The 72,089-nt window shown below is 45.4% G+C and overlaps 1 protein-coding gene and 2 long non-coding RNA genes across 3 annotated transcripts; all 3 read left to right on the forward strand.

Annotated features, from left to right (window-relative positions):
* Window positions 1-29,860: 29,860 nt before the first annotated feature.
* Window positions 29,861-33,101, forward strand: LOC144130383 (uncharacterized). Its single transcript, XR_013314085.1, has 3 exons — window positions 29,861-30,001; window positions 30,878-30,927; window positions 33,084-33,101. It is a non-coding gene; the product is annotated as an uncharacterized LOC144130383 (long non-coding RNA).
* A 1,125-nt stretch (window positions 33,102-34,226) lies between these two features.
* LOC144129858 (uncharacterized) lies at window positions 34,227-42,103 on the forward strand (the record flags this gene model as incomplete). The annotated part of the gene is made up of 2 exons (XM_077663921.1): window positions 34,227-34,408; window positions 41,857-42,103. Coding segments are annotated over exons 1-2 (429 nt in total), but the record flags the coding sequence as incomplete, so codon positions are not given.
* A 12-nt stretch (window positions 42,104-42,115) lies between these two features.
* LOC144130384 (uncharacterized) lies at window positions 42,116-44,425 on the forward strand. Its single transcript, XR_013314086.1, has 2 exons — window positions 42,116-42,148; window positions 44,175-44,425. It is a non-coding gene; the product is annotated as an uncharacterized LOC144130384 (long non-coding RNA).
* Window positions 44,426-72,089: the final 27,664 nt, after the last annotated feature.

Here is a 72,089-nt window from a genome sequence, read left to right on the forward strand (position 1 = left end):
AGTAAATACTTTGTAGGCAACGGATAGTAAGCTGATGGGCCTGTAATTTTTCAAGTCCTTGGCGTCTCCCTTCTTATGAATTAAGATAATGTTTGCATTCTTCCAAGCTTCTGGTACAGTCGAGGTCATAAGGCATTGCGTATACAGGGTGGTTAGTTTTTCTAGCACGATGTCCCCTCCATCCTTCAACAGATCGGCTGTTACCTGATCCTCCACAGCTGCTTTTCCCCTTTTCATTGCTTCTAAGGCTTCCTTTACTTCATCTTTCGTTACTGGCGGGATGACGCATTGCTGTGCACTGCGGTCTTTCTCATTAGCGTTCTGATTACATTGGCTACTGTACAGGTCTGTGTAGAACTCTTCGGCTACGTTAACTATATTATCCATATTGCTAATGACATTGCCCTGCTTGTCTCTTAATGCACACATCTGGTTTTTACCTATGCCTAGTTTCCTCTTCACTGTTTTTAGGCTACCTCCGTTCTTTATAGCATGCTCGGTTCTCTCCATATTAAACTTCCTTATGTCGGCTACCTTGCGCTTATTTATTAACTTTGATAGCTCCGTTAGTTCTATTCTATCGGTAGTGTTAGATGCCTTCATGTTTTGGCGCTTCTTAATCAGATCTTTCGTCACCTGAGATAGCTTCCCGGTATCTTTTCGAACTGTCCTACCGCCTACTTCTACTGCGCACTCCGTAATTATTGATGTCAGGTTATCGTGCATTGAATGAACATCAAGATCATCTTCCTCAGTTAAAGCCGAGTATCTGTTTTGCAGCGCTATCCTAAACTCCTGTGCTTTCCCTCTTACGGCTAACTCGTTAATGGTCTTCTTCTTTGCTAGCTTCTTCCGTTCCCTCTTCAAGTCTAAGCTAATTCTAGACCTTACCATTCTATGGTCGCTGTAACGCACCCTTCCGAGGACGGCCACATCCTGAATGATGCCAGGTTTAGCGCATAGTATGAAGTCGATTTCATTTTTAATACGTATGCTCTTATTGCGAGTCAAAATCCACGGCGCACATTCGTAGTACGTGCGCCTGGCCTTGCCCTCTGGCGGTGTCTCCTGTGTCACCAACTTGCCCAACTTTCTGCATAAAATGAGCTCCCACATGCCGCAAAGTGAAATAGAGTCACCGATGCTCTTTGCGCTGGAACGTAATGATCGCGTCGTTCAGAGGGAAGAAGTGCTGTGAAACATGCAAATGAAGGACTGCAGCAAAAAAGTTTAGTAGGTAATGGCTCCAGATAAAGTGCTAAGGCTCGGAAGGCGGAGGGCTGAATGTCATGATGACGCTAATTCCTTTCGCGTGGAATTGTGAAAGAACTCAAAACCAAAGGTGAATGAATCTCACTCTCGCATGTTGTTTAGTAAATATCATTTCGTGCCCATGTATTCTGTATTAACATATAAAAATAAGAACACTGCAATAAAGGATTCTAGAAGTGCTTCTGTGATATGAACTGATGACGTCAAGAAAACAGTCTATATGTGGCTTTTTTCTTGCAAGAAATGGCACAAAGGGCCTCGCTAAGAGATAAACATCAATTAGTTCACATTTTAGTTTTAAAAGAAAATGATATAACAGCGATAATGATACAATTTGGAATGAAGACCTATATTTATGCAAAATGCCCAAATAGAAAAAAAATTATGGCATTGAAAAGGCTTTTTGGCCTACTTTATCTAACCAGAAGCTAGTATAATCCATTAAAAATTTTTACACTTCAAAGGAAAACCTAGGGCTCTGGAAACGACCTAATAATGACTATGGTTTAAATTTTGGGCCACTTGGTGATCAGTACCATCTGTCAAAGTTATAGTGTAGCGATACTTTGCATTTTCCCTTCATATAATCTGATTTTGCCTTCTGGTGTGGGATGCAAACATGCACTTAATATCCTAACGGCGTAGCATGAGGCTATTTAATGCTTTAAATTTACATGCGAAAAACGTAATATTCGTCTTGAACTCACTTAGGCTTAACTTTCACTGTCGCAGTGGACGGAAACTAGGAGCCTAGGGGGATAGGAGGCAGTTCGCTGCACTCATGTCGTTTGGGCCGGCTCCAAAGGCAGACGCAAAATCTGCGGCTAATTGGGAGTCGATACATAAAATGCTGTATATCCCGATCAAATCCTGGGAAAATATGTCGCGCTTCTCGTCGGGAGACGAAGAGCAAAAATACAGTCGCATGTTTTATTCTGAAAGCGGTCCGAAATACAGAATTGATGCTTTGCCTTTTTCGCAGGAGCCCAATTTAAGCGGAAGTGAAATATCTAACGTGTTCACAGAAAGTCCGCAAAGAGCTCAAAAACCTCCGTTTGAATGACTGCAAGGACGTATTCACGTGGTACGTCGAACGCGGTTTGCAGTGTCCTTTCCAGCTTTCGGTAGAGGTTAACCTCCCTATGATAAAAAGAAATGGGAGAAAACGCACACAAACCATAACATTGGACCTAAACAATGCAACAACAATAACTAGAACCTCTGGAACAAAAAAAGGAGAGAGAAACCAAGTCACAAGGGTGAGTGTAAAACATCATTCCATGAAATTTCCTTATATTAATTACTTTTCAATGTTTCTTTTGATTGTCGCATAAAATGTCACAACCGGATGGAGAATCATATTGTCACGAAGTCTCCACTCCACTGTACTTCACACCAAAGGTCCCCTGCACTCACACAACTTCATGATGCCCCGACTGCTGAGCTCCTCGGTGTGTCACGCGGCTACGATATGTCGTGCGAAGGCAGTTTTTCTGGCTTGGACTTTACCGCTCTGTCCGCGGCCACGTTGCTGCTTGCGAGAAATGTCGGTGCCGAAATGTGGCCAGCCTTTCACTTTGTCATTTCTATTGTACTGTCCTCTCAAGCCCATCACCAATTCCTGCGTCTCTTCGCCGGTGTCTTCTATTCACGATCGGGATGATTGTTCGGTGGCCCTGGGCATAGTGTCATAAAGATGTCGAAGCTGGCAGTGGCGCGAGACGGAGCTCTTGCGCTGTGCCGACGGCTGTTAAAATCGTCTCATTGCCATCAATCAATAACCACATCATCATCATCATCATCATCATCATCATCATCATCATCATCATCATCATCATCATCATCATCATCATCATCAGCCTTACTACACCCACTGCAGGGCAAAGGCCTCTCCCATGTCTCTCCAATTAACCCTATCCTTTGCCAGCTGCATCCACCCTTTGCCTGCAAACTTTTTAATCTCATCCGCCCACCTAACCTTCTGCCGCCCCCTGCTACGCTTACTTTCTCTTGGAATCCACTCCGTTACCCTTAAGGACCAGCGGTTATCTTGCCTTCGCATTACATGCCCTGCCCAAGCCCATTTCTTTCTCTTGATTTCGACTAGGATGTCATTAACCCGTGTTTGTTCCCTCATCCACTCTGCCCGCTTCCGATCTCTTAACGTTACACCTATCATTTTTCTTTCCATGGCTCGCTGCGTTGTCCTTAACTTAAGCTGAACTCTTTTCGTTAGCCTCCACGTTTCCGCCCCGTAGGTGAGTACCGGTAAGATAATGCTGTTGTAGACTTTCCTCTTGAGAGAAATTGGTAAACTGCCACTCATGATCTGCGAGAATTTGCCATATGCGCTCCACCCCATTCTTATCCTTCTAGTTAACTCCCTCTCATGATCCGGATCAGCTGTCACTACCTGCCCTAAGTAGACGTATTCCGTCACAATTTCTAGGCTCTCGCTGCCAATTGTGAACTGTTGTTCCCTTGCTAGGCTGCTGGACATTACCTTGGTTTTCTGCATGTTAATTTTTAGAGCAATCGATCTGCTCTGCCTGTCTAACTCATTGATCATGATTTGCAGTTCACCTCCTGAGTGAGTCAGCAAGGCAATGTCATCAGCAAATCGCAGATTATTTAGTTGTTCTCCATTTATTCTTATTCCCAACTGTTCCCAATTCAGGCCTCGAAATACCTCCTGTAACCATGCGGTGAACAGCATTGGCGAGATCGTGTCTCCTTGCCTGACGCCCTTCCTTATTGGAATTTTATTGCTGACTTTATGGAGGACTATAGTAGCTGTGCAGTTGCTATATATATCTTCCAGTATTTTGACATAAGGCTCTTCTACCCCCTGATTACGCAATGCCTGTATGACTGCTGAGGTTTCCACTTAGTCGAATGTTTTCTCGTAATCAATGAAAGCTATATATAGAGGTTGGTTATATTCTGCGCATTTCTTTATCACCTGATTGATAGTGTGAATGTGATCTATTGTGGAATATCCTTTACGAAAGCCTGCCTGATCGTTTTGTTGATTAAAGTCTAACGTTGCCCTGACTCTATTAGCGATTACCTTAGTAAATACTTTGTAGGCAACGGATAGTAAGCTGATTGGCCTGTAATTTTTGAAGTCCTTGGCGTCTTCCTTCTTATGAATTAAGATAATGTTTGCATTCTTCCAAGCTTCTGGTACAGTCGAGGTCATAAGGCATGCGTATACAGGGTGGCTAGTTTTTCTAGCACGATGTCCCCTCCATCCTTCAACAGATCTGCTGTTACCTGATCCTCCCCAGCTGCTTTTCCCCTTTTCATTGCTTCTAAGGCTTTCTTTACTTCACCTTTCGTTACTGTCGGGATGACGCATTGCTGTGCACTGCTGTCTTTCTCATTAAAGCTCTGATTACATTGTCTACTGTACAGGTCTGTGTAGAACTCTTCGGCTACGTTAACTATCTTATCCATATTGCCAATGACATTTCCCTGCTTGTCTCTTAATGCATACATCTGGTTTTTACCTATGCCTAGTTTCCTCTTCACTGTTTTTAGGCTACCTCCGTTCTTTATAGCATGCTCGATTCTCTCCATATTAAAATTCCTTATGTCGGCTACCTTGCGCTTATTTATTAACTTTGATAGCTCCGTTAGTTCTATTCTATCGGTAGGGTTAGATGCCCTCATGTTTTGGCGCTTCTTAATCAGATCTTTCGTCACCTGAGATAGCTTCCCGGTATCTTTTCGAACTGTCCTACCGCCTACTTCTACTGCGCACTCCGTAATTATCGATGTCAGATTATCGTGCATTGAAAGAACATCAAGATCATCTTCCTTAGTTAAAGACGAATATCTGTTTTGCAGCGCTATCCTAAACTCCTGTGCTTTCCCTCTTACGGCTAACTCGTTAATGGTCTTCTTCTTCACTAGCTTCTTCCGTTCCCTCTTCAAGTCTAAGCTAATTCTAGACCTTACCATTCTGTGGTCGCTGCAACGCACCTTTCCGAGGACGGCCACATCCTGAATGATGTCAGGTTTAGCGCATGGTATGAAGTCGATTTCATTTTTAATCTCACCATTGGGGCTCTTCCAGGTCCATTTCCTGTTTTCTCGTTTGCGGAAGAAGGTATTCATGATCCGTAAATTATTTCTATCCGCGAATTCGACTAATAACTCTCCCCTGCTATTTCTAGAGCCTATCCCATAGTTACCTACCGCGTGGTCGTCAGCCTGCTTCTTGCCCACCTTCGCATTGAAGTCGCCCATCAGTACAGTGTACTGCGATTTTACTTTATTCATTGCCGATTCTACGTCCTCATAGAAACTTTCAACGGTCTGGTCATCATGGCTGGATGTGGGTGCGTGGGCTTGCACCACTTTCAGCTTGTCCCTCCTATTCAGCCTAATTACTATAGCTGCTACCCTCTCGTTAATACTGTACAGCTCCTCTACGTTGCCAGCTATATCCTTATTAATGAGGAATCCCACACCTAGTTCTCGTCTATCCTCTAACACGCGATAGCACAGTATGTGTCCGTCCTTTAGTACTGTATACGCCTCACCTGTCCTCCTAACTTCGCTAAGCCCTATCACATCCCATTTAATTCCCGCTATTTCCTCAAACAGCACTGCTAGGCTGGCCTCACTAGCTAAAGTTCTAGCGTTAAACGTTGCCAGGTTCAGATTCCAATGGCGGCCTGTCCGGAGCCAGAGATTCTTAGCACCCTCCGCTGCGTCACAGGTCTGACCACCGCCGTGGTCAGTTGCTCTGCAGCCGCTGGGGAATGAGGGCCGAGGGTTAATTGGTTTGATCATAGAAGGTTGTGGCCAAGTACTACACCAGGGTGGCCAAATCCTGCTCTGGTGGGAGAGTGCGTTGTCGGTTCTGGTCACCGAGATCAGGCCGCACTCCAGGCCTGGTTATGCAATTCCATCGGCACGCGGATTTTTTTTTAAAACCCGGTGGAGAATTGCGCGGCACCAGGATTTGAGCCCCGGTCCTCTTGCTCGCGAGGCGGATGTTCTACCTCTACGCCATCGCTGCTCTATTGTTGCCATCAATCATCACGTCTCATTCTTCGACCGGCCGCCACGTTACGATATCCTCGAATGGTAGCACCAGCTGTCTTCAGCCAAGGTGATTTATTAGGCACTGCTCCACCTTTTGAGGGCGTCATGCTTGCCCAGCAGGTTTGAACATTAACACACCCTGCTCATGTTTTGAGCAGGCAAGTGAGAGGGAATGAGGGGCTCGTTATGACACACATACGAAGAAAGCCAACAGTCACCGAAACTGAGGAGTACGAGGAAATGTTTGTCATTTTTTATATTTGTGTTATTAATCAATGAAAAATTAACGGTGTAACTTTATTATCGCTCAAAGATATTTGATCGCAAAGCAGGAGTAAAAACATCGACACGCCGCTAGAGGGATCCCAGCCCACGAACTCCGATTTCCCCGTCCGGTGCTCTATCAACTGAGCTACGGCGACTGCCAAATTTTCTGCTTTCAGGGGTATGTTGCGAGTGTTCACCAGCGCCACCCTCGTCTGTGCGAGAACCCTCTGGCATTTATTTATATCATTCTACTCTTACTTCTTCCCATTTTCATCCTCCTTTCGTTTCCTTACAGCAGTACAGGGCAGCCAACCACAACTTTTTTTTTTTGGCTACCATCTCCGCGTTTTCTTTCCTTTCCCGTATATCATGGCGATGATGGTGATGATTTATTAAACGTGGCTGCGGCGCATTTCGCGCAGCTGGCGATGGGTTCTTGATGAAAATATCTGAAAATTTTGTTAATTGCAAGCCAAACTAAGTAATTTGTATAGTTGTGTCACCATTTAGAAGTGCTGTTCAAAAACCTAGTCCTTGTCTCCGATGAGGAAAATAGCCAGGGGTAGTGTTTTTAGCTCCATAGAGAAAATGAAAAGCGTAGCATTGCCTTCGCTGTAATTCATCATAGTTACGGAATAGTTTAATTGTTTTGCTATTAGTCTTCACTCTGACCTACAGTTAAAGGCACAGTTCTAGCGAAATTATTTTGCTAATTCTCTATGTGCAACCTCAACATCAAGGCCAGTACCAAAAAATAAATATTTACTGACAGCTGTGTGTCCGTGAATTATTACAATGGCACTGCACAACACCCCGAAGGTCAGAGCGCAGAAACGTTGAGGGAGCTTTTGTGACTAATATAACCTGAAAAAAAAAAACTTGAGGGGACACTTAAGGTCCGCCTTAAGGCTATCCAGAACAGCAGCTTGGGCTTGTTGGTTTTTCTTCCTGATGTTAACAGCGCAGGACGTAGACGACACGCGATAAGCACACACAAAGAGCGCTGATTTTCAAAACTTTCTTAACATGAGCCTTACGGCTATGATATAAGGCGTGATAGCTTTAATGGGTTAATGCCCACATATGCGCAATTCGTCATTCTCTACTTTGCATTCATATATCGATGGGAGCTATCATACCACTCCTAGCGCAGTGGTGCAGCGGTTAAGCAATGCGCCGCTGCCTTGCTTTGGCAGGTCCTGTCACCAGTGAGACTTTTGAGGCCAGGTTGGCAGACTCTCCTGCGTGTGAGATCTGTGGGTGCGACGAGACAACAGAACACCTTCTTCGTAACTGCCCTCGGTTTCAGCGTGAGCGTGCGCTCCTGGCTGCAGCACTCCACCGTTTAGATCCTCGGCCCCTTACTGAAATCAAGATTCTGGGTCCTTGGAGTAAGCCTTCACCGCAGAGGACAGCTTTGAAGGCTGTCTTGAAGTTCTTGAAGGACTCAGGACTGAGTGCGAGATTGTGAACTATCAGTGTGTGCCCTGTGTACCCATCAAGTAACGGCCAACGGACATGTGGAAAAGTGGTCATCTCCATTTGTTCTCTCCCCTTTCTATCTCTCCCTCCGTTCCCTTCCCACGTGTAGGGTAGCATACCGGGCGCTGCCTAGTTAACCTCCCTGCCTTTGCGTTCGTCTTTCTCTCTCTCTCTTTCTTGAGGCCAGATTGCTCTTCTGAGATACCTCTCGAAACCAATGATTAGTTTAACTGCCACCTGCCCGGTGAGCAGTTCGCTCACAATCCGGCGGGAACGTTGTGATGACGCCGCAAGGTCACGTGACCTGTGTGGCCCACCTAGGTTGCCAGAGTTGCCTGTTTGTCCCGGCTGCTGCTTCGGCTGCGAGGCTTCGAACTGTCGCCGACGCCGACGTCGGGTAATTTTTTGTCCGACATGGGGATACTAACGCTCTCGCTTTAAAAAGAAATAAGTATTCTACTGCCAACTTTTAGATTATAAAACTTTTCACGTTGCCGATAATGGGTGGAAATTGCATCTAAACATTTAAAACATCTGGATTTGGAACGTATGGCTTTAGACACTGCGGCGCATTGAAAGGGAAACAAAACAAAAGAAAAAAAACAAACGTACTCTATTAGAGTGCAAATATAGCAATATTCAAAAAGTGGAAGACTTTTGACAGGGGTACAAAAAGAGGAAATTTGTTGCAACATGAGCCTTACGAAATCTTGTAAAGCCGCGGGGAAATGGGCAAAAGTTAGGTACTTCATACCGCGTAGCACAGATATTGCGTGATTACGACACAAAAATTAAGTTTTGGACTGTTGAGCCTCGCTAGTTCTTCAGTGAAGCAGGGGCTGCAAAATATTACTCACGAGTAGTGGAGATCGTTCTTGCAAATGCTTTCACATGGTTCCTTGTCGCTACAATGGAGGCACCGTTGCGCTCACGTTTTTCGTCAGTTTATTTGCCTCGGAACAATGCTTGCGGCTCATAAGCGAAGCTCGCTGCCTTAGATACGAGACAAATAAAAAAGGGGTCTTTTGAAATAGGATCGTGTCATTTCAGGGCTGTGTACCATATCAGAAATGTCCTTCGATTACAAAAAGCATTCGTGTATTTGGGATATTGCTACTGTTTTTGTCGAACGCGATGTGTTCGAAAAGTGAATTTTACTGTGCTCTACAACTAATGCTGCACTGGTGAATTATGCAGTTTGCTAACAGGAGTCGTCAGTTTTGTAATCCACGGTTGACATTACGTATGAAGTCAGAAATATGGGCGAACGCGAAGGGATGGGGACTACGTCTCTTTTTTGTAGCGAAAGCTACACTGGGCTACCAGTCGAGCATTTCGCGGTGGCCAGAAGAGGCCAGTTGTGTGCATGCGCCGTTACCATGGCAACCGGAGAGGAGCAGCAGTTGCGGCGTGCGCTTCGCCAGCGCGCCCGCTCTATCGTCGGAGCCGCACCTGACGTCACGGGGATGTGCAGCTGTGCGCATGCGCCGGTACCATGGTAACCAGAGAGACCTCACAGGTGCGCCACGCGCTTCGTCGCCGCAAGCCGCTCTATCAGCCGAACCGCGCGTCGCATGCGCAGCATTGTGTATAAAAGGCGAAGATATAATGAGCGACTGTATCACAACATTTGACATGGATGGAGAGAAGGAGAGTCCAGCCGCTTATAAACGGCGGTATAGACAAGAGAAGATTAACTCGTCCGATTCTGAGGTTGTCGCCTGGAACTTGGCTACTCAATAAAGAGAGAATGAGCGTAAGAAGGCGAAGAGAGCAGCGGAGACTGCCGAACGGAGAGAGGAACGGCTTGCCAAACGGACATGCCAGACTGCCGAGTGTAGTAGACGGCGCATAGCCGCCGAGATGGAGCCTAATGTCTCCCATTGCTAAACATACAATGACCACAACAAGCTCAGCCAGGGAAACGTATCTTTCGCTTCGTATATCCTGGCATACCTGAGCTAAGACACTGCGAAGTTTTTTTGTTAAGTGCTTGTGATCTTAGGATTGGTGCAGCCAAACGTTTCCTAGGTGGTGAGTTCTAATCACCTAATATGCACAATTTTTCGCTCCAAAGATTTTCAAGCAGCACGTTTTTCTTCTTTTCTAGTCATGCCAGTTCTACGCTGAAGTTAATTTCACCGGGTACTTTGCGTATTACATCAGATATCCAAGAGGAGATAACCCGAATTATTATGCTGTCGATGTCACGAGCCTCGAAAACCGTGAGAAGGGGCTGCTGAAAGCTGGGAACAGCTTGATGTACAACATAACAGGACTTTACAATGAAACGTTATGTCGTCGTGTTGAGCGGAGGAGCAATAAAATGTTGGGAAAGGAGCAATAAAATACGAATGGCTCTACGTAAAGCTGAAAATGTCGCCGTTTCCTTGATTTTTGAAACGTTTTCCACCATTTTCCATTCTGCACACTGGGCGGCGGCGTGCCCTTGCGTTGACAATTCGTACGAATGTGGATGGGGTTCTGGGGTGTGGAATGCTGGGTACTGGGACGTAGGATATTGGGCACACAAAATGCACTTGCTGCGCCTGGGATTTATATATAAAGAAATCACAAAAAAACTCATAACTTTCTGCAGTTTCTTAGAGTTACGAAGCAACAATGATAGCAGTAGAACACTTTCAACAGTCCGCCCGCTGCCTTCCTTCAGAATCTAGGTCACAAGACACAAGTGGTACCGTTTCCTTGCGCCACACGTCTTTTATAGAGTAGGGACCCCTTGCATTACGTTGTGGCCGACAACCATTCTAAAGTAAGAGTGAGGTCATCAACGGTTGATCTATCGGCAGTAGTGCCAGGGAATGGTGCGCGGCCTGAGCCAGTAAGAACAGACTAACGCGAGGCACTAGCGCGAGGCGGGAGCCCAACAAGCATGCTACTTGGTGTCGTCGTCATCGGCAGCCGGTGCCACCTGTGCTGCGTGCGACCGGTGCTGCTGCAGCGTCATTACTGCATATCATATCTTTTTGAAAGCCCTTCTAGAGAGTGGTCCAAGTTTATTCAAGGCGCCAAAAAGCCAAGTGGGATGGTGCGTCGGCCAACTGACGAACACGTCAGCTCTGCAGGGTAGCCATGAGAGCTCCTCACAGCTGGTGGTGCGGGCGTGACGGGTCGCGTTCACGTGAACTGAATTAGCAACACGAGCGCCCCTCCCCCCACCTCCATAAAAAAGAAACGGGTTGTATTTAATATTCTCAGGTTGGGGAGAGGGCAGGTTTGAACCGAACGAACTGGCCGAAAAGCTCGCTCTGCGCTCCAGCGGCATGCATGAAAATCCGGCGAGGCCATGCCGCCAACTTTTTTTTTGTGCTCGAGCACTGAAACCTCCACTAACCGATTTCGCCGCTGTATGTGTCAGGACGTGGGTTGCTCAGGAAGAGCAATGTAGGTGGTGCACATACCCAGCAATTATCGACAAAAGTATTTTTCAACGAAAAATAGTTTATGAATGCAATTTTTATATACTGTAAGACTTCACTATAACAATCAATATACGTAAAAACCTCGCCTCTGCAGGCTTGAATTTTTTTGCTGTTTACGTTTTCCTATAGTCGAAAGCGTTCACCATTGCCTTTTATGGCGGCTTTAACTACTCGATGCGAGTGATGGCAAAAATTTTAATGGGAAGATTTTGCTATGCGTCGGAAGAATTGACCACTGCCTTCAATATTTTCACAAAAGTTCCTTTCAGTGCTCCAATATTCAAAACGTTTGTTCAAGAATGCTGGACTTGAGCCCCACCATTCGGAGCACCTGGCATTGCAAAGCAATGGCGCATTGGCGCTTTGCTTATACGCGGCACCACAGCGCCAGGATTGGCAAGAGGTCTCCCAGCTACCTATGAATGTAAATTATAGAATGGAAAATTCCGCATGTGTGGGCATGACCCCATAAGCCCTACAGCGTTATACCCTTATGGCAGAGCTGTAGTGTTCCATCTGGAGCTGTAGTGTGTAGTGTTTTAGTGTGCTAGCACTAGGGCCTGCACTACCGATTTCAGTCAACGATTTTGCCAATCTTTGTCTGATAGCTAGCTGCTTGACGTTGGAAAACCGAGCCTTAAAACGAAACACAAGTGAATACCGAAGTATAGCGAACACAGTTCGCATTTGGTCGAGCCACGCTGAATCATTCGTATTTTTTTGTTCACACCAGCGGATATTTGTGAGAATATTTTTCGCCTATCTCCGTTGCTTGCGAAGTTTGTTAAGTAATCTCGACTAATTATGCAATTAAGGAATTCTTCCGCAAACGTTAACTCTGGCATTCCACAAGGCTCCGTTTTAGGTCCGCTATTATTTCTGATTTTCATAAATGATATCGTCAGTGACATAAGCGTCAAGATCAGGCTTTTTGCAGACGACTGCGTCCTGTATGATGGAATACACCTCCTTATCTAAAATACAAACTTGGTGCTCGAATTGGCAGATGACTATTAATCTTAAAAAGACCGTGGCAATGACCATTACACGCAAAAAGAACCCGTTAACATTTGCTTACAACATTAACAACCAGTGCTTATCTGTCATTTCCAGCTACAAATGCTTAGGACTTATTATTTCATCAGATCTTAGGTGGAATGAGCATGTAACACACACCTACAATAGAGCTATGAAGAAACTTGGATCATTAAGGCGTACGTTAGGGAACCCTTCACCTGAAATTAAAATTTTAGCCTACAAAACATTTATCCGACCCGTCCTAGAGTATGCCGCGATTGTCTGGGATCCACATACACAATCTAATATTACCAAACTTGAGAAAGTTCAAAGAAAATCAGCTAGGTTCATCTTTAACTCATACAGCTGGCGCACGTCCCCATCATTACTCCTAGAAGCTGCAGAACTGGAAAGTCTCACATTGAGAAGTTACCGGGATAGGTTGAAATTTTTCTATTTACTCTATCATAACCAGTTGGGAATAGACAAAATTTTATACATTCTGCTAGCTAACCGCCGCTCTACGCGTTCATATCACACCAAAAAAGTCCTAGAGTTTTCGTGCAGGACTAACGCATTTAAAAAATTCCTTTTTTCCGCGCACTATTTCCGATTGGAATGCGCTATCCGCCGACACGGTTGACTGCCCAACGGTTTCGTCATTCCTCTGTGCACTTGCGCATAAATCCTCAGTGACATGTGCCTCAACCCCAAAAAATAAAATTCATGTTGTAAATAGTATCTTGTGTGTATGTTTTTGTTCCGATTTATTACTCAGCGTCCTGTATCTTGTTTGCTGATTTTGATGTTCTTGAATTTGTTGATTTGTGTTGTCCACTCCTGCCTAAGGCCTGATAATAAGGCTGGCAGTACCTGTAAATAAATAGTGTGACATGCTCCATACAATAATCAGCAGCATGCATTTGGTCGCGTCGTCGTTGGGTGCCTCGGCGTATTTTTAAGTCTTGGGTAAAGTCAGCTGGGAGACCCTGTATATAGACTAACGACATGTAAAGGGCTGTCTGAAGTGGCGATGCGCGGTTTGCTGTGTACGTCATACGGCCGCTTGATGTCGTCAGCCTAGTTTTCCTGCCATCGCTGAGATTTTCTGTAACATCTACGAGTACTCGCACACCACCGGCTTTTCTCGTTATGAGACTAGTAATATTTTTTGCGTCTATAGAAGTTGGCCTATGTCACTAGGGCCTCTTTTTGTTCTAATCGCGAAGAGACCATTGTGTCTGAAAACGGAGTTTTTACTAGCTAGAAAAAGACCCGAAAAACAAAATACAGGTACTGTAGTCTCCGGCATATTTCGCAAGTTAAATGCGTGCGTCGACACCGCATTTTGCTCGCGGATCACAGAGCTTGTGGAGGGTGATCCACATTTATTGGAGTCCCGGTTGCCGCGGCTGGTGAGCCGGCGAAGCGGGCTGTCGACGTCGCCGGCCAGGCCGGTTGCCGAAAAACGTTCTCATCAGCGCGAGCGAGCTCTTCTTTTGCTTCGCCAGCGCCGTTGGCGAGGCCAGCGCTGCTACAGATGCCCCCCCCCCCCTCCCTCCCCCCTAGCGCGATGCGCGGTAAAAGAAAAAAAATAAAACGGTATGTACAAGTTTCTACGCGGTAATGAAGTTCAGGTCAGTTCGTGAAGGCCACCGGGCGGGGAAAGAAAACTTGGCTGGTGGAGCCTGGCTGCTTCGCAAAGGGCGAGGGGAGCCAAAGGATGAGATCGGTGATGCACAAAGCAGTGGTAACAAAGTGCTGGCCATACCGTCAAAGTATCGTGCACGGCTTCCGGGGTCCGAAGGAGCGGCTCAGGCGGGCGACCCTGGCTGTGGCGCTGCGACCTAGCTTTCGGAGGGCGTCGAGGGACGCGTGGTAACAGTTGAGGGCAGCTAGGCGTGCTGCGGGCCGTGAGATTCTGGTAACTGCTGCCAGGTGGAGCGGCCTTCTACCCAGGCAGGCGGCTACGGGAGGCCCAGCGAGGTGCGAGGTAGGGAAATGGCTGAGGTGGACTGCATGGGACTGGGACATGCGCACAGCCAGCCGTGATGGGCTTGAACGCAATGGGCGGCCGCACGAGCGGCGCCCTTGCCACTGGTGCCGAGCCGTTCACGGAGGAGGACGCCGGCGAGGTAGCGGCAACCGGAGGCGCCCTCAGCACTGCGACAGCGACCAGGGGAACGTCCGTTTGCCTGGTCAGCCTAGGCATCTTGGTAGACGAATGCTGATGACGCTGCAGCGTGGTTGGAAACTGCACCTGCAGTGGGTGAGAGGTTGTGTGCGGTGGGCTCGCGTTGAACCTTCTCGTGAAGACGGCCGAGCCATTGGTGTCAGGCTTCTTTGAAGATGCGAACACCGGTGGTGTGCAAGAAGGGCCCACATCAGTGGTCTGGTTTAACTTGAATACAGGTGCCGGCAGTGGTGCGGGGTCCTTGTCAGGCAAAGTAGAGCTGGTCACAATCACCATGATTGCTACTGCTGTCACCAGTTCTGCCTTTTCATCGTGCTTCGTGTGACTTTTACGGCATGTAGCACCTTTGCAGGGGCTGGGGGTGTGGCGAGCAGGTTTGGGTTTTGCCGAGAGCTCTTTAGACTCAGCTGGCCGCGGCAGCGACGGCTGTGCAGAGGCCTGTTGAGCTGTTGGCTGCTGTGACGAGGCAAACGGAGATGCCGAAAACTGCGACACGCATGCTGCTGCAGAGCGCGCCTTGTCGTCAGGAGGCGGTGGCGACAACGTCAGCGAAGGGCGGTGTGCTGAGCTGGTATTGAGCCTACTTCATGTGTCGGGAAAAGGGACGGCTGGGTCGGAGACACAGGGCTGGAGTGGCAGGGAGGCGGCCAGGGGCTGCCGAGGCAGGCAGGGTTCTGACGAAGGCTGCGTGGGCGAGAGCGAGACTGAGGCTGGGCCAGCTGCTTGCGGCGGCGAAAGCGGGTCTGCAGTGTCGTAGAGTGGCAGCGGACAGGAGGAGACGCTAAAGTCCGAAGGAGTGGGTGGAGGGAAAGCCGAAGCAGCTCGGTTAGGGAATGCGGCCAGGGGCGGTAAGTAGAGTGGCGCCGGAGGTTCTGAGTCGGGAACAACAGCTGCGCAGAGAGTCGGCGGGAGCTTCAAGCCAAATTACGCCGTCAAGCCCTTCTTGAAATCGGCGTAAATGGGGGGGCCAGGAGGCGGAAACCGCAGCTCTGCCAGGAGATCGGGTGGGAGTTTGCGGCTGGCGTGCTGATAGCGCAGCAGCTGGCTGGACACACGGTGAACGTGAAAATGGCAGTCCAGCAGCGCCAGCCACAAAACGGGGTCCCTGGCATAAAACGCAGGCAGGCCGGGCAGCCGAGGAAGGAACGAGCGCTGATACGGCTGGAGGAGCTCACCGCGTGCGATGGTAGGCGCGTACACGGCGACGAGAAGAAGCTGCCGAAGGCCGGGTGCGAACAGCGGGCATGCAGCGGCAAGGCCAAGTGGAGGGACAGGACGGGCAGGAGCACAGAGCCGGTGGGAGCTGCGTTGCGTGCGCCGGGGCTGTCGTCCGTTGTCACCAGAATGTGGAGGGTGAACCACATTTATTTGACGTCCCGGTAGCCGCGGCTGGGTGAGCCGGCGGAGCGGGTTGTTGACGCTGCTGGCCAGGAGGCCGGTTGCCGCAGACGTTCTGATAAGTGCGAGCGAGCCCTTCTTCTGCATCATCATCAGCGCCGCATGCGATACCAGCACTGCAACAAGCTTACGCTCTACCACCATTTATTTATAAATGATGGCAACCCGTTCTTCTTGGTAAAGACGTCAGGAGTTTGAATCGACTGCGGAAAGGTTTTCAGATCCGATTTCCGCGGCGATAAATGCGCCTTTTGCTGCTGGACAATCGTCATCATAATCAGAGGGAGCCAGGATATCGATCTTAATGCGGTAGCACTAGACGCCTCATCGGGAAGAAAATTCGTCGTCGGAGGCTTAATTCGCAGCTTGGCTGGAGTGAAGTGACGTCACCTCAGGGGAAGTACTTCCACTGCACGTAAAGGCGTCCGTAGCTGTTAATGGTAGCTTCCACTGCACGTAAAGGCGTCCGTAGCTGTTAATGCTACCACATTGCCAACACATAATCGAATCAGGTGTCCCTGTGAGTTTTTAGTGACTAATTTGATGGACTGTTGTTGTTAGTTTCCCGTTAAACCAGAAGCTGTTTTCTTGAACCCCCCAGGGGTCAACTCCGCAAGTTTACCAACTTATATCGCCCTTGAGCGTGATCGCTCGACCTGCTTTCAAAAAGGCAATCTCGTCAGGCAGAGGAACAGTCAAGGCCACCAAATCAAGGTACTGTTGTGCAAAAGCAAGATAAGGCACAACAAAAGTCATGGAAGTTGAAAACTCTGCTCTCCACAAGTTTACGCGCAAGCTCTATTGCTAGCTTCAGCTCTGTTTGTATTGCAAAGCGAACCACCTGGAAGGCCCAAGGAGTTCCTTTCCTGGTGGTGGCGATAAGCGCTCAGAGTCAAGCATACTCAGTTTCAAATTTGTAATAAGCAGAACACTACTGTAAACCTTAACGTCAACGAAAATTTCAGAATAAACATTATTCACTTTTATGATAGGGTTATAAGGTAATGTAGCTGTGCAAGAAAATTTCTTGTACTTCACATCGTTTGATAAGGCTGCCATTTTTGAGTGGTTCTTAAAAAACTTCCTTGTAAAATGTCGAATAATGTCTGCCAGATCACATTGTTTCGAAGTTAAAATGTCGTCTTAGCCACATTTCGCTGAAATTCGAAGGAAACAGAGCAAGAACAAATGTCATCTTAACTAAAGATCTCCCTCTGCCAGTGTGATAAAATGTCAGGTCCGCAAATTAGAAAAAAAAATTATGTTGTTGGAAGAAAATGTGTTTATGGTGTGTTGAAAAGATGGAGATATTCGGACAGAAGTGAAAATGTCACGACTTTGGAATGCAGGATTGTAAAAAGAGTGGTCGGCTGCAGCCAGCTGCTCGGAATAGCTTCTGTCGGCAAAACGCTTGCACGCTGAACACCATTTTGCAATATGAGATGTTTTATGATCATACATTAGTATTTCTGCAGAAAAACCGAATGAAAGCACGCATTTTTAGCGTGTTTTGATCCCGGTTTGTCAGTGTCGTGTGCTGTCAGAAGAAGCGATATTAGAATAATGTATGTGACCATAGGGCAGGCAATATGCTTGTGATTTTGGAATCGGTTAGCTACCACTTTTTAAATTTGTACTCGGATATTTTTCTGCTTGATCATCAACGCTTCCATTACTTTGGACCATTCGCATATTACATAGCTTCGAGCTGACAGCTGCAGCCATGAACTGCACTAAAATTGCTCACAACTACAAAAAAATGATGCCGCAACCGGCTGGAAGACGTGGAAGTAACGAGCGTTAAATGTTTGTTAAGTGATGTCGCCATTCAATCACCAATTGGGTTGCTATTGATTTCCCATGGAAGCCGCCATCTTGGATTTATCGATGACGTCATAAATTGGTGGCCGTCTTAGATATCTGAGCGACTGCGGCCATGAACTGCACTAAAATTGTTCACAACTACAAAAAAATAACGAAATACTGCACAGTACTCCTTCCACAGCATCATACATTCTCATAACTTAGAATTGAGACAGACGCGCCATCAACCCAACACACGCTTTACTTGCTTGGCTTTTCTTACACCCGTAACTGCTTCTACTGTTGCGCTCTCATAACAAACTTTGAACATCTCGTTCTTAACTGTAACACAGCTGCGACTCCCCCCTCCATTATCCCCTATTGCCTCCTGACTCCAGGAGAACCCGGCTGATTTCGACATGGTCGGATTTCCAGCGAACCCTAGCGGCTTGCGCCGCCTACACAACTACATCTTTACTTGCTGTGGGAATAAAGGCTGTTTTCTCACTCTGAGAGCGTGCGAAAAGCTGCTCTGAAGAAGCCTGTTTATTAGTTCGGGTAGTTTTTCTTACCTTCCTTCCTTTGTTAAAGGAGCCTCACACAAAATCTCCGATTCAAAATAATTGTTGGGTTCATTCTGTGTACATACCTTCCATAACGTATCTGTAGCAAACGCAGCTCGAAATAAGATTAATTTTTAATGAAGATGCGCAGGATCAAGCGAAAAGTACAGCAGAACATCACGAATGGAATGTTGCCGTTTAATAAACAACACTATGTTCCTCTTTCTTTCACCAGATAAGCGTTGCTGTGGCGTTGTGCTGCAATTCCTCGTAATAGATTACCATCTAGCCTGCTCCCTTACTCAAATGACTCCTGAGAGCTTGCTTAGGTCACAGTGAACTTGCAAGTGAGCTGAACCCGAAGCTTACCTCACCGAACGAACACATGCGTAATTATGCCTCTTCTCTTTCTATACTAAGCTTTTTTTGACAGCATTACTGTACCCCCCTTTTTAATGGAAGAAGAAAAGACGTAAGCACAAGTACATCGCTCTGAGTCTTTAATCTGCTAGTAGACGTCTCTCACAAACACATGCGGCATATGACATTCGAAATGACCACTCAACAAGAAGGTGATGCTCACTAAGCAGTGCTTAAGCAGCATATTAAGCATGGAAAATTGTTATTTCCAGCTGACTGCAAACTAATTCGAACACATTTCCGATATCAGCTATACTTTGACGTCGGAACAATATTCGAAACCAACGGACTCCAGAGCCAACCAGGTTAAACACATGGTTTTGTACGACTTCTCAGCTTAACTACGTTAAAACCCTACCACTTTTTTTTTCTCACAAAGACAGTTGCTAATGGTCTTTCCGTGAAGCGATTTGCGTACCTGCAGCCACATTATCCACCTTCACCTCGGCTTTGTGGCGCTTTCATCCCGTCGTTTTCACTATAAAAGTGCTCTGACATCGCACAGCACACGGGCTAAGGCGCCCATGTGCAGTGCGATGTTAGTGCACGTTAAAGATCCCCACGTGGTCAAAATTATTCCAGAGACCTCCACTACGGCCACCTCTTTCTTCCTTTCTCCTTTCACGTCCTCCTTTATCCCTTACCTTACGGCGCGGTTCAGGTGTCCGCCGATACGTGAGACAGATACTGCGCCATTTCCTTTCCCTAAAAACCAATTTTAATTTTTTTTTTGTCCCAGCTCGTATTCGTATCGGCGCTAATAAAGCGTCATTTCACACACGGAGCTGTTAGCCATACTGGTCGCACGGAAGGAATGTAGCAGCCTTGTGTTTTCAAGTCATTAAAAGCCGGCCAGCATATCTTGAGGCGCTGTACAGGGAGCCTTTGCAGATCATTAGCGTGCGCCATGCAATCTGGAGATCTAAACTGACGTTCGAACTTTTCCTACTGAACAGTTTGGCATAACATTTATACAGTATTGTGTATACCGGTTTGTTGCGCACAATAAACCCGCAGGAGTAGGGCTGGACCTGTTGCATACAGGATGGGTCTGTATTACTAAGTGCGTGTCATGTCTGGGACAAAAAAAAAAGGATGGGAAAAGCTAGAAATATGATCAGGATACATGTTAAGAAAAAAAAAACCACAACGAAAAGAAAACAGCAGTCCACCGCCAGGATTCCAATCACGGACTTTCGAAGCCTCATTCGTCATGTTGCTGACGAGAACATACGTTCTGGCTTTCACTTCAGAGTTACATGATGCTCCTCAGTCACTGGTATGATTGTGCACCGCTAGATGTATCAAGAACAGTTCCGGTCTCCGGCATGAGCCCTAGACCAGCCTTAGTTAAGATTTTTTTCTGCTCCCAGCTGTACCGGTCTCTCAAATCCGATCGCTAAACCGGACTCGTTTAAACCTGCTTGAGCTCTGAGCAGTACCGGTATCACCAGTATCAGTTTTAAACTGGACACGGACAAGCCCGTTTGGGCCTGGTATCAGCCTATCTATCAGCCTGTGAAACCTGTGATCATTCAAAGCCGGTGCAGAGCCGCCAATGACAGGAGACTAATGCACCACTGAAGGCAGTTTCTGACAAGGGACGGACAGCTTATGCTGCTGGACGGTCTATCGCTATACAAACATGCGTTGCCGTATACACCGACGAAGAGCGCTGCCGATGGTATCAACGCTGGAAAATGGAGCTAGCAATGACGCGAACCAATATGATTAACTGCCTCCGAGTCCCACCCGCTGGGGTAGATGGGCTTGGTCAATGCCAGGCCAAGTTGCGCCATAAGTGACAGACGCAGCCGCCAGTGACTGCGATGGAACCGCGTCTAGAAAAGCGGCAGTAGACGCCAAGCCATATGGTAGGAGGTAAGTGCTCTTAAGGGCCACAGAAAGACGTGTTTGAGATCGGCTTTAAAAAGCTTGCACTATGTAGAGTACAGACCACCGAGCGTTCATGCCGCGTACGAGACCTCAAAAGCGCGTGCGAAATTTACAATACATTAAAAAAATTCCCGCTTCGGCAGCTCGCGGCGACGCGCGGTGCCGGGCTTTCGCGCGAAACCTGGCATACGACGTCACGCCGTGCAAGTGACGTCAGCAGCCGGGGGTTATCATTGGTTCACCGCGATACATTCTTTCAGACGTCACGCAGCTACCCTGGCTGCGGCCAATCCGCGCGCCCCGGCAGCCGGCGGAGGTAGGGGAGGGGCCTAGTGAGTGGGGCCGGCGGTGGAGCGCTGAAGTTTTCGCGTGCGAAAATTGAGAGTAGAGGGAAAGGCGTGAAGACAGAAAAGCTCAAATTTTGGCTGCTTATAGCTCATCTTCCACAAAACACTTCAAAAATAATTCTTGCTGGAGGATATTTGTGAAGCAGCGCCTTTTAACATACCAGGCATGCGGCGACTTTATTGAGAGCCCTTTTCTGGGGCCCTTTAAGGTATATTTAGTGGAAACAAAGAACCGATTTTAGACATGCGCTACGTGATATTTGAGTGAACGAGCTTGCAAGAATTCGCTTGAAGCACCGACTTGCACAGTTCGTCTTTCGGTAAGTGTATAAATTTGTTGTCAGTCGAAAAAGACTCTTCATTGGCAATACAGCATCGCCCGCTAGGTTTCTACGGCGGGCCGCAGACACACCTCATCACCTCCCATTCTCCGCTCCTCATTAACCCAGCAGGTGCTTAAGGTGTCGTCATGCGAGTAAAATTGATGCGAAGCAGTATAGTGTAGAAGCACTGGTAGGAAAGCACCGCGAAGGTAGAATGAAGTCACAGAGCTGTGAATATTCTTGACGAAATCTAGACAAAACATACAAATAAAACAAAAAGGTTGAAGAAAGCTGTACTAACAAATTGCGGCAGTTCGTGCAAATATATGCACTTAAAGCCTAAAGTGTTGTGGACTGAGAAATACAGCTACGCGACGTAGAAACCACGTCATCGAGAAAGAAAACATGCGATTACGTGACTGCGACCTCGGCGAAGTTGCCACAGACGTGTGCTTTTTAGAGGGGCCGAAATTGTTGCAGCGAACAAAGCAGACAAAGAGGAGCTGTTTATAGCGTCAAGTATATCTTTCAACAAGCGCTAGCAAACAGCGGATGGGACGCTTCATAATCGCTCGGACTGACTGTAATCTATTTGATGTTTCTGCCATAGGCTCAAATGACACGACCCTCTATGGGAGATAAGCAAGCCTTTAATGTAGAGCCCCAAATGATTAAATAGAGATTCAGCGCGTAGATTACTTCACTTTATGTAAATATTAATAAGCGAATAAAGAGAGACACGATACAAACAGAAATGTGTTTGAAATACTTTGACACGATGCATGTGAAAAAATTAAAACATGCTTATAACAAGTGAGCCCCAATCATGCCGTGGGATGTTTGTTACTGTCCTCCATGAAAATCCATTGAAATGAAGTTAACGGTTTGGGGATCAAGGGGTTAAATTTCAGCGCCGTAATCTCAAATCCTCAAAATGTGAGTTTAGGTCTCTGCTGTTAAAACCTTAGCTTGGCTTCCAGTGCTTCCCCAGTGTTCTCATTTACTGCGAGGGAGAGGTGGCAATTCTCTCGCGGCATGCTAACTTCCCGGGAAAAAAATATCCGCGAAAGCAAGGTGGTGTCTCATTGCTTTGGCCGCAATGTTCCTTGTAACGCAACAAACAAGTTCATGCCGTCAAAAAAAGATTGGTACAAAAAGTGGCAACATAAAAGGCCCAGTCTTTGCGAGACGTTAGCTGTAGGGTGTAATATATGCCACTATAATGAACTATCCAAATGAATCCAATCAATTCACAATGATATGAAGCGGGAACGAATTGGAGCATCTTTAATGAAGAATAAGGTAGTTTTCGAGCTACACCAGCACGAAGAGGCAGCTTGCAGCTAGTATTACTGACAATAAAATGCAAAGATTAGTTCAGACTAAAAAGAAAAAAAGTTAGAAACTCGTTAAAGGCCTGTAACTTGAGATCCAAGCGGTAAAAAATTAAAAAATAAATAAATACCAACTACCAGCATTTAGCTACGTCGAGTGGCGTCGCTGTATTAAGAAATCATCATGAAGAGCTTTCAAAGAACTGACGAAGAATGCGTAAAGCTTCCATCTGAACTTTTCCTTTCCTCCTGCGTTTACTTTGTCACGCTCTTTTTGCTTCACGACCGCACACAGTCATAATTGTTTTTTGCTTATTTACGTTTGCGACCACGACAACATTCTGATAATTACATGTTGATTTTCTGCATAATTGGGCCTGCTTATACCGTATAATGCTCCCTTCACATTAGCAAGACATTCTGCTGAAAAACACGTGAGGCACATTTCGCTCTTGTTGGCAATAGAATATTTTATAAAACAGATGTTGCCAAAGAGGGCAACTGACACCTATTAGAGTGGCAGGTTCGTAAAACTCAAAAGTTTATTCGTTTATTATTTTTCATTTGGTATGCTTAAAGCCAGAAAAGGCCAGGTCATGGAAAAAGCGTTATTAAAAGTGTATAGGCGAAAGGTGCATTTAAAAATATTTTATGCACTTGGTGAGTGACTTTTAGTTTGCACACCGAGCACCTCTTCGACGTCCCAGCTTGTGGAGTGTGAAGCACCGCCAGAGTGTTCCGCGCATTCGTTATTGTTAAAACTGATGAATCCCTTTCACAGCACATCTCTGCGGTAGAGATAATTTGATTGAGTTGACCACTACAATCATGAAGAGTTTTAAATTAGGTTGTACTGTTGACCCCAACCATGAGCTCGCAGAACTCTTCTCGTTGTTGTTCTTGTTGTTAACGTTTCAAAAGATGGCACATACCCACACTGGGCGATCGGCCAAGAATCGGGAGGCATAGGTTGCTATTCACCTATACTCTTTAGAGGCAAAATAAAAGCACGCGGGAGAGCAACACCGGTGAATTATCAATCAAGAAGGGCATGGACTGTAAAGTGGTTAGAGTTTGAATGAAAATAATAGAAAAAGTTAGTGAGTTTCAACTTCTTTGCTACAGAGGACAGAAAATATACGATATCGCAAAAGGAATTCATACGGTGAAAACACTTTAAAAAAAACAATTTGTGCTTTCGGTGAAAAGATCTTTGAAAGCAAAGGTGAACTGAAGAGTTCTTTTTTCTACATTACTTAAAGAATGAAGGACATAATTTCTTCTGAAGAGTAACTGGATCAGAACCGCAGACGCGACGCACCAAAACAGGGTGCAAGATTTGTGCCTGTCTGTGACGCGACCACTATCAGTATTACCACCCTACATTCATATGTAGCTATATTTAGTTAAAGCTATATTTACTTAACGCACCTGTCTTTCTGGGTCAGTCCGGCGTCGCTATGCATGAATTTTTGCTAGCTGGCATTGGCTGCAGTGGCAGACAATCAGCGGCGTCCACGTGCTTTGCTGCAGGATGATGTCTGCATTCTTGTGTAATGCCTTGGCCCGTCGTCGGCATCTTCCTTCATGGTGCACAGAGTGCTTAGTACGGGGTAGGGATAGATGTTGAGAGCTTGGTGAATGTGAGGGGTGAGCTGCATTGGGTCAGAGTGCTATGACTCTCATCCGATGCTCGGTTTGTGAAGGATGGAGCACCCCGCCCGAGTTCGGGAAAGGTGCTGGTATTGAGATGTGAGATGTACCTCGCAGGCGTCGCGTGCAGTATCAAGTGAGAGAGTATACAGCTCGTTCGATCAAAAAGCCATCCACTTGATCCAGGGTTGATAGGAAGGCCTCAGAAACGCGAATTAAATATTCCAATAAGTTTGAAATGAAAAAAAGAAATTTGCTGCCAATGTGCTCCGAACACCGAATCTTCGCGTGCCAGGCGGGCACCGGGCGCATATGCCACAAAAGGTAGCTGGTTCAAGCGTGTTAGAGGGGCAGCAAATGAACGCGTTGTGGTGTGTATGACAGTAAAGTGTGTTGGGGATGTGTACCGATGCTACAGGAATTTAAAAAAATTATAACGGTGGAAAAAGCGCTATCGAGTCCACGCTTAAGGCGAAGCTTAACAATGCTCCTAATTTTTTGTGTGCCCCCAGGGCCAGCACTCTGGCTGTGGAGATGCTGTGTGGTAGGTGGAGAGTTGCGCGCTTACGCCTGGCGGATAAGACTGTCGAATTTATTGCGTTGGGTAGCCTTGATGTAGAGATAGGGGAGAGTGTAGCTGACATGTCCAGCATTTTTGGACGAAAGTATTGAGTATTGGAATATTTTATTGTACTGTTGTGAAAATAATAAAGGTAATGGTTTCTTTCAATGCGAAGCAAAATAATTCTTCTAATTTTTTTCCCTAGCTCGCATCGAGCAGCTAAAGCTCCCATAGAAACCAGTGAGGACAGTTTTTTAGGGTAGCAAAAAGTGTAATAGCAAAAAAATTCAAGTCTGCCAAAAGGAGATCTGCGTGTATCTTGATTGATATAGTGAAATATGACAATTTATCAAAAAAATTCCTCCATAACCTTTTCTCATTGAAAAATGAAATTGCCCAGAAATGCTGGATATGTTCTGCTTAGGACGAAAGCCTGCACAAGACTGCGGAGGTCGGTTTCCATCATGTCCTACCGGCGAGTGCCGCTGCGCTTCATAAGCTCGATAGTTCGGGATACGTGAGTAGTTTGTCGGATGGAGGCCACCGAGTTCCGGCGAATGATTTGAATGAGCATCCCCAGTGCCCGTATTGTTCTTACCTTCTTAGTTCCGACTCCCCCTGCATAGACTCGGATTCGTGGGGCTCTCTTTCCGTAGGGACTTCTTCAGAGTAGTATAAGTTATTTTTTTGGGGTGAACATTGTAGTCCTACCATCGAGACATGACGCTGCATTACATGAACCGCTCGCTGTAGGGTTTCTTCTACCTCTGCATCACTGCCAGTGGATACCCGTAGGGTGACGTCATTCACGCAGAGCGAATGATGAAGGTTGGGGATTTTTGTACGTTTCTACGGTAGTATAGTGAGCGTGGGGTTGAAGAGCAAAGGGGGAGAGTACTGAGCCTTTTGGTGTCCATCGGCTGCTGATAGGTGTGGGGTCAGATTTGATAGGGACGAGTGTCACTTCCACGGTACACTCGGAGAGAAACCCAATTATGTAACGGAAGGTTGAGTAGTGAGAGGCTGGTGAGAATCACCTCATGAGAGACGTTGTCAAACGCCGTCGTCTGGTCGAGCCCTAATATTGCTTTTCCCCCAGCTTTGTTGGCCGGGTTGAAGATGTCCTGTGATATTTGATAATGTGCGCCGACACATACTACCGTAAAATAGCTAGACAGCCTTGCTTCGGTACTCTGAATGTCTAACGTGCGTGACGACCAAGGTGCCTGCCGCCAATATAAACCCTCTAAACATATTGCAGAATTTAGGGGGTACTTCAGAAAAATGTGGTTAGATAGTTTTACAGCAAATTCAGTGCTTTTGTAACTCCAGGAAATTTGGTCTGTGTTGAAGCGAAGCCTCCAGCCCAAGCCAGGAGCCTCCATCCTCCCCCGCCACTTTCCAAAAGAACTATCCACCAGTCACTTTCCCACCTTAGTTCCTCTTGCAAGGGAATGCAGTTCCACCAACCACCACCTTCTGTCCGCTGTCCCACCACATCCCCGGCCAGCTTCAACCTCCATAAACACCGTCCACCACCCGCCCAGCCAGCTTTATCTTCCAGAAGCTTCAGAAGCCAGATATTCAGACAGAACAGCGAGAAGAAGCTGGGTGAGTGGTGGCTGAGTGAGAAGCACACCGAATGCTTCTATGGGATCGCCGCAGATTGGTGCAAGTTCCGGGAACTCTCAGGGCCCGGAAAGCACAGGGAGGTGTTCCCACCGAGCGGGGCTCCCAAGAAGGCATCTTCCGGACCCGAAGTGCCTGAGAGATGCCTCTTTGGGAGCACAGCAGTGTGTGTTTCTGCACCCTTCGGTGTCGTCTCTGGTGCGACCTGCTAACTGTACGGACCATGGTTAGATAAAGGCCCAAGGTGCGCTCTGTGCAACTGTGCTCGCGATAAAATCGAGGGCAAAATCGAATTCAAAGGCGCAACGGGAAAGCCAGCTGCCCTCAAGTGCCAACACCCTCAAGTGCGCTACCCACACTAAACCCTAGCTAAAGGCCTGCCAACCCACCCACCGCCCCCTCGACCCCCCTCCACCCACCTTCGGCCTTGAGAAGAATGCTGTCGCGTATACTCGGCTTAGTCTAAAAGCACTCAATAGAGAAATGTATCGAAGTTATATGAGAGAGTAAAACCAACTGCTTTCGTAGAATTGTCGCGCCAGATATCCCGTCACCTTGTAGCTTTCTTTCAGGCTTGGGTGATGTAAGCAGGTAATTTTGATTTCATAGAACAAGTTACGGAGGACACTCAAGGCGGCTTACGTGCTGCGAATGCGAAAGTATTTGTGTCTCATCGTGGGCTTCTAGTTAACTATATTTGATTACTGCTAAGTACATTTTAGTAACTTGTACTAAAGTCTCAAATGCATTAAGGGTGAAATCCTTTAGCTCAAATGCCTTTAAGGTGAAGGCCTTTAGGGAAGACCACACGACATACGTGTACATATAAAGCGCCGCTTGAAACAAGCCGTACGAACGTGCCTGCTTGGCCTAGAGAGCGTGGCTGACTCGTAACTGTATGGTCAGGAGTCACGTCACTTCCGGTTTAACTTCCGATTTGGTTGACTTAACTTCCGGTGTCTGCGGCCATGGTGACGTCATTGAAGCTTTCCGACCGTTTTGTAGAGACAAAAACGGGCTGTTTCGTTGCCAATGACCTCTATAATGCTTCCGCCTCAAAAAATGTGCACTGTCAAGCCCTGATATGCAATTATTGTGTCCCGTGTTAGGCGTGCTTGCGTTTCCGCTGCTAATCCATCTCAGTCTATGCAATTATACAAGCAATATTCTGTAACTAGATATTTACTTACTACCTCTAAGCAGCGCGTGCAATAGAGTTATAGATAAAACTTTACTAGCTTTTGAAGAGTTGGACGAGTCAGGCGAGTGGACTCAGGTCACGATTTTCGTGGCTTGGGCTTATGTACGGGCTTGTCTGCTGAAAGGCTGCAGCTGCTTGGCATTGCTTCAACTGTTGGCGAACATTGCTCCGACTGTTGGCGAACATTGCTCCAACTGTTGGCGAACAAAAAATAATTAGAATAGAGGAAAATTGAGCATATTTTCGTGGCTGTTCTTACAAAGGCCTCATTTAGCTCAGACAATCCAACAGCTCTCTAATCCTCAGCTCTTTGAGCAACTCTCTTCGTACCTGCAATACCTGTCCAAGCACTTGCTACACCCATATTGTCCACTTGGATCTCAGCTACGTAAACATTTCGGAACAGAATGGAAGCAATGTTGGTCCTCAAGATTTTTCTAAAGCAAGGTGAATGCACTAAGATAAAGAAAAAAACTCACCGCACGGTTACGACTGTGTAACGCGATGTTCAGTGATAGCTCTTTTGGCGTTTAGTTTTGGGGATACATTCCTGGCACACTAGTGTAGCGGTCAAGTGACGCACCTCTGTACACTGGCAGGGGCTGTTCCAAAGAGAGCCACCCGTGGGCTTATGCGATCCAGGTTGACCGTGACATTAACGCACCCACTAGTTACGCGGACGGCGGCGACAGCGACGGCCAGGAGAAGGCCGGGGACGGGCGCGTAACAGCTATCGCTGTAAAAGTGCTTAAATGTGAAAGCCAGGGACTAGCAATCGCTGTAAAAGTGCTTAAATAATACTAAATTGGCGAGGCTTTATACGATTTATTAGGAAAACGCGCTAGCAGTGATCTAAGCCGTGCGTACCAATATAAATACGACGGTTCAAAATGTGAGGTGGCAAGTACTCTGGGAGAGACGGAACTTAAGGATTGATTCTGAAGTGGCTACTCGCCAAGTGGTTCTTTAACAGTCCGAAGAAATGAAATCAGCTTCGTGGGAGGTCCAGGCAATATGGAGGGTCTAGAGCCGTAAAGTCCATCGGAAATGCCTGAACAAATCCCGTGTTACTTGAGGTTGACGTGCTTCACCGCCCTGACCTTTTCTGACGCCAAAGCCACTCCGCTTTTCGCACTGCGCTGGTTCGAATTCCACTAAGTGCTGTCGTACAAGAAAACTGTTTTCTGCTCGATGCAATTTAAACAAAATATTTTGGAACTTCTGCGAGATTTCTTGCCTATCACTTGACACACATAAAGGACGATGACCTCTTCAATTTGCTGCGAGCGGGAACTCACTTAAGTTGGCGTTGAAAAAGCTTTTCATCATTAAAAGAAGACATGATAAAACCTTATTATCGTTATTTATTGTTGGCCGCATCATTTGTAGCCAGACGCCAGTGCAGGTTATTTGAACGCAAATGCAGCTGGGAGTAACAGAGAACCAATGCCCTTTATCTCAGGCGGCAGCGCGGGCATCAAACCCAGCTGTCAAAAGCAAGTTGGGAAGTGTTATTTTCTTGGGCGAATGATTATTTATTACAAGCGGTTCATCCTCAAAAAATCAAACCTCCTAAGCAAAGGGGAAAGCTCCTTTTGTCAACTTTCTTATGAAATGTTCGACAGAAACTCCAGCAGCATCCAGTTAACGTCATTGCTCAGATTTTTCAGAAATACGTCTCCGAAACGTAGTACACAATAGTCGACAACCTTCCGGGACCTAGGCGCAAAAGGTCTTGAAGCAACGTATTTTCTCAGAGGTGTCTTGAAAGCGGCAGTGACATATGAGTGCGAATTCAGCATTTGTGTTTGCAAATATATTCAATCCGGAACCCAAAATATTAACTTGCACCTTTAGCACATATGCTGCCTCAAACACTGATGTTTGATAATGATTTACCCAGAGCATTTTTTGTGTTCATTTTAATTGTTCTCAAGCTGTTTTCAATCTTAGCTCGTCATGTGACTCAAAACAGAGAATGCTTTTTTTTTTTTTAGTAGCAGCGTCAAGAACAGAAATTCTGTTACTGGAAACGAGAAGGATCAATCAAGAGAGTTCTGACGTCTCGCATAAAAACCACTCTTCAGCCGCCCTTATATTCAGGCCGGACGGAAAGTTTTAAACACCAGCACTGAAAAAGTAAGTGGCAATTTTTGGGGGGTGAGTCTCTGCCTTCAGTTTCCAGTTTTGCGAGGGCAGACTTCAGTGTTGGCACCTTTCATCATTGCCATCATAAAAACTACAGCGCTGATTTTTCAATATGCGGTGAATGCCGAAGTGGGAATAGAAGGGATGGTGTCGGCTTCATTCGGCCCTACAGACGTTTGAGCCGGCACCTTGTGGAAATTATAGCACAATGTAGTATAAAAATAAAAATATTAAGGATGCGCTGATTTAGAGGCCTCTGTGGTCTTCTTCCCGTGCCCTTGGCTTGTCATATGGGTCACTACAATATATTCTACAAAAGAGGAAGTGTACATGACTGATTACATGAAGAGTAGGGCTGGTATGCCGGCTGTTCTAGGTAGAACGCGGAATACAAAACCAGGCTGCCTACGAATATTTAAACATGGCAGCCCTTACAATCATTCCCCGAGACGGCATTAGGGGCGTTGGAATCAAGCCTCTTTTGCTGCCACGGCGTTCTGCCGGTGAACACGCTCTCAAGTGTTCGAGCATGGCCGCGGTGTCCAGATAAGAAAGCGCAATGCACTGAAATTTCGCAGCTAAGTGGCGCCTAACAGCAAATGAATAAATCGGAAAGAACCTTTGTTTAAATGAACGACAGCAATTGAAATTTTTAAAGTGGAAGGTTCTAGCAGCGTGAATCCACGTTATTGCTTCATCTATATATATATTTTTTTCAATTCGGAGGAGGTGGGTGCAGCGGATTGCAGCTGCCAGCTGTGATGTGTCCACCCTGTTTAATAGGGGAGAGAATAAAGTGTGGGACCTTTTTCACTGCAGTAGTAAATAAACACGATAACCAATAACTTTATCTTTTGCTGTTTTCAGCGACTATCAGGATGCATCAGAATGTGGCCGTGGGCATTGTTTTTCTTTTTGTAAGTACCACAGTTTTTCTATTCTTTCAAGCGGGCACATAAGGCGCGGTCTAATTAGTGGTCATGGTTGAGGCGGCGTGAAGGTGTCTAATCTTTCAACCGGGCACATCAGACGCGGTCCAATTAGCGGTAATGGTTGAGGTGGTGTGAAGGTTACGAATACCGAAAAAACTTGATTGAGTATAGTGGTTCTTAAACTTGGAAGAGAAATTTGTGCACTTGTTTTCAGTGTTGAAAAAACCTGCGGAGATAACTGGAGATATTTTCGCAAATATTGTTAAAGTCGTGAACACAGGACAGGTCACATTGCATTAGACCAGTCATCGTAAAAAGAATAGTTCTTCAGAGCCAGATATAAAGGTCCTGCCGCTTTCTCCAGCGTTTCCGTCATCCCGTGAGAAGCAGTTTTTGCCGAAGCATAACGTGACAAATTTAGGATGCTTTTGACTGAAGACAGCGGAAAATCCTTTTTTGTAGTGTTTTGTGGAGAACCAGTGATAACTTTTTACAACGCTGTCAGGGAAACTGCGTAAATTTTCTTTAGGCTTGTATTTTTATTCAGACTTCCTAGAATTCGTTATCTCAATCACGCTTTAAAGCAATTTTTACATTTTACAATTATGCTCCTTCAACAGGTAGATGTTCATTAAATTTGCTGAATAGTACTGCGTACAAGAATTAAAAACGATAAAAATTCACCTTCGAGCGCACCCCTTACAGGATCATTTTTATAAGAGGCAAAAACTTTCGCAGTAAATTTTAGAACAAATCTTTAAATCATTAAAAGAAATGTATTTTTCGAAATACCTTCATATTTTGGGTCCTACTTAGATCCGCGGAATGGCCTCATTGGTGGGAAGTGGACTAGGCACAATGGTTTATGGAAGTTTAAATTCCCAAAGTGACCCAGGCTATGAGAGACGCCGTAGTGAAGGGCTCCGGGAATTTCGACCACCCGGGGTTCTTTAACGTGCACTGACATCGCACAGTACACTCGGCAAAATGAGTTCTATTCGAAGAAGCATTTGATCCAGAGTACACGGAAGAAAACTGGAATACTACAAATAAAATTTCCTGCACATAGAAGGAAAGCAGCTTCCAGAGAAAAAAAAAGCATCAGCGTTTTATCCCTTTGCCCAGCAGAAGTAGCGGCGATTGTTGCGTCGCAACCAATCCAAAACGAGCACGAGTACACCCGCTGGCCGACCTAACTGACCATATGAACCTCCACTGACGCTTTATCGAGAAGGCCCATTCCTTCCCTTACATGTTCACTTAGCTTTCCCTTTCCCTTCCTAACAAGCAGGAGGGCGAGACGATGTCTCCAGGCATAGAAGCTCTACACCCGCTCTACTGTTATTGGTGTACAGCCAGTGGTGTACAGCCAGACCGAAAACATGAGCATTCATCTGCTGGTAAAAAATTACGCATTGCATGTGTATCTGAGCAGTACGAGCCGTGTGGACAAGGAACATCTACCTTCGTAGATGTTCCATCTATTATTAATTTAATCTGATGTGCACGCCAGATGGCAAATGCAAGATTGATGGAGCCGATGCGACGAAGCTATCATTGTAACTTTTTCGCCTCTGTAGAACCTGTAATGCTTATTCGTTTTGCTGTACTAAGATCTATCTCTTTGAAAGTTTGCCGTAAAGGAGCGCGCTAGATCTCGCTTCCGACACCGTTGCAAGCACTCTGCTACTGCAGTCAGCTTTATGTGCAACACTCAGTGCGCCATCAGAGCTCAGGTGAACAAGCAATTGGGCACTGCGGCATTGAATAGTTGTGCATTCAGTTGTCTGTTGAAACAGCAGGCTTTATACACTGTCCTTGCACGTTTGGTACTCTTTACCGCTATGCACAGATTTGATTCGTGAAACGGGGAACGGTCATCGCAGGTGCGTCTGAGGCCACGTTGACTAGTAGTGTTAGGTGTATTTGTTAACAATGAATATTAAAGGAAGCCGCTATTATTAAGCGCGATCATGGCTACACTAAAAGAAGGAAAGCACAGCAAAGAAATTCGCCCTTTGCTTTTCGCCAACTTGGTATTCGTGGCAGTTGTATATGATGGCGGCTATTCTTTGTAGACGAAAGTGATGTATGCGCTCGTAGGTTGTGCCTCTCCATTTTACTTTTCTTTCTTCTTCCAGGTTGGCTTAAGGGAAGGTGAGAGAAACACATTGCTATCTTTAATTATGATATGTTGCCCCGTAAACCGCCGTGCATTTAGCTTCATCTTTTTATTAGCCCATCAATGGCGTCATGAGTATCTTTGCTCAGGGTTGAACAATGTCAGCGTATGCATCGAAATGTTCCATAATCGGAGACTTACGACTTTATCATTTGCCAAAAGACGATGTTACCCAGATAGGCATAAGCCATAAGGTGCTTGTGGGCTGTGTAGTAGGCACTCTTCAGGATTCACTCATCCCGAGGGTGGAGGGAAGGCTAGCGGCGAAGCTATATTCTTCATTGCTGCCTGGAAAGTAAGGGTTAAATGAAATAAGGGAGTATTTATCTATACGTTCTCGGTATCAAGCACTCGCAGAAAGTTACGTATATTTGTGATCCCAGCCAACATTGCTAGAGTAGGAAGCGTTTGCGGCCGTAGAATGCGGCTTACTGTTCCGAGGCTTACCCAACTAAAATTGGAATTTAGATTATATATTTTTGAATTATCAAGAATCCTGAAGTCCAGAGCTAAAGGCAGATAAGTCTGGTTGACGGGTTCTGGGCGCCAAGTAAAAATATAAGTTTCCGTTTAATGTAACATGGTGGGTAAATGCTAAAGAAAGTGTACATGCGTCAACAACAGACAGGGACCGCTGCTTATGGTAGAATGAAAATACCTTTTTTGAAAAGCACCACTCTCTCGCACAGAAATCTCAGTACCAAGGGGTTCTTCACAGTTATTTTCTATTGTAGTCTGGGCGCGCCTTAGTTTCCCTTTTGTAACGCAGGTGCTAAATTGCCTTTGAGAAATTATATATAAAGGAAATAAATGCCAAGTACACTAAAAAACTGTGCGCACATCTGTTTGTGGGTTAATTAAGAAAAAGCAATGCCAAGCGCTATATTTGTGGTTACAAGGATGTAAGTGCAGCCTTAAAGAGCCTAACCAACCATAAGGTAAAGGCATTTTTGTACTTTCAAAGAAAAACACTCGCAAATATCTCTCAGTAAACTGGCATTAAAATGGAATAATAAAAGAATTTAAAATTAGGTTGTTTGAGATCGTTTTTGTTCTTGTTTTGGTTATTTTTGTAATTTCTCATGTACACATGCGTGCACTAATGACCATGTTCACTCTCCCTTCTTCATTAACAGGCAGTAGCACGATAGTTAATCTGACTCGAGTAGCAGAAGAATATGTTATGAAACTTAAACATAGCTCGCGTCTTTACGACAGTATAGACAGCTGGGGCCTGACAGCAAATTATGACTACTGGACCGGGAGACACTTCACCGCGGGCGAGTAAGTATTGCCCAACCGTGTGACGACTTTTGCCTTCTTTAGGTATGATCTTCAGTGAGGCAGATAATTGCAGAAACCCTTTTCTTTGGAGGTGGTTGCATGACAGTTTAGCTTTTGGAAGCTATGTATGCATACTGGGCAGAGGATCAAAAACTGGGCAAAAATTTCAGCCGCCGCCCCTAGGTTAGAGATAAATGAAAAGTCATGCAATCAAATGACGGCCAGTCCTCAATGACTCATCGCAGCACTCTTGCTCTTCGCTCTCATGGGTATGCGCCGTGTCAAAAACGACCAACCATTACGACAGGTTTGTTTTCGCGCCATAGCAAATAAGACGAGGGGACTGAAGTCGGCGTAATGCGGTCTTAATCGCTAATTAAGTCGAATAACCTAACAAGTTTTCTTTGGTCAAATTTCCTTTTGATTTTAACGCGCTTCTTAAAAGGTTGCAGACATCGAATTCCCTGTTTTTGCGTTCTTTATTTCAAAATTTGTGTATTGCAGCAGCACGCAAAATAAACGACGCAGGACTCGTGTATGAGAGGCAAATAATTTATTGTTGCATGATTTCTACTGAACGATTGTGGTTTCGTTTTCTGAACGTTAGGCTGTGCTTCGATGTCAGAACTATGCAAGAGCAATGACCCTGGTCTCCTTGATCTTAAAAGTTGTGGCACAGGCTGCTGAGTTGCTGGCTTGCGCTAGTGATATATCCCGAAAGGTGCAGCATGTCGTACACATGCATCTACCAAAATGGCGAGAAAAGACGGCGAGAAAAGCCGATACCGTGATGCACAGTGAAAAGCAAAGAGGTCGAGAGATGCCACCGCGTTCAAAAACAAAGCGCATAATTTTGACCGACCAAGGTAGGCAGAGTGCATACCACCGCGGTTTGCGCGTTGTCCATGGCTTTATGACACTAAACCGTCGCTGATGTTCACAGACAGCTGTGTCGGTGGCCCGAAGTCTACAGCGTCGTAGTCAGGCATGTGTTGGCTGGTTCCCTTTCCACATTACAATGACACGATACCTCACTGTCCGTAGCGGCCAATAGCCTTCTCCGTCTTCATTTCGCCCCACCAGCAGATGCACTAAATAATATCTTTATTTTTGCACATGTTTTACCCTAACGTGTTTACACCCTGCGATAAATTTGCAAGAAGCGCCAATGAATGTGAGCGCCAGTCTGGGAAGCGAATGATGGCCGTGTCGTTGACATTGAGTAGGATCGGCGCTTCTCGCTCATTGCATCTGGTTTCTTCGATATCACCAACACTTTATTTTAAATTGCTCTATCCACAAGTGTACGCGGCGACCGTTTCCATGAATTCAAATGGCGTAAGTTTTGCACGACCGACCCCGACGTCGGCAGGCCGACGCCTGCAGCATTGCTCAACAGACATGGTCATAAAGCTTAGTATTGGCGCCTATAATCTGGCCAGTATTAACCGCTGGAGGGTGTCCAAGTGTGAACATATGAAATGTTGTGGCTCGTTTCTCTATTTTCGGTACTAATAAGGTAGTGACAAGCGCAGCTATAGTAAGGATCGTATTATTGGCGAGGAAGTTTCGCTGTGCCACCAGTGCTGGTGCGTCAGCGACGGCATCTGCCGATCAGCCGACCGACCGCAGATATCAAGAGTCGCTGTTCATAGTGTGTCATGTTACTGTGTGGCGATGTGTGTGGCGAGACATTTACCGCTGAGAGCAGGAAACGGATCGAATTGAACACTGAATTAACTTGCATAGTGCATTTCTCTGCACAGATGAAGACGAAGGTATATGTCTAATTAGGTACAGTAGAGAAAAAGTTAAGAAAGGCAGCAAGCATTAAGTTCAACGGGGAGCGCGGATGCAGTCCATCCAAAAGGGGACACAAGCAGAGCGGCCTTCGCAGAGCGGTGGGCCTGCCTTGGGCAAAGCAACCACCTCGAATTCGGGAGGTACACTGTTGGATCCCTATTGCTGCCTGGTATCCACTGGTTTTATAATGGGTATAAAATTTCCCCCTGCCTGGTGCTTGGATTTTCTGGCGTTAAATGCCTGGGAAATTAGTCTTAACGGCGACTGTCCTTGCGGAGCACAGGGCGGTCTGGGGGATGCGGTGGGGCAGCGGCTGTGCCCCGAGGAGCGGATTGCAGCTGGTGTCCGTTCGGCTTCTTTTTAAACCAACGGGCGCTGAAGGAGGAGGCACTTCAGGACGCTGGTTTACGCACGAAGTCGGAGTCCGAACAGCACACACCAAAAAGCGCACCAAGTACTTCCACACAAAAGAAGGACTGCGTAGACACTATACATCGACACAGCATGGCCGCCATTTAAAAGCTGAGAAAAATTAACGAATAACTAAAAGAAGGCGAAGGCTTTGGCTTTGGGAGGGGTAACTTCGGAACAGAAAAAGTAAGACGCAGTCAAAAAGAAAGAGCCACGCACGGCCACAAATTTTGTCCTCCTAGCGGTCACCTTCCAGGATAGAAAAGTACGAATACACAAATGGAGCTCAGGACCTTGTTCGTAGTAGGGATGACTTTGAGTTGGGTAACAGAAATGCAAAACAAGCAGCACGGACGCACCCGCTCGATCACTTGATGGTAGTGGGCTAACTAGAAGAAAACTACAACAACAGAAACAACGCGCACGTACCCGTTCTTTCGCAAGGATAAATAGAGCGACAGACACAGGCTGCATGGACATAATATGTTTAAGGAAACCACGGCACATAAGTTTTATGTTAACATACCACAAGTAAATTAAAGGATGCCGCCGCGGTTGTGGCAATCGTCATGACAACTTGACTGAAAAAAAAGTGTTAGGATTTCAACGTAGTCCAATCCAGTAGACGTGAGAAAGCATGTGTTTAGCATGGTTGGCTCATGGTTTTGCTTTGCTGGCACGTCTGAAGACGATATTAGACTCAGGTTAAGCCCTGATCGAAGTTAATCTGATCTGACGTGTTCGCGCCTCAGCTGGAGATGATGACGATGTACAATGCACACCGCGAGAGTGTGTTGCAGTTTAACACGAGGCGTGATCGTCTGCTGCGATAACCTAGTGCTCTCCTGCAGTGGCCAGCGAAGCTGACCTGCTCGCACCACCGCGGGTTCGAAACGGTCAAGATTCACACAAACTCGATGAGTCGGCTAGACCTCATGAAGCTCATGAAGCTCATGAAGTCGGCTAGACCTCACTAAAAGATGGGGAGGAGAGATGAGAATGACGACTATCAATAGCTGGTGTCACTAATTGTGAGTAGTTCAAGATTGGCGCTCGATGCCACTACAACCCGGCCATTTTTCACGCTGTTATATTTGAACAAAATGCAATCCAAAAGAAACGTTGTTCAGACTTACACGTCGTACTGTTGCACCACATGGGCTTGCACATCGCTGCCTTGGTTTCATGCTGGACATCATCAATTACACCCATTTGTTCAGTTTAGGCTGGACTCCCTGTTTATATTTAAAAATTTTTGGCAGCGTTCGTTTCAGTTGAACAGAACTTTCTAAGACCACGAGAGCAACAACTTGCTTAAGCAGTGCTTCGCACCTTGATTTTTCTCCTGATTGGAAACAAACATGCTGTCACGGCAACCAATTGAAAACGTGTAGCCGCGATCAACCGGCTGACTTTCCGCACTAAAGTGACAGCGTGGTTTATGGGTTGCTTGCTCAGTACCTGGTCTTTGAATCATTCTGAGAATATAGTGGAATGCTCAACATATAATATACAGAACGGCAGTTGTTTTCAAATTTTTGATCATGCGCTCTATTCCTAATCTTCATATTCTAATACTTCCCACTTCCTATCTATCTTAGTTATGAAAATGGTCTGTAGACGCTGACTTGGGTGGCCCACATCCCACCACTATTGCAGCGAGAATTACAGCTCTGTTCGGGGTCAGTTTTGCTTGTTCAGATATTTCAATATTTTTGAGCCTTTCCTATTCTATGCAATTTTTCGAAGACCTTGCGGAAGGCATGTACTTCCACTTCAGCGAACGGTCGCCATGTGCTCGCAAGCAGGCCTCTTATCTTTCAAATAGGACCAACTCAAGTTTATTGTTAGTGAATCAACTTGGAGCAGGGAATTATACTGCTTCCTAGGCAGCATCTGATCACCTTTGACAATCATACTACCCCGTTTCCATGTGCTCAGCAGGTGCTTATTCGCTTTGCGCATTTTCTCATTTTCTCTCTGTTTAATGTGACGTGGTGTCGAGGATGTGAGGCATTGCTCAGTATAACAGATCGCTTCCCAATAAGAGCTTATTGGTAGGAGCACGGCGACAGCATGGCGGCACCAATGTTAGCTGCGGTAAAGGCGCGCTTTTCGGAAGCCGGTATGTCATGCTGCAGCCACATATCTAGAATTCGGCTAGTGTGTTTTTTTCTTTTGAAGAAGCAATGGCTTTTCCAACGTTGCCAATTTCTGTGACCTGCCACTCTTCTTCTGTCGATAAAAAAAAACATTATGACTGGAAGCTTTGTAGCCGAATTCCTCAATTTCTAGCAGTAAATTATGCATGATGCATGTCGTCATCGATCGTTTCAGGCAGTCTGAAAGCTGGCTTCTTTAATAAAAACTTCAGGCATTCTCTTGGTAAAAGGAGATAGCTTGGCTACGCTAGTTTGGTCTTTGTGTGTTTGTTTGGCAGCAAAAAAACGCATATATTCCTGAGAAAATTGGATTTAAAAGTGAAACATTAATTTTTTTCCTCCACTTGGTCCAAACTGGTAACGTAAAGACCGAGAAAAACTCTGTGACCACCGTTCGGATGTCACTTTCTCCGCGGCAACCCTCAAGTATCCGAGCACAAAAGAAAAAACAAAGATCTCACCGCAGTTCGGTTTAAAAAAACAGACGGTTGTAGCTATGACTATATTTTATTATTTGCCCATTTCTAGCTTATGAATCCTCAGTTTCCGACAAGAGTAGCTTCATTTTTGTTAATACGCGGTAATCTATCTTCAAAGGCCATATTCAGTTAGTTCTCAGTAGGGTATTAAGTTTCCTGCGAAGAAGCGATACTACCGCTGCGAATGGAATGCCGGTGCTGACATTGCGGACATTACACTGCAATACACAGATGCTATGTACGAGCATTGCGTGGCCGTTCTTCTTAACCTATCAGAACATCGTAGCGAAAGAAGGGGAGAAGGAGCGGATAAGTCGAAAGAATGAAGTCCAGGAGTAAAGATGCTACATGGATCATTTGATACATCATGGAGCATACAGCGGAAAAACGGCTGGAATCTCAACGCATAGGCACATGACGAGGCTGTGTGAAGGAAGCAATGGGTCACACATCAGCTGCACATATGAGGTAGTTGGAGCCCCTCTTGATATGCTAAGATGGGATCATACACTAGGAAGGCCTTTGCCGGGCTCTTTTTCATATACAGTCCCGTTCCCATATCGCATATCCCAAGCACACGGGACTAGATAGGCCTGGTTAGAATAATCCATCGCCATCCGCACGTTGTTGAGGTGACCAGCTAAAGCATACATGCTAGCTTGACCATTTGGATAAGATACACAATGGAACGCAGAGCACAGAAAGAAAAACAGTAAACTTCACATAACACCACCGGATGAGTGCTAAAAGAAATAGTGGCTCGAAAAGTTCTCGAAAGGGAAACTAAACGTCCGTGACTCTTCCCCGTCTCGTGACAAGTGTCGTGCGACGAGAGTTGGATTTATTGTTTTTTTTTAAATCATATTCTCTGCTGCTGGCCAAATATCGAAAGTTTCGCATAATACGAGCTTATTATCGTTGCCTGCGATAACATAAATCCGGATTCTAGAGAGAGACTGCTGTGGTTTGTAGAACCATTATTCGTAGCTTTTGCCACCGACAACGAATACTTTAGATTATGAACGTTTCACGCTGCTTTCAGTCGTCCTATCCGTTCTACATATGAATGGCACAAACAATCGGGATAAATAGGAAAGAAAATCTCACTAAGTGCTTGTGATTTAAAGTAGCGCCAACGATTCTAAAAGAAAATCTGCCATATGGATGAATGCCCCGCCGCGGTGGCTCAGTGGTTAGGGCGCTCGACTACTAATCCGGAGTTCCCGGGTTCGAACCCGACCGCGGCGGCTGCGTTTTTATGGAGGAAAAACGCTAAGGCGCCCGTGTGCTGTGCGATGTCAGTGCACGTTAAAGATCCCCAGGTGGTCGAAATTATTCCGGAGCCCTCCACTACGGACCTATTCGTTCCTATCTTCTTTCACTCTCTCCTTTATCCCTTCCCTTACGGCGCGGTTCAGGTGTCCAAAGATATATGAGACAGATACTGCGCCATTTCCTTTCCCCAAAAACCAATTATTATTATTATTATTATGGATGAAAGGGATAAACAAATAAACTGAAGGTTATTATATTTCGGGTACAAAACGTTTTCGAATTTACGAATGGGCGCTGGGAAAGTACGAGTTTTAATTCCTCGGCGCCCCTCTACTTTCATTTTTGTTGTCGTATGGATTTGCTACCATTTTCGCTGTGTCAGGAACACTTTTCCACTTTTCAGTGGTTCAATTTTCGCGGTCATGCCTAAAAGTTTGTCTGAAAAAAAAATAATGCGTTGTGGTGCACTAAAAGAGGGCTTAAATTGTGTTCCAAAGCGGTTCGAAGCGGTTCTTTCAATTCGTTCCAATTTCGATACAGTTCAAACATGGCGAAAAAAAACCCAGCTCGATTAGGATCCAGTTCCCGGTAATAATACGCGTTTGTTTCCGGTTTCAGGTTCAGTTCCGCTACTGATTCGACACTCTGTTTGCCGCACATCCGTTCCGAATAAAACGCACTGCTCCAACCATTAAACTGCCGCCGCGAAAATTTTGTTAGCTTGTTATAGCGTTATCTTATATGTTATTAAGGGCAGAGATGTAGGCTGAGATTGCGGAGGTTGCATTTACCTAATCACACAACTTGTTCGACAGTTATGTGTATGCCCGCCGCGGTGGCTCAGTGGTTAGGGCGCTCGACTACTGATCCGGAGTTCCCGGGTTCGAACCCGACCGCGGCGGCTGCGTTTTTATGGAGGAAAAACGCTAAGGCGCCCGTGTGCTGTGCGATGTCAGTGCACGTTAAAGATCCCCAGGTGGTCGAAATTATTCCGGAGCCCTCCACTACGGCACCTCTATCTTCCTTTCTTCTTTCACTCCCTCCTTTATCCCTTCCCTTACGGCGCGGTTCAGGTGTCCAACAATATATGAGACAGATACTGCGCCATTTCCTTTCCCCCCAAAAACCAATTATTATTATTAGTATTATTATGTGTATCAACTATTACACGCGTGGCGAGAACATAGAGAACGCGATTATTTCTTGAAATTTGTGAAGACCCCTTAGCGATTGTTAGTAGTCATATAATAGAACGCAGTCACCAAACACTGCAGTCTGAACATTAATTGGTGCTAAACTTTTTTTGTTGCCTTCACAGGAAGCCAATTCAACCAAAAGTGATTGATCTGAAGTGCACAGAAGATGAGAACAAGATCGTGAAAATAGAAAAAGTCAATGGTTGCAACGAAACGTTCATATGGAACATCACGCACGGCATGCGGACTCCTTTTAAGCTTCTGGTCAATGTCACTGTCCCCATGATCCGAAAGGGAGGAGCAAAACACACGATAATCTTTGAACTGAACCTGAATAATGCGGAATTAATAACAAGACATGCCTACAACAGGATAAAACCGCATGAAAATGCAACTATGAAGATGGTCACTAAAGTAAGTACTGGAATGATATTCTGGCATACTTTTCTGCTCGAGATTTAGTTGCCTTTTCCTAGACTTCGGCTCAGAAGATAGCAAACATTCGTGACTGAAAAGCAACAGAGCACTGCATTTTTACACTCGCGATGTTTGCATTTGTTGCTTTTAAATAACGAAATTTATGACGCTGTCATAGAATTTCATAATACTGTCATGGACTTCATTCTGCTGTAAATTGCGCTTTCGAGAATTCAGTACTTGGTGGCATAAACTGGGTCGAACCGCTATGTTTCCATTTATCTAAAGCTTTAATGCCGAGCGCAGAACGAAAGAAAACAGCTGCAAAATTTTAAGTTTGGTACGCTATAGGAGGCAATGCTTTATACTTAGCAATTTTATTACATTGACGAAGTGCCGAATGAAAGTGGATTTTTTTTCAAGTTGCCGCTCTTCCGGTGCAATCTGTTTAATTGCTTCTGCTGCATCTGCAACCTGTTACTCCCGCATGGATAAAATATTCGTATAGACAATATTCTTACACATACAAAAATGTTGCAAGATTAATGTCAGGCTTGAAGAAATTGGGTGGCTCCAGATGAAATTTTGAGGCCGGAAGTTGTCCCACAAAATTTTTGTGACTTTTTGCATCTTTTTCTAGAAGTAAAACTTTAAACTCACACGTTTTTTACAAATCATCAAAAAGCAGCAGAAAATTTCAAAGCTTCAGTTTTTGGTGACACCACCTACTTTGAAGTACTGCGTTAGTTCAGTTCATCCTATACGTCACATGGCGTAGCGCAAGCAGAAAAAAAACAAACAAGAAAATAATTTTTGCAGACCCACTTTTTCTACTCCTCTCGTCCCAGACGAAATCTTGAGGTACGCCTTTTGCGATTTTACGTTGTAAGTGCACGTGTTGCTTCCTAGAGTACAGTAAAGTTCAACGAAGTTTTTTTTTATGTCGTAATGGAAATAAAATTATTTCCAGCAAGCAATGTTTGTTTTAAGGTTTGGCCTGCAGTCATATAAACGTGCAAGCTGGAAGGTAAAACAGTGGGCTTCTACTGTAATATGCGGGGCCATATTAACGCTTAGCGTTACGGCTCCCGCTCTGCGGAAAATCTAGCGTCGTTGTCGGCGTTGTGAGTCCAAAAATTTCCGGTGACGCAACCTAGATGGGCCACGTTTGTCACGTGACCTTGTGACGTCATCAAAAACTGCCCACTGGATTGTGACCAAACTGCCCACCGTGGCAGGTGGCGGTTAGATTAACTGTTGGTCGCGAAGAGCAACCTCGGGAAGAGCGTGGGTCGCACAAGCCCCACCGGTGGCAGGACCTGCCATCGCAGGGCAGTAACACACCGCTTAACCGCTGCACCACTGCGCCAGGAATGCTATTGCGGCTTCCAGGGATCTATTATTGTAAACTCGAGAGTGACCAATGCGCATTAAAACGGGCATTAACCCATTAGCGTTATCGCGTCATGCCCTTAAAGCAGGGTTTTAGTGTCCCCTTCAATTTTTTTGTGACGACTCTTTCGCTCGTGGATTGTGTGACCTCTTCTACATATCAGCGTGTCATTAGTTTCTAGAACTTTGGAAACATATATGTGAAGCTCCTTCAAATCATCGTTTGTTCAGAGAATGAATTCCTGGGTTTTCTTCTTCGTAGGAAAGAAACAAAAGCGGAAACATGGAAAGTGCATGCAAATGTTCTTGCCGTGTGAGACGCACATTGGTTTGCTAAAATCCTAGAATTTATAACGCAACCTACACGCATAGCGAGAAATACCACCTTGCGTTTGATGTTGGTGGTGTTGGATTAAACCATGACAAAAAAGAAAGGCAGCGGTCAATAGTGCTTAAGATAGAGTACTAATGAATTTTGAAACAGCAAGCGGGTCGGATTTAGTTCATTTTTTAAAACATTTAATTATTTATTTTTTGATACTGCAATCCCGTAGTTGACCGCGATTATGGTGTTTTAGCACGTGCTGCAACAGGATTCGTTGTAACAATAATCGTTTTATTTTTGTTCCAGAAATGTCATTTCAAAGCGGACGTAACATTTACAGGCTTCTTCGCATTTCATGTCAAATACGCGAGAGGAGACACCCCTAACTACTACGGTGTGAATGTCACAGCTCTTGCAAATAAGGATCTGTTGATCCGTAATGGCAGCTTGCTGTACACAGTAGATGGAGAGTATACACAGAAGTTGTGCCGTCACGAAGGCGACAAGCGAAAGAGGTTGTCAGCAAGCGCACAATAAAGAACAGGCGGATCTCTTCAGAGAGTCGATTACTCATTTGTTCTTGCGTGCTAATACCTACGACCTGGCTGCGAGGCATGGCTCTGGATTTAATTCGACCCCCTAGTTTGTTTTAAGAAATGTCAGCACTGGAGTTTTCTCGCATTTCGCGATTATCGGGATGACGTCATCATCGTTCTCGGGACTGCCAAATATCAGATTGTTATAGCCTATGCCCCCTCCCCCCCCCCTTCCTTTTTTTTTCTGGTCTCTTTTCGAGGTGTTGAAGCTGGCCGTTGCCACCTGTTCATTAATAGCGCTCGTTACCTTGTTCGTTATGTTTCGGTGTGAGCACAGAGGGCAGTAGCTGCTCCTTTTCGGCCGCGGCATGCTGACACAGATTTGTTATTCTATTACTCGTAACGACTGCGGAACTCCGCTTTATAACCTTTCTTCCACCAGCGACCAGCTTCGCTAATATTCGGATGCTGTTACCGTCTGTGAAGAACAGTCTATACTTCTCACTATAACTTTAAATTGGTAATGTCTTTAGTAGTTTAGTGTATCGATATGGGGATTAAGAGTTCGGGAAATCCACATGTGTACCTACCTGGGCTCCGTATGTTGAAACCGTCGGTTTAACAGGATATCGTAACTATTGCAATAAGTTATGACGATAAAAAATAGTCAGTCACTCATAGGGCAGCTCATGAGTATGCCAATCTGTGTTGAGCACAGCGTAATAGTAGAATTTGCTGGCATTTCGGGTAACTATTGCCATGAATAAAAAATGCACGATACACAAGTCCGATGTTCGCAAGCTGTGGCTGCAACACCTCTCAAAGGTGGACGAAAGTTCTTTTAAAATAGATTCATCGTTTTAACGCCTCTATGAATAAGACTGGGCTTATGATGAGAGCGAGGTTTATAACTTTAAAGAAGCATGGAGTTTTTAACTTTAGGCGTTTTAAGCAACGCAGAAACGTGGGCTAGAGGCTGCTGCAGATGCGTAGAGGACAGATAAGTGATTACGATCTGAATGGATGCACTGGCATAGAAGTATAAAAAGATCGCATGCATGCACCGTTCTCCCGCTACCGCCTTCGAATACAAGGACACCATTCAAAAGCAACGGAACGGAAATCAGATGATCAAGCGTAGAGCAATGCGAAGCCGTGAAGGGACCCGCATATCGGTATAAGGCTGGGATGGAAACGCAGCTGTCGAGAATTAGATGCGAAGAATTTTGAAAAGCAAGGAGAGCGAATCTGTGAAACAGAATGAGTGGCGGGTGCAAAACGCAGCTATTAAAGCGCAGTGTGTTGATATGCAATCGGCAATAAAAGCTTCATTACTTGAAGGGTCTCTCGATTTTCTTTTTTTAAGGGAATCTAAAACTGTTGCCCGAAATAAACGGATTTGTATGACAGAGTTTGTTTATCTTGTACTTATACGTGACATTTTTGACCACACAAGAAATGAAATTAGTTGTAAAGTATAATCAGATCTGACGTTAGACGTTATACATCTAATGTTAAAGTTGCATATGTAAGTATAACATCAAGCTGTCGTTCCGACCAACAGGTTTTTTTTTAAAGAAAGAATTATTGCTTTCCCTTCAGCAGCCAGGCTTTATGGTCAGACACAGTGTTAGATTCTTGTCAGGCAAACCGGATTCATGAATTGGCAGCACTTGCGGGAGTCCTAGCGGTAACTGTGGCTGTGTGATGCAAGAACCGTCCGCTTGTCATATTTTCTGCATTCTTAATCTACTCGAACGATAACAACATTCGTAAGATTTACGATCAGGAACTGGCCCTCCCAAGGGCCCATTGTCGATTAAGTACTGTACGGTTATAACGCCAAAAGCAGTACGCTTCGAGCCTAACACCAGACAGGCCCCAGAAGAGCTAGCTTGGTAGCGCCATCTCAGCTCCTCTGCTGAAGATCAATAACCATTGTGCTTGGCTCTAGATCCCATAGATGGCGACATTTTCCTACAGGTTGAAAAGCTTTCTGCTTTGCATAAATTTTGAAGCGTTTTGGAACTGTTTTGCCAATGATAACCATTTTTACTGACTTCTTCAACTGAATATTCAGGCGCGACAAACACAACACGTAGAAAAGCATCAATACTTGGAACAATTTACCAAATTGTACCCATGCGTTGTTGTTCGTCACATTACAGTGAAACAGGCCGCATCGAGACGTTGACCCCTTTCACCCGCATGCCACAGCGGATGGTGCATGTGGACATGGAAGATCATGATATCCTCCTTACACCTCAGATACATAAATGAATGAGTGACTGTTATGTTTTCAGAGAACAAACCAGTTACGGAGCTTAAATGCGATTCAAGATCCCACATTACTCTCCACCATGCCCCCACAATGAAAACGTTTCAAAATAATTGTGGAGAAAAATGAAGGCTCTGAGCATCCTGCTCTATTCCCTCCTCCGTCTAATCATCCTTCTCGTCCGTCTAATATTGCAGAAGAAAGCAATACGAGCAATTGAGAATGTTCCTTACTTGGAACACACTCAACCACTTTTCCTCAAAAACAATAAATTAAAAGCTACTGACATATATAGCTTCAAGTTAATTAGATGCTACAAGCGAGCAATTAAAGGGAAACTTGAGACATTCCTATCACAGGCAAACTTAAAGAGCACACACAGCGTATATCCCTATCGTCATCAGGTACCCTGGAACATTCCTTTTTCGCGTACATGCTATGGCCAACAAAGAATTGCGCACGCGCTGCCAAGCATTCTTAACCGCTTCCACTCGGAAGGCGTGGATGTGGAAAGGCTTAAAAACAACCACATTTCACTGATATTATCATGTCATAGTGAACATTTGTGATGTCAAGAGAAATAATCAATGTGAATAAGTTTTCATTTCATTGAAATTATTAGTGTTTTCGCATTACACAGATGCATTGAGTATGTATGTCTCTCTTCCATGTATATTTGTCCGAATCTTTCATTTTTTATATTTCTTTTTTTCCCTGTAAAAAAAGGGAAAAAATGATTGTACTTTGCCTGGTGCCTTTGTAAACTTATAGGCTTTGAAATCTGCAGTCTTGTATGCAGTATTTATTCTTTTGTTTCCTGTAATCTTGTAACGGGATATATGCAAGCTGTTACTGTTGCTTTTGGGGGGATGGAGCGCTGTCAAGCTGTGCTAAAACAGCTTTTTCTCCACCCTCCCTTTTCACTTTTTGTGTGGAATAAATAAATGTTAAAATTCAAATTCAAATTCAAATCTTTCTCTTCCCGGCGGCCAAAAAACTGCCATGTTTCGAGTTTTTTTTTGTAATTTTCATTTTCGTGCGTATTATAACACGTACGCATTAATTTGTTTGCGCATCCCAATCCGTTGTTGAGGATTCTGAAGGAATACAAGTTACTGCGACCGAATGTGGAAGGGTCATAATGTGACAAGTATTGAACGTGCGGCTCCACAATGCTTGACCTGCATTCAGGGGGGCACGCAGACTTGACGAATATATTGTGATTCCTTCTGATAAACATAGCTGTTCCTGAGATGTCATGAGAATATGGAAACGTAACAATCTCGGGGGTCGCCAAGGCCACTTAAATGAGATTAAACACACAAAAAATATTCCCGTTGAACAATAAATAAACTTCAGCAGAAGTCCTTATGCGACGTTCCTAACGTGATTCTAAATGAAATCCCACAAGACCTAGAAATGAAAAATGAAGGTAGTTGCCAGAAGTTTCTTAGTACTTGAATACTTTCTTTCTTCGAAAAACAAATATTGTACATATCTAAATAAGATTAAAATATTCGTCATTTCGAAGAACTTTCTGCACGCATTTGGTTTCACTGTCAAGGTTCAAACCAATACTTCACTCTGGTTAGAATCGGTGCAGGAAGGCGTGGTCTCAGAAATGTAGCCAGGCTTTTGTAACCAATCGTCTATGATTTCCCCTGCTAGGTCCTTTATGCACTTGCAATAGTTAGTGTTGAAGGTCCTTTACTGGAGGCGGAGAAAGGCGTGATAAAATGCTCAGAGGATAGTTACGAGTGTGTAGCGCGGGTATATTAGCGTTGGCCTGGTGTGAGAGCAGATGTTTTTGTAGTAATCCAGTGACAACACCAACATCCAAAGGACGTCCCTGCGCTGTCTTGAAAGGACATTAGACATCCCGAGGAAGTGAGAAGAAACTCTGCGGACATTTATTTATTTATTTCGAAGATACTGCCAGCCTTATTTGAGGCCTTAGGCAGGAGTGGGAAATAAGATAGAAACAAACATAGCACAGCATAAAAAGCACTGCAAAACATTTTTAGCACAGTTTTCGCATAAAAAAGTAAAAAAAAATATATCTCACATATATCTTTGAACGCACTTTCTGTATCCAAGGGAGGTCCGTAGAAAGTCCCTGACGATTTTCGTAGGCCTGAACCCGAACATATTGGCTATCGGTAAATTAATATTTTCCTGTGGATATTTGTGGGCCCAAGAGAAAAAATTTGCTCGGGCCGCGTGAAAAATATCCGCAAAGCCTGTTACATTTTCTGCTATTTAGACGCGAAGAAAGAATTGACTGCAGTTGATTACAGTGGTGGAGTGGCTTGGCCCAGGACTGACGTTTCCACAGGTGAAATCTGCTTAGCATCACACGCCCCCACGGCAAACGTATATAAAAACAAGACTGTGCGAAACCTGTATGCGGCTAGAAACCAGAAGTCATGCAGCCCAAACATATTGAGTATACATCCACAGAACGAAGAATTTCCACGAGCTTATATACTCCAAATCTAAGACCCTCCTTTTAGCGCCAGTGGTCCTTGCAGGTTAAGCAATATTATTTCATTCCGTTCAGAGGTTGCGGCGATTGCGTAAAGGTAGGGCATCCGCTTTGCTTGCAAGAGGAACATGGTTCGAATTTCAGCGCCGCGCAGCTCTCTACTGGATTAAAAAAATCAGCGTGTCGATGGAATTGCGTAACTAGGCCTATGGTGCGGCCTGATCTCAGTAACCAGAAGCGACAGCCCACTCTCGCACCAGAACAGGATTTGGCCACCCTGGTGCTGTACTTGGCCACACCCTCCTATATGACTAAACCAATTAACCCTTGGCCCTCAGTCCCTAGCGGATGCGGAGCAACTTACCAAGGCAGCGGTCGGACCTTTTATGCAGCGGAGGGTGCTAAGAATCCCTGGCTCCGGACAGGCCGCCGCTGGAAACTGAACCTGGCAACGTTTCAAGCTAGAATCTTATCCAGTGAGGCAAGTTTAGCAGTGTTGTTCAAGGAACTAGCGGGTATTAAATGGGATGTCATAGGGCTTAGTGAGGTTAGGAGGAGAGAGACGCGTATACAGTGTAAGGGGTGGGCACGTACCTTGCTGCCGTGGACTACCGCACAGACGAGAACTAGGAGTGGAATGCCTCATCAATCGGGGTATATAGCTGGCAGCATAAAGGAGTTCTATAGTATTAACGAGAGGTTGGTAGTTATCGTAATTAGACTTAACAGGAGGCACAAATTGAAGTTGGCACAGGCTTACGCGCCTACATCCAGACTGGATTGAATTCGACCCCCTAGTTGGTTTTAAGAAACGTCAGCACTGAATATTTCTCGCATTTCGCGATTATCAGGATGACGTCATCATCGTTCCCGGGACTGCCAAATAGATTGTTTTAGCCTATGCCTCCCCCCCCCCTCTTTTTTTTCTGGGCTCTTTTCGAGGTGTTGAAGCTGGCCGTTGCCACCTGTTCGTTAACAGCGCTCGTTACCTTGTTCTTTATGTTTCCGTGTGAGCACAGAGGGCAGTAGCTGCTCCTTTTCGGCCGCGGCATGCTGACACAGATTCGTTATTCTATTATCCGTAACGACTGCGGAACTCCGCTTTATAACCTTCCTTCCACCAGCGACCAGCTTCGCTAATATTCGGATGCTGTTACCGTCTGTGAAGAACAGTCTATAGTTCTCACTATAACTTCAACCAGGTTATGTCTTTAGTAGTTTAGTGTATAGATACGGGGATTAAGTGTTCGGGAAATCCACATGTGTACCTACCTGGGCTTCGTATGTTGAAACCGTCGGTTTAACAGGATATCGTAACTATTGCAATAAGTTATGACGATAAAAAATAGTCAGTCACTCATAGGGCAGCTCATGAGTATGCCACTGTGTGTTGAGCTCAACGTAATAGTAGAATTTTCTGGCGTTTCGGGTAACTATTGCCATGAATAAAAAATGCACGATACACAAGTCCGATGTTCGCAAGCTGTGGCTGCAACGCCTCTCAAAGATGAACAAAAGGTATTTTAAAATAGATTCATCATTTTAACGCCTCTATGAATAAGACTGGGCTTATGATGAGAGCGAGGTTTATAACTTTAAAGAAGCATGGAGTTTTTAACTTTAGGCGTGTTAAGCAACGCAGAAACGTGGGCAAGAGGCTGCTGCAGATGCGTAGCGGACAGATAAGTGATTACGAACTGAATGAATGCACTGGCACAGAAGTATAAAAAGATCGCGTGCATGCACAGTGCTCCCGCTACTGCCTTCGAATACAAGGACACCATTCTAAAGCAACGGAAAGGCAATCGGATGATCAAGCGTAGTGTAATGCGAAGCAGTGAAGGGACCCGCATATCAGTATAACGCTGGGACGGAAACGCAGCTGTCGAGAATTAGATGCGAAGAATTGTGGAAAGCAAGGAGAGCGAATCTGTGAAATAGAATGAGTGGCGGATGCAAAGCGCGGCTATTAAAGCGCAGTGTGTTGATATGCAATCGGCAATAAAAGGTTCATTACCTGAAGGGTCTCTCGTTTTTTCTTTTTTTTAATGGAATCAAAAACTGTTGCCCGAAATAAACAGATTTGTATGACAGAGTTTGTTTATCTTGTACTTATACGTGACATTTTTGACCACACGAGAAATAAAATTAGTTGTAAAGTATAACCAGATCTGACGTTAGACGTTGTACATCTGATGTTAAAGTTACATATGTAAGTATAACATCAAGCTGTCGTTCCGACCAACAGGTTTTTTTTTAAAGAAAGAATCATTGCTCTTCCTTCAGCAGCCATGCTCTATGGTCAGACACAGTGTTAGATTCTTGTCAGGCAAACCGGATTCATGATTTGGCAGCACTTGCGGGAGCCCTAGCGGTAACTGCGGCTGTGTGATGCAAGAACCATCCGCTTGTCATATTTTCTCCATGCTTAATCCACTCGAACGATAACAACATTCGTAAGATTTCCGATCAGGAACTGGCCCTCCTAAAGGCCCATTGTCGATTAAGTACTGTACAGTTAGCGCCAAAAGCAGTACGCTTGGAGCCTAACACCAGACCGGCCTCAGTAGAGCTAGCTTGGTAGCGCCATCTCAGCTCCTGTGCTGAAGATCAATAACCCTTGTGCTTGGCTCTAGATCCCATAGATGGCGACATTTTCCTACAGGTTGAAAAGATTTCTGCTTTGCATAAATTTTGAAGCGTTTTGGAACTGTTTTGCTAATGATAGCCATCATTACTGACTTCTTCAATTGAATATTCAGGCGCGACAAACAAAACACGCAGAAAAGCATCAATACTTGGAACAATTTACCAAATTGTACCCATGCGTTGTTGTTCGTCACATTACAGTGAAACAGGCAGCATCGAGACGTTGACCCCTTTCACCCGCATGCCGCAGCGGATGGTGCATGTGTACATGGAAGAGCATGATATCCTCCTTATACCTCAGATACATAAATGAATGAGTGACTGTTATGGTATCAGAGAACAAGCCAGTTACGGAGGTTAAATCCGATTCAAGATCCCAGATTACTCTCCACCATGCCCCCACAATGAAAACTTTTCTTTTCAAATAATTGTGGAAAAAAATGAAGGCTCTGAGCATCCTGCTCTGTCCCCTCCTCCGTCTAAATCACCTTTATCTTCCCGGCGGCCAAGAAACTGCCATGTTTCGAGTTTTTTTTTGTAATTTTCATTTTCGTGCGTATTATAACACGTACGCATTAATTTGTTTGCGCATCCCAATCCGTTGTTGATGATTCTGAAGGAATACAAGGTACTGCCACCGTAAGTGGAAGGGTCATAAAGTGACAAGTATTGAAAGTGCGGCTCCACAATGCCTGACCTGCATTCTGGGGGGCACGCAGACTTGAATATATTTTTATTCCTTCTGAGAAACGCAGCTGTTGCTGAGATGTCATGAGGATACGAGAACGTAACAATCTCGGGGGTCGCCAAGGCTACTTAAATGAGAGTAAACACACAAAAAATATTCCCATTATACAATAAATAAACTTCAGCAGAAGTCCTTATGCGACGTTACTAACATGATTCTAAATGAAATCCCACAAGACCTAGAAATGAAAAATGAAGGTACTTGCCCAGAAGTTTCTTAGTACTACTTAAATACTTTCTTTCTTCGAAAAACAAATATTGTACATATCTAAATAAGATTAAAATATTCGTCATTTCGAAGAACTTTCTGCATGCATTTGGTTTCACTGTCAAGGTTCAAACCAATACTTCACTCTGGTTAGAATCGGTGCAGGAAGGCGTGGTCTCAGAAATGTAGCCAGGCTTTTGTAACCAATCGTCTATGATTTCCCCTGCTAGGTCCTTTATGCACTTGCAATAGTTAGTGTTGGAGGTCCTTTACAGGAGGCGAAGAAAGGCGTGATAAAATGTTCAGAGGATAGTTACGAGTGTGTAGCGCGGGTTAATTTTAGCGTTGCCCTGGTGTGAGAGCAGATGTTTTTGTAGTAATCCAGTGACAACACCGACATCCAAAGGACGTCCCTGCGATGTCTTGAAAGGACATTAGACATCCCGAGGAAGTGAGGAGAAAATCTGCGGACATCTCTCACATATATCTTTGAATGCACTCTCTGTACCCACGGGAGGTCCGTAGAAAGCCCCTGAAGATTTTCGCAGGCCTAAACCCGAACATATTGGTTATCGGTAAATTAATATTTCCCTGTGGATTTTTGTGGACCCAAGAGAAAAGAAATTTTCTCGGGCCGCGTGAAAAATATCCGTAAAGCCTATTACAATTTCTGCTATTTAGACGCGAAGAAATATTTGACTGCAGTTGAATACAATGGTGCAGTGGCTTGGCCCAGGACTGACGTTTTTACAGGTGAAATGTGCTTAGCATTACACGCCCCCACGGCAAACATATATAAAAACAAGACTATGCGAAGCATGTATGCGGCTAGAAACAGAAGTCATGCCGCACAAATATATTGAGTATACATCCACAGAACGAAGAATTTCCACGAGCTTATATACTCCAAATCTGAAACCCTCTTTCTAGCGCCAGTGACCCTTGCAGGTTAAGCAATATTATTTCATTCAGTTCAGAGGTTGCGGCGATTGCGTACAGGTAGGGCATCCGCTTTGCTTGCAAGAGGAACATGGTTCGAATTTCGGCGCCGCGCAGTTCTCTACCGGATTAAAAAAGAAAATCAGCGTGTCGATGGAATTGCATAACCAGGCCTACGGTGCAGCCTGATCTCAGTGACCAGAAGCGACAGCCCACTCACGCACCAGAACAAGATTTGGACACCCTGGTGCTGTACTTGGCCACAATCTCGTATGTGAACAAACCAATTAACCTTTGGCCCTCAGTCCCTAGCGGCTGCGGAGCAACTGACCAAGGCAGCGATCGGACCTGTTACGCAGCGGAGGGTGCTAAGAATCTCTGGCTCCGGACAGGCCACCACTGGAAACTGAACCTGGCAACATTTCAAGCTGGAACCTTATCCGGTGAGGCAACTTTAGCAGTTCTGTTCGAGAAACTAGCGTGTATTAAATGGGATGTCATAGGGCTTACTGAGGTTAGGAGGACAGATGACGCGTATACAGCGTAAAAGGTGGGCACGTACTTTGCTGTCATGGATTGTCGCAAAACGAGAACTAGGTGTGGAATTCCTCATCAATCGGGATATAGCTGACAACATAGAGGAGTTCTTTAGTATTAACGAGAGGGTAGCAGTTATCATATTTCGGCCTAATAAGTGGTACAAACAAAAGGTTGCGCAGGCTTACGCACCTACATCTAGCCATAATGACCAGATCGTCGAAAGCTTCTATGAAAACATGGAATCAGCGATGAGCAAAGTAAGATCACAATACATTGTACTGATGGGTGACTTCAATGACGCTGGCGACTATGGCATAGGGTCCAAGTGTAGTAGGAGGAGATATTAGTAGAGTTCGCAGAAAGAAATAATTTGCGCATTGTGAGTACCTTGTTCCGCAAAAGAGATAACAAGAAATGGACGTGAAAGACCCGAATGGTGGGACTAAAACGAAATAGACTTCAAACTATGCGCTCACAATGGCATCGCGGTGGATATGGAGGTCCTCGAAAAGGGCCGTTGTAGCGATCACAGGATGGTAAGGTCTCGAATTAGGTATGCCTTAATAGGGAAGTGAAGAAACTAGCGAAGCGGAAGCAAATCAGAGTTAGCGATAAGAGGGAAAGTGGAAGAATTCAGGACATAACTTCATAACAGAGATTCGGCTTTTGCTGAAGTCGACGACCTTAAAGTTCAAGCAATAAGCGATAATCTCATAGCTATCATTATGGAGTGCACAGTAGAAGTAGGCGGTAGGATGGTTCGACAGAACACCGGACTGGGAAGTTGTCTCAGGAGACAAAGGATCTGATTAAGAAACGCCCAATCATGAAAGCATCAAACCTCACAGAGAGAATACAACTCGCACAGCAATCAAAGTTAATCATTAGGCGCCAGATAACCGACATAGGGAAGTTTAATACGGAGGATCGAGCATGCTCTAAAAAACAATGTAGCCTTAAAGCGATGGAGAAGAAATTGAGTGTAGGCAATAATCAGATGTATGCGTTGAGAGGCCAAGGGGCAATGTCAATATAGTTAAGGTAGTTAAAGTAGCCGAAGAGTTCTACACAAATGTGTACAGTAGCCAATATAATCAGGACCTAAGTGAGATAGGCAGTATCACACATCAATGGCACATCCCGCCAGCAGAGAAAGAGTAAATAAAGTCTTAGGAGCAATGTAAAAGGGTAAAGCAGCTGGTGAGGACCAGGTAACAGCACATCTGTTGAATGACGGAGGGGCGATTGTGCTATAAAAACTAGTCATCCTTTATACACGATCCGTTATGACCTCGAGGGTATCAGAAGCTTGGAAGAAAACTGACATCATCTTAATCCATAAGAAAGGAGACAACAGGGACGTAAAATTAGTGACCGGTCAGCTTGCTGTCCGTTGCCTATAAGATATTTACTATAGAAAGCGCCAATAGAGTGAGGACAACCTTAGACTTCAACTAAATCATCAGGCTGGCTTTCGTTAAGGACACTCAACAACAAACCATATTTCCACTTTCAATCAGATGATTAAGAAATGTGCAGAATATAACCAGCCACTTTTAGGTTGTTTGACCTAAGATTTCACACGGTTTTTAATAGGGTTTTTCTTTTGGAAGAACACTTTTCTCGGCATAGCATTGTCAGCGGTGTAGTATATAAGAATACAGCTAAGACGTGGTAACTAGCAGGCTGGGTATGTAATATTTAATAATAAACTTTTATATTTTGCTGCTAGGTTCCTTAATTATTACGAGGCGTGTAACACAGCGTAAGTAATATTCATGAGTTTTCAGAATTTTGAAAATGCGTTTACCATCGGCGCTGAGGCCCAACAAATTTTGCCTATTTCGACGATTTACATGCACTGGAGAGGTTGCTTTGCCTGCAAGGAAAGCGCATGCATTTCGGCGTGATGCATCCAAAATATAAGTTCTTAAAATGTTAAATTTAAAGATTTTAAGCGCCACACTTCGCCGAAAGGTCTTTGGATGGAATGGGTGCAAGGTACGTTTAGAGCGTTTGTGAGGAAAATATTAGCAATACGTGTCTTTCCAGCTTGCAGCTTCAGGTCTCGCATTTCTTTGCAGTATTTTTACACTAGACTGCAATACCTACAAGTTCGACTTTCACCGAGATGTAGCGAATAATACAAGAATCTAATGACACCTTCCTTGGAACTTCCACTCAAGCGCTGCAACGGCTATAGACATTCCATAACCTATACGGTGTCCGTGAGGTTATGGAATGGTTATGTAACCATCGATACAAGCGAATAGTACTGGTTGCTAATCTACTTATGCCAGGTGCAATTCAGTACTAAGTAGAGATTTCTGCATCCGCATGCATTGAACTCACCTTAAAGAAGTGGACTTCAAGTGGATGTACAGCAGTTCTAGGAATTCTCCACCATTCAAAATTCAACCAGCAGACTTCTGAAAAGACGCCGCTCCTAAATCATCGCTTCAGTCTTGCACATTCTACGGCAGACTCGTGTTAGGCAGGGAACAAAACGAATCGTTCGTCAAAACCGAGAATGCTTAGAAGAGTACGCGAAAGCGGCGAGTAAAGAAAAAAAAAGATCGAGCCTTCAACCGTAAACGGACCCTTAGGTGATGACAATTTCAGCCTTTCCCTGATTTCCAGGACATTACTGGGAACAGGGGCCATTCATAAAGGCTACTGGTGTTTGGCACGAGCCATCCTCGTCCTTATTGGCGACGGTGCGTCGATGTCTCTGTGCCGGCATCATTGCATAGTTGCACTTAGCTCTTATCACGTTGCCACTCGCGTTAAATGTGGAGGTCCATTTTTTGAAAGATGGCGTTGGGATAGGTGCCTAGCATGTCCTCAGAGTATTCACACATCAGTCTACATATAACGTATTAACGTGGTTTTGCAGAGGCGTCGTGCTATGTGTAAAGCAGTCTGCGTGCTGTAAGAGCCGATAACCTAATGTTCGGGTCATGGGCAAACTCTTTTGAAAAGGGACAATATGTTACACTGTAGTCATCTGGTAACCAAAGCAGCTCGGAAGTTGTTGATGATGATGACTTTATTTCGATGTTGCGTGAATGACGTCTTCAAATGGCTTCATGACTGATATGTGTGGTCTGCGTAACATAAGGATATGAAGCTGATGTTTGAAATGACCTATATAGAATCCCTTGCACATACGACCAGGAAGCTAAAAACATCGTAGGGCAGCTGGCAAAGATGAGATCGGCAAATTCATTACTCAGGAGACTCATTACATGCTTCTTACATCTGCAAGAAAATTGAGGCTCTGGGCACATGTCATTGCTCTGTTATGCTCTCTTTCCTGAACGGCAGACCGGTGTGAATAGAATGCGTTATATGCGAACAAAATGATTACCGCGAGACAAGGGGCACGAAACGAAAACTGTCTCAGATAAAAAGGATAAAACGCTCTTAAAACTAAATAACGGATGATCACCAAAAAATAAAGCGGGGTCCGAAGAACATATTTTTTTGTGCACTTGAACAAAATTTCTTTTTATTCCTTTCTAGTGCAGGACAGGTCAGAAACACCTGAAGCACAAAGAATTCCTCACTTGCAAAATTTGGTTCTGGATGCCATTAAGAAGTTGTTCATGTGTTACATACGTTGACCCTCGTTTCAGCCTACAATATATAACATGTTTGTCTCTGTGTTCCCTTCCTACTCTGTGTATGCCTATGTGTGGTTTGAGGGTGCTCAGTCAATAGAGAATATTAGATTAGGAGAACCAAGGTCAGGGGCCTCCTATACGTCTTCAAAGCTTTAGAATAGGGGGCAGGCCACACCTGTTACGTTAGGCGCTCTCAGCGCTATTTCGGCTGAAAAAGTGAAACGCTCAAATGTAAATATCTCGAAATTAATTCTGTTCACACATTATTTACGTTATAATAAGAAAAAAGCAGTAATAAGAATAAAAACAACTTTTTACGCGAAATACAATACTTCGTCACCTCTTTCTGAAGTGAGCAACATTGACCTGCTCCAAACATCCTGCGCTTTCAGGCTGCGTTTGGTCCCCCACGGGGGACCAAACAACCGATACTCGATAAGCATAGCAGCATTAGAAATCGGGAAGTAATCCTAAAATTCACGGTGTTTTGTCGCCAAACATTGGTGGTACGGGCATCTTTAGACAAATCAAAAGCTTAGTGCAGTAGGAAGGATGGTGCGGCAAGGAGAACTTGGTGGTGATGCTAGCTGCCCACTTTTCACATGAAGCCTCCATGCTGCCTGACCCTATCCTTCGTTAGCGGGCAACGCAATTTCACCGGCTTTGAGTTAGCGTCACCCGCTGACGCAAAGACCCAGGGCTGCTCGCGCTCTGCGCATGCGTACTGACGTTCCGCTGTTTCCTTAACCTCCAAATCGATAGTGTCACCCTATCCTAAACTGTCTAATATTTTTAACCTTCATTATAATCTTAATCGACATGGCCATTTATCATGGCCATATATATATATATATATATATATATATATATATATATATATATATATATGTGTGTGTGTGTGTGTGTGTGTGTGTGTGTGTGTGTGTGTGTGTGTGTGTGTGTGTGTGTGTGTGTGTGTGTGTGTGTGTGTGTGTGTGTGTGTGTGTGGAAGATAATGAGGGGAAGAAGGATAATGAGGGGCTCGTTTGACAAACATTAAGGAAGCCAACAGTCACCGAAACCAAGATGCATAGGGGAATGTTTCTATGTTGTCGTATAAGTGACAAATTAATTTATTTTTAATCGTCAGCGTACTAAGATATTGTTATCCTGGGTATTTGTTTCATTAATTATTGCTAAATGTTTTCTTACCGTATTGCCCTATGCATTGGCCACGTAATATTCTGATCGATGTTTTCATTTCATGGGGTCTCACTTGTTGTTCTTGTAGCTAGCAAATATTATTAATTTATCCATTATTTCAGAAGAGGTTCCCCTACAGTAGCCATAATTTGGGACTCCTTTCTGTAATAGAATATGTAAAAATTATATTTTTTGTTACATTCCTAAATTAACTTCAAACATCATACAAAAGAAGCTTAGTTATCAAAGAAGACCGAGCTTCAAAGTTCTGTTCGAGCGGATCTTGCTCACACAATGACGCAAATATTCGCTGAATCATAAATACTGAACTTGGACTTTTACAAGGCCCTCCACTGTGCCATAAAAGCATTCTTCCTCAGTTCTGGGAAGTGTTCGTGCGTCTAACGAGGTGCATCGATTCAGAAGTCCCGGAAACACTTAGCTGTTCTGGGAGCTAAGACAGCCCTACTTACAAGTGACAAAACACAGAACACTCGCCCTTTTGATATCACAAGTTTTTATTACATGGCCCATTTTAGCGAAAGACAATAGAAAAAGAAAAGTTGTGTTGCTCCCTTGTGCTGCAGTGAGGGCCATTCTTGAGCTTGTCCTTGACCTTACTGCTCAGTCATTCCTCGTAACATTCAGACAATTTTGTGCTGAAGGTGTAACTCCACAGTGTATGTATCCTGACACGCTGCGACAGTCCAAAAGGTACCCGGGAACTAGCAGTGCTTCACAGTTCCTTCAAAAAGCAAAATTTGAAAAAACCTGGGCAATGACAACATAGCACGGTAGTTGACCGTGCTATGGGAAAGAATTATCAGAATCCTCAAGATGTGCATCCCATATTAGTGGGAATGATTTATGTTTTGAACGGCAACGCTTGAGAGGAGAGTTCTGGGAACGTATTAAGAGAATCCTCAAAATGTGCCCCCTATATTTGCAGGAATGGTATACGTTTTGACGTGAAACTGAAGCTGTTGCTAATTCAGATCACATCGCTTTCAACTACTCCAGTCATGGTGAGCCAGGTGTGTCAACTCCATCCCATTTATTGGTAGAATATCGTCATATCTCAATGCCAGAACATATCGATGAGGCAAAGCAATCGAAGATTCTAATACTTTCAGTTCGCAGGCTGCATAGCGCTCACAAGGTCGACGGCGACGTAGTCGTTGTTCACGAGGAAAATGTACCAGAGCTGTATTGGAGGAATGGTGTTATCGCGAAGTGCCTCGCGGGGTAAGTATAGGAGAGCGCGCACGTGTAGAGTATGCCTACCATTTTGACCGAAACTGGTCAGGCTTGTTGAACGCCTATTTCCGCTCGAAATTCCATCATCAAGATCAAGGGTGCGAGGAAGATAGGCGCCTGGCGCTAGAGGTGACGAAAGGACATGAGGGCTTTAGGGCTGTGCGACAAGCAATCTCTTGTGAACAGGATGTTAGCAGCCTTGGAATAAAGCAGCTCTATGCGACTTGTGGGCCTTCATCTATTATTTCACACGTATACTGCAGTACGTACTACGCATTTATTCTATTCGCTTATCTTTGAGGTGCACCCCATTGAGCTATCCTATATACGAATGGTGACATGCCGTTCCGATTCATCGGCTTTACCGGTATTCATGTTCGAGGCGCGAAATATTACATCAGAGCTATACGAAAGACTCCGCCAAGAAGAATCACGGGGACTGCTGGCAGGAAATTTATTATTGCCAAAGTTCTTCGGTAAATGATTTCCCGATGAGCGTGTGTATGCCAACATACAAAAAGGAATGCGAAGGCTAGCTGCTCTGCACCTTGCCGGAACGGGGAATAAAATCTTACCTATCACCTGTTAGAACCGAGCCAAGCAGGCACGGTATGTTTTCTTCGGGTTGGCAGAGCATAGTTAAGTTTCATCCCGTTCCATAAATCTGCAATCGACAGGTGCCGAATCTTGGAAGGCAAAACCGGAGGCCTGACAACAAGGAACGTGAAGCAAATATGACTTACGTCTTGAATCGAGGTGACGTCACCTCCCTTTCCCACTTTCCATTGGCAAATCTTGCCAGAAAAAGGAAGCACTTTTCCCTGCTTGCGGACAGATGCTTCGCGGTCGCGAAGCAAAGCTTTCTTTGCGCGTTTTTCGTGCTATCTACGCTAGCTGTTTCGCTTCCGGCAATGCTTTTAGGGAACGCAAAGACAGGTCAGGCGCTTTGTCCCAGAGTTCGTACGCAGCCAGGCGCTGAGTCGTTGCGTTCATTTTTTTTTTCTTCTTTGAAACACAGGAAATAAGCAAAACGCGCCCGAGACACAAACGACGCGAACGGAAGGGCACCGGTGCTATCTGTCAGAGCCGAAAAGGGCATCGGGCCGTTTGGACGCGGCCGCGCGTTGCCGCGGGACGCCATTGCCTCGCGATAGCGACACCCCTGACCCAGAACCGGCGAGCGTTCCCAGGTGTTTTGGAAGGCGCCGTAGGGGCCAAGCAGGCAAGAGATGCGAACGGGGGAGAGCGCAGCGGGAAGGTAAGGAGGGTGGATGTGCTTTGCGCGCACTGAAACGAGACGGAATCGGGCACCGCTTGTGCAGCCAAGGAAAAAGGAAGAATGAAATTAGCGAGGGAACATGAAACGGCGCGGGAAAAAGTCTGCAAACGGCCAAGTGGGAGAACGCGTCGTCGGGCCGCGATATTCGAAACCCTTTTTACGCGCGCGTTACACTGCACTCTGTTTTTATTGTTTTTAATTTGCAAGTTGCGTCCCACCGGCACGTGCGAATAGTTACGTGCACTAGAGGCAAAGGCCTCGGAGGCCATGAGCCAAGGCGGCCGGAAGGTGTGAAAAACAACCGTGGTGCTATGCTCCAAATAACAGGAATTAATCCTCTATCGTGTGGCTTTCACGATCCTAACGTTTTATTCAATTCCAAAGTTGACATTTTTGTCAGGTAGCAATGCTAGGGATTTGTATTTATTGTTCTGCAAGGCATTAACATGTTAGCGTCAGCCACATGGGGCGCCTACGCGCGGAAAGGGAGCTAGAGACTTCTTTGTCGACACGTCACAGCGACAGAGAGAGCGTCACCAGCAGGGCGTTCTAAAGCAGGCCTTGGGTCCAAACCTTCGTGCGCCGAAGTCATGGATACATTTTTTTTTCACTAACAGAAGGATTATGCCCACAGAGAACCTGTGGCAGGTGGGAGGAGAGCATGAGTTTGTAACTTCAAATATCTTCTGAAAACCTCGCGGTCTCACCTCAAAACGCTGTACATTCAGCGACGCTGCTCAGAACTAGTAGCGGCCAGAGGGCGCTGCATGGATATCCCGCTTGCAACGCGTGTGCTTTCTGACCTGATTTTTACGTGTCCTGTTTTGCTCCTCCTGAACGGCGCTTCCTCATGGCACTGTGGCGGGAGAACCGAGAGCACGCGTTCGCTTTGTAGCGTCTGCCAGGCAGCGAACCGCGAAATCGCGCCGCGGCGCTCTTGTACGTCTCTCTCGAGGTTTACGTAAAAGACGGGTTTCGAAAACCCACGTCGTCCTCATGGGATCCTCCTCTCTCCTCTTTCCAGTCATCTCTAGGAGCAACCACAGCTCTCGGCAGGGCCGTAGGACGGTACAGACACGAGCGCTCCAGCAAGTCGGGAGAAAGGGTTGAAGGGGGAATTCCTAGGGATCGCCTTTCCCCGCTTTGCGTTTGATCCTCGTTCGCTGTTGTTGTTATTACTATTCGTCACAAACCAGGGATAGACGGCGAGAGGGGAAGAATAAAACTGAACCGAACGGCAAGAAAAAACCAGAGCCGGCGGACTGCTGGGTCCGTTCGCAACGGTGTCTGGCAGGAGGCGATAAGAGCTGGGACGGGCGCCCGGAGTGACATTACGACCCGGCTGCAACGCTGTTCGGTGTAACCTTCGCATTTCTTCACACTCTTCGCTCTTTTCACCTTCTCTCGCTCTGCCCACAGTGGCGCTTCCTTCGTATTACTCCGGCTTTATATATTACTTACTGAGACGACTCAACCGCGACTGGTTCGAAACTGTGCCGGCTAACCGGTTCAGGAGTTTGTGAACGAATGTGGGACAAAAGAAACGGGAGTGTGCTTTCTGAGAAACAAATGAAGAGACGCGTGAGAGGTGGGAGAGCCCAGCAAGTTTACGAGCGAAGTGATTAGGTGCACAAAGCTACCTACAGTCGGTTCATGCGTCAAAGATTCGCGGCCCATTCACGCCGGCGATGACAGGGGTGCTTCACGCCGGCACAGTCTTGTCGGTTGAGCATGTCGAACGAGCTGTACCTTGAGACGATTTAGCGAGCTTTGAGCAGAAGCGTTTCGGCATCCAGAGGGAGAAAATCACAAAGTTAGCGAAATGACAAACCGTATTTCAGGGTTGAAGGAAGCGCCGATTCACACACGCGCTCTATGATGAGGGCCCCTGGAAACCGAGACACAGAGTGGCTTTTTACCATTGATTCTTATTATACTTCGCTCGGTTGCTGCATATCCGGTTTACGGATAAATCTTGCGAGGGGAAGCCCGTTACTTGCCTCCCTACATTACTGCTTTCACTTGCACGCTCCTCCCTGTCACAGCTCTACACTTATACTTTAAATTTATAGGCACTCGAACTTTGGTAGTTTTTCAGACTATTTACAGCTTTTTGTGTGACTTTTTCCCCTTTTCTTGAAGCCGATGTTTTCCTGCTTTTTTGCGATAAATAGGCCTTAAGTATAATGCAAGCTAACGGCCGGAGCGCGTAAGCGAATATCGGTCCTGCCGCCCAAGCGCATCAATTAAGATTTCGCTGCAGACTAGCGCTGAAAATACGGGCTCCTACTGTCTCGTATAATTCAAGATGCGCCAACGTGGTTAGTCGCTAAAAGGCTTGGGGGGGGGGGGGGGAAGTTGAGCCGTGATTATACGCCTGCGGGATCGTGTTATGCCAAGAGTGAAAAAGCATATTGGCATCTCGCGCAGCCGGTTCCTTTCAGTCACGGTCGCCGTACATAAGGCACTCAATAGGTTCCGAGATTCGACGCACGGACATATTTTTCCAAGGGTGGGCGCAAAATAAGGGCACTCATAGGGAAAGACAGAGAATGCGAGGGAGAGAAAACGGGGAGGAAGGGGAAAGAAAACAGGAGATGAAGCGTATGTGCAGGCTCCAGCGTGAAATCTTTATTCTCCGAGATTCGAATGAAACGGAGGAAAATAAAAGAAAGCAAAAGAAATCGCGCAGAACAAACAGAACGCAGCGGAAGAGCGAGAAAGATAAAGCTCTTTTTGTCACAATTCTTGGCTTTCATATAGACATCGCCGAGTATTTCGCGCCGGGCGTTTTCTTTGCCCGATGGTCGCTGAAAAGGAAAGATTCTCCCGCCTTTCATTGTTACAGAGAAGACAGCGCACATTTCTCTAGCTGGATCGGCGCCGTACTGTATAGTGTCGCCTGGTGAACGTGTTTGTCTGTATGAGGGAGCGTACGTGTGTGTGTCTGAACCAGTGGCTTGCTCAGTGTAAGTTTGAGTGTCGGAGTGTGCGCGTAAGGTTGTGTTTGTCTGTGCCTTTGTAACGCCGCCGGCTGACGAGGAAGAAGATTGCTTTGTTCTCGGCCTTGGCTCCTGTTTTTCTTGCCTTCACTTTTCTTTCTCGCTTTTGATGAACACAAAGAACAACGGCGCATGCGCGATATGCCTCCGGCTGGATATCACACTTTTTTTCCTGGTGCTGCTCTTGTCGCCGCCGTTCGCTATTGTGCGGCGCGAGGGAAAATGGAGGAAATCCCCGCTTTTATCCAGAAATTCTCGCCCTCGTCCCCTGAACTGCGCAATATGGGCCAGCAAGCCTCAAGGCGTCTTCTGTCGTTGCCCTTAATGTTGTTCTTTCAGCCCTGTTTTTTTTCTTCATTTCTCACGTTTTTCAACATTTTTTTTTCTCGCTTGCTCTTGTACGGCGCCTGTTGGCTAAGGCTGTTTTGCTTTGACGAAAATTTGTTTTTCATAAAAAAAAAAAGAAAATCGAGCTCGAAATCAGAGTGCGGCGGATTTGCGGAAGGGGGCGGTGGATGAAAGCGCGAGTCCCGAGGGCCTTTTGCACAGATGTGCTCCGTGATGGTGGGCACAGCCTTGAGACGAAGCAGCAGCTGTTGCTATCATTGCTGGCGCAGATGGACGTTGCAAGAAGGCGAGACTCAACGTAGAGGGGTTCTGAAGGCATCTAGATACCTTCAGTAGATAAAGATAGTAACCGGAAACAGGAGTATAGTAAGTTCCATTCATAAATTCTATTTAATCGAATTCAAACGCACTTTGCTAAGCGTCTTTGCGTCTTATATTAAACAAGGAGTTTGCGCTTGCAAATTACTGTGCATGTTTGGGAAGTCATTGCGGCATGAGCCTCTTGTAGCAATATATTATATGCCTAGACAACGCAACCCTGTTCGCAGCACCCACGGTGTCCTAGGCGATGGCTGTCAATGTTTGTTCATGACGCTATAAATCCCAAGAGAAATGAAGCTATAAATCTTAAGGAAAATATCACCTCATCGCGAACCTCGCGTGAATGAATAATTGCAGTCGCTTTGTTTATAGGCACCTGCGCTCTTGCTCCGGCCACGGCAGCAATGACTCTTCAAAACTTTGCATTGAATTGGACTACTAAAGAAAATTATTTGCAGTGAGCAAGACTCTGATAAAGCAAAAAAAAAAAATCGGCCGCCTTGTAAGCAAGGGTTCAAGCTGGCATGCTTTAGCTCTCCACACACAGTTACCGGCTCGAAGCTTTCCTCGCAGTTGTACTGTTTGTGCCAGAAACAACAAGGCTGCCCTTACCACTTCTCGTGATATCAGCATACTTGTGAGGATCCGAGGTGGATGACGAGGGTGTATGTTCACTTGACACCAGTTATTTTCGCAGCCGACGAGAGGTGGCGGCATAGCAGAGGCGCTCCGTGTTGCACTTGGGATAGTTGGCACGTCTCCATATCTTGCAACTAGGGAAACTTGTGTTGCGTCATGCACTATTTACACTAGGTTGCTGGGAAGACTGAAGCGCGGCCAATCGTACGTTGACACCACTTTGTACACCGGATTACAAAATCAAAAGTATTATAAACCCTATATGAAGAATCGATTTCGACCAGATAGCGCTTCATGTATCGAGCAAATGCACATTTCACTGGAAAAAGTTTAATACAAAAAATGTAGTGTAAAGATTAAGTATCAGTAATATTCAAGACGGCTGGATTTTGTTACGCTGCACAAATAATGACTCCGCTAGGTTGATTTCCGTGGGTGCAGCTAAATCGGCTGATGCGGGAAGTTATCTTATATATGTTAATGTTTTGAGTGCCTACTATGGCTCAGTTATTGCACAACATACTTTTCATATTATTTAGCCGTTTGTTTTAGGTCACTTTCATCAAAGGCATCCTTGCGTTTCGCAGCCATTCAGTCAGCTGACAAATTCATTGTGCCCAAATTTCGCCCACCTAGGCTGCAATATGAAGACGCTGTTGTAGTCTGTCAGTGCCCTGGCGTTCGAAGAGCGTAAAGTCATGCTGCTGCTATTAATGTCCAGTTTCTGTACATAAAAGTGAGCGTGACTACAATACGCATACTTGATGTAACGTTTCAACACCTATTCACTTGGCCTTTTGCGAAAGAAACTATTTTCTGATTCAATGTCCAAAACTTTGTACTCCACGCTAATGGTGCCGTGCACATCTGAAGTGCAGACTCCAAAGCCTTTATTCGGAATTCATGGTCCAACACTACATTCAGAGAATGCAGCCTCAGTATTTCTTCACACTTTCAAGTCTGAGGGCGAACATAGGTCTCAGGAAAGCATTCGGTCGTAATTTTTGGTCTAATTCTCCCCAAAATTCCACTCTTGACTGCCAAGCTGCTTCATTGTCCGTTCTTTCGCACTAAAAGGTTAAACGATACCTGTTGAGTGCGAAGTTTAGAGAACAGTTTTTGATGCCGCACAGATCGCGCTTTTTCAACGAACGTGAAATTTGAATATAATCTCGTCATTATTTCTTGCGATCGGTCTGTTAAAAAAGTACTCGTCGACGACAGCCTAACACTGTCGAACAAAACTAGTTCACTTCCACGTCATGCAAATAAGGAGGATCTTGAATGCTTCTGTTGCTTCTGCCAAGTTGCTGCATAGCTCGTGCAATTGAATCGTGCATTGAGATGAGAAGGCAAGAAGAAAACTGACATCAAAAACTCCGTAAAATTGGGTCCCTTTTTGCAGTAATGCCACGCGGTGACTGGGACGTGAAGCAATATTTTAATTTAAATTTTGTTCGCGAACTTCAGGATACTGGGGAGCCGCATGGTACTAGCAGCAAATTGCAAAGCTGGACTGCCTTATTGCGCAGTGCGAACTGAATTCACAATTAGAGGTAAGGGCGGATCACGCTCTTTTGTTACGTGTCATGCTTGCCCCGTGGTTACATTTTGTAGTTTAATAAAGTTTAACAGGCGTGTTATTAAATATTGTTGCTTTTCATGTCGCTCATCCTCCCTTTTGCCACTAAACAGTCATTTTAGAAAACTCACATAGGTCGTTTCATTTTAAAAAATCAAAGAAGGCACTGATGCGGAAGTTGGGCTGATGAAAGCAAGCAGGGTTGCTTGCAATGAACTTATCACCAGTGTCCTTGAAATAGCTGGATGGAAGACAGCAGGATTGCTGCAAAAATATGGATCAGAGCACTTAGCTATGCCATGCTATTAGGTGTTCTAGTAGCAGCGTATATAGAGGCTGGCTCAATCTGTTCAGTCCTCCACGCACTCGTCTAGGACGCTCGAACGGCGCGTTCTGTTAAGCATTTATCACAATTGCCTCATCCTGGCGGGCTCTTGCGAGCTTTCAAGGATAAGAGGGGTTGAACACAATCTATTCGGATCTGCGTGCACGGTAAGGCCTTGTTTCGAGACATACGCCACTCGTGATGACGCAAGTGTAGTCCACAGTGCACCGTTCGAGCGCTCTAGACAGGTGTGCGGACGACTGTACAGTTGTGTAGACCATAAAAATACATCAAGCAGTACGTGTTACGTGCGCATAAAACCTACTGAACTATTCTATGTGAATGGCGAGCTGCTGGTGCTACCTAATGAGGTACCACCGTCAGCACGCTTAACACGAACGCTCGATTGAGCATACTGCACTGATATTACAGCCCCTGAGCCCTAGGCGCTGAGTCCAAGATCATGCTGCACGATGTGTCTGCGGCGACTGAACCAAGCTTGTGCCCTGCTTCCACCTTGGCATTGTCTCAGATCCAACGGCCGACGCCCAGCGGCGCTAATGTCAGTGGAAGATACGCGCTCGAGCGTTCGGGTTAAGCGTGCTGACGATGATACATAGCTTCTGAACGCATTTTGCCAAAGCACGACAGAAAAAAAGAACTAGAATAAGAGTCAGGGCATAAGTAGAACGTGTTGTTGGGCTCGTTGGTGTATTTCTTATGACATGGTAAAGTTGAGAAAAAAAAAACACGAGAAAGCGCGCAGGACGAGCGTGCGCCCTGCAGCTTGTCTTGTGTGTTTTTTTTTAAACTTTACCATGTCAGAAGAAGAGACAGGGCAAATGCGCTACATTTGCGCCTGTGCTGGTTGGCTGATCTTTTCCTTTTATTTTTGCACATTGCCTTGGTTTTATTATTTTTGTTGATCCTTTCCAGGTATTTATAATTAAAAAAATGTTCCATAAGAATGTTAGTGCTTGTAACAGTTTGAAAATTTTGTTCCCATGTACAAGCGGTACATCGGTGCCGAATTTTCTTTTGAGGCAAGTTTGAAGCAGTTGACTGTGATGCAGCACAATGTGCATGCAGTCGTACTCATTCTGAGCGCGGCCTCAAGACAAATATATGAACGCTGCAAGTGCTTCTTCCAAGTGTAGTTTTTGACAAGAAGCAGCCTTTGTATAGGGACATGTGGGTGATAGCAATGTCGGGAAAAGGCTTGAATCTTGGCATCTAGGAAAACAAATTCTTTGGCAACACTGACATCTGGCTGTGGCAACGCACGGTCTACTGTATCTGTTATTCTTCCAAGTATCCTGATTTGACATCTATGTTAATTTTTGTCAACGCGCTACATTGTTCCACTCTTCATCTGGCTGTTACTCTGAGGCACCTTGTCAGGATCTTGCACCTGTGAGCCATTTCTGAAGAAAGGCGGTATGCTTGAAAGAAACAGCCATAGTGGCCCGAGAACTGCTAGAAGCATAAAATATAGAAAAAGGAGGGCAGTTGGGCAGAAGTTATTGAGTGTTGGATTTGATCTAATTATTTTCGACTTTTATATCAAAATAAAGTCTGTGGTTTTCTTCGATGCCATATTGAAATGTATTTCAATATGAACATCGTGCTTCGTATTTTCTTGGAGTTCCTAGTAAATGATTATTTTATTAACAAACTTAGTTTTCGTAATTTTACACCAGAATCCTGCACAATTCATGCTTAAAATGAGCAAAGTGTACAGGTGCTCTATAGTGCACCCTAACTCGTATCAGGAAAAAGGTGCCTTGAGTGTCACTTCAGCAGAGGCAGACTTTTGCATTTCTCATATCTTGTTAGTTTGCAGGTATATCTGGAAGGTGACCATGGTAACTTCCCTGTGCGTATGCAGTTATTGGCCTTGGATTCATGCAGTACACAGCCAAAGCACTCCAGCTCAATTGGGTTGCTGGAACATATATGAAGCGCATGGTGAGTTGCATGAACTTAGGCATAAATTTTCTAGCGAGGTATTAATGGGAAAAGCATGTATATAAACCCAAAATTAGCTCAAAAGCTCGGTTTAGAAGATAAGTCACTAAAAACATTTGCTACCACTGGCAACCTGACATTCACGAAAGCCCATATGCTTGAGCGTTCTACATTTGTAGAAACATATGCTCTCCTGCATCAATTCCGGGGCATTTGTTGCATGAATAAGTTCATTTTGAAAACCCCTTGAACACCGATTTCGGAGAGATGTTAAAATTAAGCACCTTAATAACAAAGTTGACACTACCACACCCTATAAAAGTTTCTGCTGAACGTCTTGATCTTCATCTTTATGGATAATAATTTGTTTACTGTATGGACGTTCAATAAAGCCCGCTGGCATTGCACTGCACACGAGCCTCTTGCATTTCGCCGCCAATCAAATGGGGCTGCCGCGGCCGGAAATCGATACCGTCACCTTGGGTTCAGCATCCGAACGTCAAAGCCACTGAGCCATGGCGGCGGGCCTTATTCTGTCTACAGCACTGTGTCTGCACTATTTTCTCTACTTCCTCGTTCATTGAGCTGTTGCATCAGACAGGGCAAAATACGAATAGGGAATGATAGTATTCGACCCAAAAACTCAATTTCACACGCACTGCGCGAATCAACGACGTGCGTCGCACTTCAGGGACGTTCACAGAAAAAATCAAGCAAGAGATTAAGAATATCACTGCTATGTTGGCGCCTAATCTACAACCTTACAGCGTTGTGATGCTGACGTCTTACGGAGCTTGTGATAGAAACTGCTGCCTCCACTTGCCATGAAACTCTAGACTCGTGAGTGTACACACGCGCACGTGCATGGTGATAGGCCAAAAACGTTAAAACGAAGATAAGCGGGCCGAACTGTTGCCTTCACCATCAATATGTTGACGTGGCATGCCAGCGATGGTTGAGTAAGGCTCAGCTGGTATTTAATGCGATAGCATTAGGGCTCCCGTTTCGCAGAAAATACGGTGGCGTCGTTGTCGGCGTTGTGAGAAAACAATCCCGCGAAAAGCAACCTATGCGGCCCACCTAAGTCACGTTACCATGTGTCTCGTGATCACAGCCTGTACACCGGATTTTAAGCAAATTGTCGACTGTGGCAGGTGGAAGTTAAATTAATGATTGGTCGCGACATCTTGCTTGGGAAGGGCAACCTGGGTCGCCCAAGCCCCACCGCTGGTAGCACCTGCCATCGCATGGCAATGGCGCATCGCTTAACCGCTGCACCACTGCGCCAGGAGTGGCATGGGATTCCCACAGATCTATGAAAGTTGAGAATGACGAATTCCGCATATATGAGTATCAACACATTACCCCATTCTGTCGTAGGAGGAGCTTAGTGTCCCCTTCAAACTTTTAAAGCGATGGAGGCGAAATTCTAGAGGCCCGTGTACTGTGGGATGTCAGTGCACGTTAGACAACCCCAGGTGGTCGAAATTTCCGGAGCCCTTCACTACGGCATCCTTCATAGTCTGAGCCGATTTGGGACGTTAAACCCCCATAACCGAAACCATAAACCAAATCGTCCATTCCTCAGAAGGTTCGCTGCTTTAAAAAGCAAATTTTAAATTCTGTCAAATTAGATCTGTTATTCGATATTCGATGCCGTATTTAGGGCAGAAATTCCTACCAGAATCGTATTCTAAAGATATTCGCTCGCGCCTAGCTGTGCTATACAGTGCGTGCTATGCCTGCACTTTGCCTTTCGCGCCGGTTTCAAGTTTCGCCATACCACGGGCAGATGGCGCAACAGCCGTTCGATCGCCGTAGCCAGCTTTTTTCAAGGGTAGCTTTCTGCCTTTTCACCTCTTGCTAGATCTCCGAAGCGCTGACGTGTGAACGGGTATCGGTGGAAGCAAACGACGGACGGAAGGTGTTTGATACATACTCGCTCCATGATTTGGTTTGTTACTGCCTCTTCTGTACACTACGCTGTTCTGCTACCTATGCAGTTCATGTTTGTTTGTTTTTCCATCGAGCATCGTTGGTGCGTTCTCTCACTAAGACCTCCCCGTAGTAAGGCAAGAAGAAAGATAACCAGGGCTTACATAAAAGCTCTGACGAAGAAAAAAACACAATTCCAAAAGAAAGGGCCTACGATGTGGCCGTGAGTGCTGAGTCACGCGGATTCACTTCGGCGATGCCTGCTCAGTCCTCACACACAGCGATGGATAAGTGGAATGTGAATGACAACTTTTTTGTCTTTATTTCGCTTTCTGCCAGTCATTCCTTTTCTATTCCCCACCTCCCCTTTCCCCA

The sequence above is a fragment of the Amblyomma americanum genome, chromosome 4 (genome assembly GCF_052857255.1).
Source record: "Amblyomma americanum isolate KBUSLIRL-KWMA chromosome 4, ASM5285725v1, whole genome shotgun sequence".
Taxonomy (NCBI): domain Eukaryota; kingdom Metazoa; phylum Arthropoda; class Arachnida; order Ixodida; family Ixodidae; genus Amblyomma; species Amblyomma americanum.